This window comes from Setaria italica, chromosome IX (assembly GCF_000263155.2).
Source record: "Setaria italica strain Yugu1 chromosome IX, Setaria_italica_v2.0, whole genome shotgun sequence".
In the NCBI taxonomy this organism is placed as follows: domain Eukaryota; kingdom Viridiplantae; phylum Streptophyta; class Magnoliopsida; order Poales; family Poaceae; genus Setaria; species Setaria italica.
Genome location: NC_028458.1, coordinates 18601281 through 18671234, shown reverse-complemented (window position 1 = coordinate 18671234; position 69954 = coordinate 18601281). Strand labels below are relative to the sequence as shown.

The window sequence follows — 69954 nt, the reverse complement described above, 5'->3', positions numbered from 1 at the left end:
CTTGAATCTCGTTACTCGTTAGCATATTCTGATATTAGTATGTATATCCACTGGCAAGACTAGAGTAACATTTTTTTTTGCCTGTAGTGAACTAGGGATAATTCTCTGTTTCGGCATTGACATGTAGTACTGTGTTCAGCCAACGGTACAGTAACAGTAGTACGTAGACATCAAACCTGCACAACAATGGCCGACCGTACACACGCTTCGATCGAGCCAGTTTATGTTCGACGGTAGTACACTTGACTGGAGGAAACAAAGCGTCTACAACATGATACATGCCAATGTGCTTGGCGATGTGCATCGCGCACGTATTCCATTCCAGGCCACCACCTCCCCGCGAGGTCTCCGTCGGACAGGGGGCAGGGTCGCCTCTGCTCGGGTCATCATCACTGGCCGCCGCCGCACCGGCGCTTCAACACGTCGACGAACTCGTCAAAGCTGCTCCTCGACGATCCCCCGGGCGCCACGGCGGCCTCGAGCGTGGCCCTGAGCTTCCTCACCTGCTCCCTGAGCTTCACCCCCTCCTCCCCGCCCATCACCCCCTCGACCCGCGCCCTCACCTCGGCGGCGTGCACTGCGCCGCGGTCCCCGATGGAGACGCCGGCGCGCCACTCCCGCGCGACGAGCCGGCGGTTGGTGATCTGGTCCGTGAGCAGCGGGAAGCACAGCATGGGCACGCCCGCCCACACGCTCTCCAGGATGGAGTTCCAGCCGCAGTGCGTCAGGAACCCGCCCACGGCGGCGTGGGACAGCACCTCCACCTGGCAGCACCACGGCACCACCACGCCGCGCCCCGCCGCCGCCGCCGCGAACCCCTCGGGAAGCGGGTCCGGGTCGTCGGAGCTCACCACGTCCGGGCGCAGCACCCACAGGAACCGGGCGCCGCTGGCCAGCACGCCCGCGGCGATCTCGTGGAGCTCCCGCCGCGTCACGTGCGCGTAGCTGCCGAAGGAGATGTAGAGCACGGACCCCGGCGGCTGCGCGTCCAGCCACCGGGAGCAGTCGGACTCGGCCCACATGGACGTGGCCACGGCGCTGCGCGCGAACCCCGCCGGGAGGACGGGGCCCACGGCGTAGAAGGGCTTCTCGGCGCGCAGAGCCGCGATGGTCGACGGCTCCAGCTCCTCCACGGTGTTGCAGAGGACGTAGTCGGCGCGGCGGGCCTCGTCGAACGCCTTGAAGATGATGCGGTGCACCACGGAGGTGGTGTCCGTCTCCTGCAGGTACGACATGAGCTCCGTCGGCTCGATCGACGGCACGCCAGGGATGTACGTGATCGTGTCCTTGCGAGGCTCTGCATTCATGAGTCGTTGAGCACAAACATTATTATTAGTATTCCAAGATGATCGATCTTGTAAGACGATTGGTTTCGGTTCCTGCAGAAATGGCATCGGATAATTAAGCAAACCGTTGCATCTAAAGTGGCCGTTGTGGGTGAGCAGGTCCATGTGGTAGTAGAGGTTGAAGATGAGCGCCGGCTCGGTCCAGAACGACACGTACGCGACGCCGAGCCGCGTGGCCAGCGTCGCGGGCCACACGAAGAAGGTGTCGGCGACGAGGAACGTGGCGGCCGGGTCCACGACGACGCGGCGGAGCAGCTCCTCGACGTGCGCGGGCAGAGCGTGGAGCAGCGCGCCCATGAAGTCGTCGTGGTGCAGCGACCGGTCGAACCCCACGGGGAGGCCGTCGCTCACCAGCTCGTACGCCACGTCCAGCTCCTCCTCCCCCTCGCCGCCCGACGCCACCGACGCGCGCGCGGCCGCGAAGACGTCGTAGCCGTCCGGGTCGTCGACGCCCATCGCGCGCGCCGTCTGGTCGTGCACGGCCTCCGTGCTGACGAAGGTGACGGCGAAGCCCCGCGCCGCGAGCCGCAGCGCGAGGTGCGCCACGGGGATGATGTGGCCCTGCAGCGGGTACGCCACCACCACCGCGTGCGGCTTATTGCCGCCGCCGCCCGGTGCTACGACGCCGGACTCTTGCGGTGCCATTTCCGACGAGCTATACCTTAGTTTATCTCTGCCTCCTCGCTTGATATATCTCGTCACGTGTCAGCTGGTCAGTGACTCAGTGTAGTGTCCCTGAGCTGCGGAGCGGCAGCTCGCTATGGCTGGCCCCGTGTCTGACACGGGCAACGTCACCTAACGTGCCGTCCGTTATTTATACTCGATCTGTCACCTTCGCGTTAGCCGCCGCCCGGTCGTCGCCGGCCGGGAGCTTCTGCTTGTTGGTTTATTTGGTTTATATAATGTGCAGAGGAACAGGAATCAGGAGTAGGAGTACAAAGCTTTCCTGCTGCTCTCTGTGCAGCCGCACATACTTTTTGACTTGGTAGAGTATTATATAGATGGATGCACATGCAATAGATAAGGTGATATAGGATAATCAGGATAGTGATTAGTTAAATAGTCGAGAGTTGTTAGCTGGAATAGTTGGGCATATTTGGATCAACTAGAGTTTTTTTTTGAAAAATATCAACTAGAGTTAAATTTAGCTGGATAGTTCTAGATGGGTGGATCCAAGCAGACCTTGAGGGCACTATAATTGAGGGTACTATAAGAGATGACCAAGAGCAACAGCCTGATGACACAAAAAAATTCGATTCGCTCCATATCATTTGGAGGTGAAAAATAGGCGTCCAATGGACATACAATGAACAAAGCTAGTATAACACATGTTTAACCGATTCACTCCATTTTTCATTAACATGGAGCCGCCAATATAGTCTTTATAGTTCACTCCACTAAAAAAATTTCTGATTAGGACTTAAACGCTTTCAGGATGAGTTTTGCTTTTTTAAAAAAATCACTATAATACTGTATGGTCAATAAGCCTACGCCAAGCACGTGAACAAGCTTAGCTCGGCTAGCTTTATCCTTCACTCCTTCTTGGTTGTACATTAGTGAAGATAGGTGGAATCGGTTAAGCATGTCCACATTAGGGTGTACATTTACAAGAAAAATGCTTATGGGTTGGTTTTTTCAACAGAAGAACGAGATGCCTTAAATCTACGGGCACTGGTAGAGAATTGGCCTTTAGTCCCGGTTGGTAGGATGCAAATCTCCCAAAAATTCACCCGGGATAAACCAACCGAGACAAAAGGAGGGGTCTTTTGTCCCGGGTCACTCAACCGGGACTAAAGACCCCCTTTTATCCCGGTTGGTATTACCAACCGGGATAAAACAGGTCACCATGCCAGGCGCTGCAAAACAAAAAATCCTGGACGTCGCAAGTCACGCGATTTTTCACGCGAAATATGCGCGTGCGCGCTGCGTGGGATTCGAACCCAGAACCTCCAGCCTCGCGCGTAGCTTCCTTGCCATCCCACCTCAGGGTCTCTCAGGGTCTTTTTTTCCACTAGCCTTTGCAATCGGGATAAAAGGTCCCGGTTGGTGAGCCCCCCACCAATGACCAAGCTTTAGTCCCGGTTGGTGAACCTTTTGTCCTGAACCAACTTTAAATCGGAATAAAATAGGATGCATGTAAGGTGAATTCTATACTAGGCACTTGATCCACTCGAGAAGTGGCGTTTATCCGTTCTCATTTGACTGGGTGACGTTGGGCCAAGTGGTAAAAAAATTGCCACTCCCGTAAGTCCATAAGGCTGGCCAAGTCATCGGTCCGGTTCAGCCTGCACGATATTACTACTCTTTTCCTCACCAAGCCAACCAGGGAGCGTCATGTGAGGTGATGATAATGAGAGAGTGAGTTTTTCTCTTGAGAGTGACAATGATAGAGAAAGAGACTTTGGAATGCTGTATGCGCGCAACGAGCCAAACCCGCCAGAAGCGTCAGTTGCATGGTCCAGATGGCGACCAGTGTCTCCTCAGAAATGGGATAAGAAAATTCTTACTGTATCTGCACCCCTCTCGGTCTTGAGCCTCCAATTACGTGGTTCCCTCGCAATCCTAGATAGAATTGGCTAGAGATCCCTCAATCGGCTATGGACAGGTGCGCTGTGTACACGTACGGGTGAAAGCGACGTCCAAAAAACTACGAGGAAAAAACGACCTGATTGGGGTCTGCTCCCGTCACCTGTTTTGGCCATGTTCTAGGTTCCACAAGAAAAATCATGCTATAGACGTACTTGCAAGGAGATGGAGATAGGTACCCATCCTGGAGGCCGTGTATCCTGGAGGCCGTGTACTACGTGTGGTATACTGAACCGCATTCTCTAAATATATTTTTGGTTAAAAAGGTGTGAGCTTGTTTTTAAGAAAAATGAATTTTATGAACAAACAGAGAAGAGCTAATTTATATTAATTCAAGGCGATTTTCGTTCATCATCACCTTTGCAGTTGAAGTGGCCATGCTTGGTGAGCAGGTCCATGTGGTAGTAGAGGCTGAAGATGAGCGCGGGCTCCGTCCAGAAGGACACGTAGGGGACCCCGAGCTTCCTGGCCAGCGTGGCCGGCCACACGAAGAAGGTGTCGACGACGAGGCAGGTGGACGGCGGGTCGACGACGACGCGGCGGAGGAGCTCCTCGACGTGCGCGGGCAGCACGTGCAGGACGCCCTCCATGAATTGGTCGTGGTTCAGGGACCGGTCGAACCCCAGCGGGAACCCGTCGCTCACCACCTCGTACCGCAGGTCCAGCTGCTCCGCCGATGAGGCGCGCACGCCGGCGAATATGTCGCCGCCGCCGGCGCCGCCGCCCAACACAGCTAGCGCGCGCGTCGTCTGGTGGTGCACGGACTCCGTGTTGACGAAGGTGACCGCGAAGCCGCGCTCGGCGAGCCGCAGCGCCAGGTGCACCGCCGGGATGACGTGCCCCTGCAGCGGGTACGGCACCACCACGGCGTGCGGCTTGGTGCCGGCGCTGCCGCGGCCGCCGTTCGTCGCTGCCACGGCCTCCTCCCCCATGTATGCCGCTCCGCCTCTCCTCTGCGTGTGCGGTGCGCGTGACACTGTGTGGAGAATGCAGAGGCGAAGAGAGCGGATGGTATATAGGGGGTGCCGCCGTGCCGGGGTGGTATGGGTGAGGGCTCGATGGTCGCCGACTGGTCCGCGCGCGTGCGCGTGCTAGTGGCACGTGAGGTGTGGCGTGTTGCTGCACGTGTGCTGCAGAACGAACGGTGGTGCATGCAGATCTGGATCCAGGGTCCGTTTGAACGAGGGCAAGTACACTGGTGCTTATACTTATTTACAAGAGCAAATACATTGCTACACGTCGGTCTTATAGGTCGTCTCATGCAGTACCACGTAGGATTTTTGATGATGTGAAAGAGAGAGAGCGAGGAGAGAGAAAGAGGTCGTTGTTTTGCGAAACAACCACCTCATGAGCTAAATTGTAGGACTACGAGACAACTTAACAACCATTGTACGAGTTATTGTTGCCATGCAACTCATAATATTTTATTTTTCTTATGCACAAATTAAGGAATTATATACCACTTCCAGACAACTTATAGGACAACCCATTGTACAGGTTACCTATTGAATCGTCTCAAGATTACGTGTTAATGCATGAGACCGTCTATTAGACGACACCAATGTACTTGCCCTAAGATGACTTAATAAACAACTTGTACAATAAGTTGTCTTTTTAAGTTGTCTCATAATAATTCTATTCCCTTAATTTTTGCAAAGAAAAAAAAAGAAATATTATGAGTTGCATGCAACCACAACTCGTACAATGGTGAAGTAGTCATCTCGTAGTCCTAAAATCTAGCCTATGAGGCGGTTGTTTCGCGAAACAACGACCTCTTTCTCTCTCATCACCCTCTCTCCTCCACATCAGCAAAAATCCTACATGGCATTATATGAGACGACCTATGAGACGGCTGAGGTGTAGCAATATACCGAGAGGTGAGAGCCTTCCTATCGCGTCAAGCCATGACGGCAGGCACAGATCCGCGTGTCAACGTCTCTAGCTAGGCCCGCCCGAAATGCTTGGAAAGGGAACAAGGAGTTGTCATCAGCGTCTCTACTACCAGGTAGCAGGACTGTACCGATGATATGCTGGCACAACGCATCCAAAGGGTTGTTTTTGACACGTGCTATTATTGGAGAGAGAGACATGCCAGCACAACGCATCCAAAGGGTTGTTATCGACGCGCGCTATTATTGGAGAGAGACTCTCGCATCATATCTGACGGTAGATTCTTTCAGCTCCTGGTATGGGGAAAAATATTTGTGTGGGTTTGCCGCCACGCAATGTTAAGGGCAAAAAATGCGGGGTAGAATGATTTGAAGTGTAAGGATAGGTTTGTATTATTTGGTTTATGTATAGAATGGTTCAAAATAATAATATTCTTTTGCTTGGTTGGGTGAATTGTAATATCACATTTAGGATGAAGCTATCCCACTTACTACATTATTATACTAATAAGATGTATTAATAAGAGTGAACCATATAGTATAAACAAATTAGTTGAACTCCACCATCCAGGATCATCCATACATGCAGCCAAACACACCCTTAGTAAACTGAGGGTTTTGTAGTAAAATTTGTACTACTACCGGGGACGAATTTAAGTATAAGGTACCTCCGGTGTGTGCCAACAAGTAGAGATATATCACTGTAAGATTTGCTGCTCTCCCAGAGCTCCTGCTACTGTTCGCGAATGAAGGTCCGACAGCTGTCGCACGTCGCCTGATGTTGCGTACCAGCGTGGCCTTCTTCCTTTTTGGAAACGGACGCCTGAACAGGAGGGTGTTTAGTTTTGCAGTCCGAACTAAATTGACTAAAATTTATATCATATAAAAAATTCAGACGTTAATTAGGAGAATTGACCTAGTTATAAATCTAATTACATAGATGGAGGCTAATTCACGAGACGAATCTATTAAGTCTAATTAATCTATCATTAGCATATGTTTACTGTAACACTATATTGTCAAATCATGGACTAATTAGGTTTAATATATTCGTCGCAAATTAATCTCCCTCTGTGCAGTTGGTTTTATAATTAGTCTATATTTAATACTCCAAATTAGTATCGAAGATTCGATGTGATAGAAATTTTAGGAGGTCCTACGTAACCAAACGCGGCCTAGAGCTTACGTCCGTCCCTTCCGAAAAAATCGAGCCAGCTTGCTCTTGCTCCCACCACCCCACACCGCCTCAAGCCGGCAGCAATAGGAGGTGGAAGTCGCCGGGCTACCGCTGCCGTGGTCACCAGCACTGCCACGCCGCTTCCCCGCGGCCCACAGGCATTCGCGCCACTTCCCGGCAGCCCCGGGCCGCCAGCGCGCCACTTCGCCGGGCCGCCACTGCCACAAGCGCCAGCACCGCCGTGCCGTCTCCCCTGCCGCCTGGGCCTCCCCGCCTCTCGCCGGTGCCGCCGTTGCCGAAGCCTCCCCGGCTTCTCTGGCCGCACGCGCGGCCATGCACCGGAGTGTCGCCGCGGGCGCGCGTCGGGGCTGCCACCTGAGGCGCGCCAGGATCGGCTCATTAGCCTGTTCGCTTCAGCTTATCAGCCACCCAACAGTGTTTTTCTCTCACAACAAATCAGCCGTTTCAGCTTTTCAGCCGGCTTATAAGTCCAGCCGAACAGGGCTCATATCACCGGCGTACATGCTTTACGGGCGTAGCGGAGCGAGCCGTTCCTCCTGGTAGCCAAAGTTCGGAGGTAAAGCCGAAGCTTGCCGACACACCGAACAATGGGCTAATGAAGCTAAGGGGTGTTTGTTTCTCTAGTCACTCCTAAAATTTGTCACATCGAATGTTTAGATATTAATTAGAAGTATTAAATATAGACTAATTATAAAACTAATTGTACAGATGGAGACTAATTTGCGAGATGAATCTATTAAGTCTAATTAGTTCATGATTTGATAATGTGATGCTACAGTAAACATGTGCTAATGATGGATTAATTAGGCTTAGTAGATTCGTCTCATGAATTAGCCTCCATATATGTAATTAGTTTTATAATTAGCTCATATTTAATCCTTCTAATTAACCTCCGAATATTCGAGGTGACATGAATTTTAGAAGATCTTAAAGAATAAACACCTCCTAAATTAAATAATGCAACTTGCATCTTGTGTGGCCCTAATTCGCGTGAGGGGGCAGAACGCCCACGTGCTTGAGGGATATTTTTCATCGTATGCAGGTCTCACAAAAGTACAAAACTGATGCTAAGCTGCATGCACGGAACGAAATTCGACTTCTAGATCAGAACGATTCACACTCGGGACTCGAGGTGCCCTAAAAAAACTAAGGGTCTCTAGCCACAACTAGTAATTTGGCATGCGGTTACTATTTGCAAACTTTTTCGTTGGAAATGGGTCTTTGTATTACCTGCTGGCTGAGAACAAGTAAGAGAGGCTCAATTAATGTGTGGTTGTGGTTGTGGATTCTAGCATTAGAATTGTATGGTAATACCTATATCATTAGAATTGGGCGCTAATAACGCTAGTAACTATTGTCAAAGGCTGAGCTGATGATGACGCTCGCTCCGATCCAGGGATACTAAGGGAGTGTTTGGCAGCACTCCGCTCCAAATTTTATAGCTCCACTCCACCAACTCCACTTCACCTCAGCTCCACTCCACCAACTCTAAAAAATACTGAAGCTGTCCACATGTTTGGCAAGTTGCACAGACTCAACTCTAGAAACAGTGGGCTCTGTTATACCCTTGCAAACAGGCATGTGTGTCAGTTTCTTTTTATTTCTGCTGGCATGCCTCCCCGTTGTATCTTCTGCTGGCGCCATCTATCTCCACTCCACCTCGCTGCTCCCTCTCCCTTTCCTTGGGTTGGCCAGCAAGGGGGCGAGGCTGCCTCACAGGCAACGGCGACGCATTGTCCAGCGGGCGCCACAATGGCACCGTGCTCCAGCCGACGGGGGTGGCACGGCTCCGGCGGGTGGGGGCGGCATGGCCCTGGCGGCACGGGTCCAGCGGGCGGGGCAGCACGGCGACAGCGGCGCAGCTCTGACCGGCTGGAGGGCGCAGCCCCACGGCCCCAGTGGACGGGGGCGGCGAGGTCCGATGAGCAGGGGCCACGCGGCTAATGCGGGCAGGGGCAGAGAGGTTTGGCGAGTAGGGGCGGCGTGGCCGCGGCTAAGGGGGGCGAGGGGTGCGGTCCAGCACGTCGCCGACAGGTGAGGGTCGCGCGGCTCCAGCAAGCGATGGCAGTGTGGGTACCACAGCTCCGGCGAGCGAGGGTCGCGTGGGCAACGCAGCGCCAGCAAGCGAGAGTGGCGCGGCGCTAGCGGGCAACGGAGGAGGGGTAGCACACAAGGAAACATTAGAAACGAATCGGTATGTTGTGTAACGAGTGGTAAAGGTAGGTAAATAACCCCCAGGTCCACGAGGAAGTCAGAAACTGATGTTTTTGGAGCACCCCCTAGGTACTCCAGGAAAAACATGGATTTGACCCTGTCGGGGATAGATTCCCAGTACCCGCAAGGAAGGAAGAAGACATACTCCTACTAGAATTCCTCTGTAATCCTACCAGGACTTATACCATGTAATCCTACATGACTCCTTCTTGTAACCAACTAGTAATCCTGGCCCCTGGAGTATATAAAGGAGGGTAGGGATACCTAGATTGGCAGCTCAGAACCATCATCAATAGCCGACAATCAGGCTACACAACACCCAAGCGCAAGGCGCAATATACAACACCCAAAACAGGACGTAGGGTATTAGCTACTCTAGCGGTCCGAACCTGTATAAGGGCCTGTTTGGATACATGCTCATAAAGTTTAGTACCTGTCACATCGGATGTTTGGATACTAATTAGGAGTATTAAATATAGTCTAATTACAAAACTAATTACACAGATGGACTCTAATTCACGAGACAAATCTATTAAGCCTAATTAGTCCATGATTTGACAATGTGGTGCTACAGTAACCATTTGCTAATGATGGATTAATTAGGCTTAATAGATTCATCTCGCGAATTAGTATAGGGGTTCTGCAGTTAGTTTTATAATTAGCTCATGTTTAGTCCTCCTAATTAGCGTCCGAACATTCGATGTGACCCCTCCTAAAGTTTAGTACCTCGCATCCAAACACCCCCTAAATCCGTGTCGTGTGTCCTCACTTTTACTTTCGAGTTCCAGGTCCGATGATTTCCCACCAACCAATCTACTACCTCTGGATACCCCTCAGTAGGTTGTCGGGTATAAAATACCGACAGACTCCTAGCTCCAAGTTTTTTGTGGAGTTGGATGCGTTTGGCAGGAAGTTTTGTGAAGTTGATGGAGTGTAGCAGTTTTTTTGAAGTGGAGTGCTGCCAAACACCCCTAAGAGACTTTGATGGAGGTGGAGCTTTAGATGACTCCGGCTCCACCTGACACAAACATGGTACATGTACTATTTACTACTGTAGCAAGGAGGCAAAACGAAAACTGATGCAGGGGAGTTGAAGGAGCCACAAATTTAGCTTTCACCGGCTCCAGCTCCTCTGACGCGATAGTACCGGTGTCAGGTGGAGGTGAAGCCGGATGGAGCTCCACCAAAGGGGCTCTAATTCTCTAGCATTACTCGTCGGCGCTGTTGCAATATGTCCCCATGGTCTTTTAGTCGGCGACAATCTCTCATCATAGGGGATTGGCTTGTCCATCGAGTTTCTAGTGTCTTGAGTCTACCTCTTAGGTCGTCATGATTTCTGCAACGGTCTTTGGACAATCCTCGATGATCTCAGCCGGTTTCCTTCAGGAATCACTCAGGCCTAGATCAGCCGGTTTCCTTCAGGAATCACTCAGGCCTTGTTCAGTTGTTCAGGATTAAATTATGGAACGGATTCGTTTCTGGAGGGGAATAAGTGGTTCCGGTTGTGTCACTCGATCCTGAAGGGTTTCGTTTCGGAGGTCAAGACATGGGGATTGATTCCTGTCACTAAGAGGCCGGAATAACTAAAACGAGCTAGAATACAATCAATGCCTGCTCTATTCCAGTTTGAAGTGAACGATTATTTTACGTTAGGCTGGATTTTAAACTAGATCAAATCAATCCGTGTGGAATAGATCTTGTTCCGGGAGGTTCCGAGAGACCGAACGAAGCCTCACGTGGCTTAATTATGACCTGAGTTGAAGCCCGCCATCGTTATAGTCGGCTCGCGATTTGAACCGCCCTTGGAAAGTTTGTAGTAGCGACGGCCGACGGGGGCATTGTGCGCTGCATGCTGTGTCGTAAGTATTTACTTCGCATTTGAAGTGGCCATGCACGTCTAGCGAAAAAGGTCTATGTGGTAGTGCAAGGAGAAGGCGAGCGCGCGGGCTCCCTCCAGAGAACGACACGTACGGCGGCACGGGACGCCGAGCTCCATGCCAGCGTCGAGGACCACACGAGCAAGCTAAGGTGTCGGTGACGAGGCATGTCGTCGTGGCCGGGTCGACGACGACGTGGCATGGAAGCTCCTCGATGCGTGGGCCGCCACCGGGGAACACGTACGTGCAGGACGCCCTCCATGAACAGTCCGTGGTTCAGCGACCGCGGTCGAACACGCACCGGCGGGAAGCCATCGCGCACCGGCTCGTAGTGATGCACGGACGTCTGTGGTCCTCACCCTTTAGTAAGTCTGTACATGAGGTCAGTCAGCAAGGACGCACACGTGTCTATTTGTTCGTTGCTCTGCCCACGCGCGCGCCTACCTGGATTTGGAGCCACGCCGATTCCAGGCATCGCGCAAGCAGACAGCGGCCAGACGGGCCAAGGACGCGCGCGGGTCGGAGGACGAATCCGCCGTCGACAGCGTAATTGCCGTCGAAAATGACCGGGCTCGGCACGGTCTCGGCGGATAGAGCCATGGAGAGGATCGGAGTAGCGCCGTGCCGGCTATGCTGTCGGGCGGATACAGCAGAGAGCAAAGAACTAACCTTCTTCAGGAGCTTTTATCCCAGTTGAAGTGTCTTTAATCCCGAATCAAAAATAAGTCACCGAAGGCTATCGATGGGGGAGCTTTAGTCCCAATTGTAAAAACCAACGGGGCTTTAGTCCCGGTTGTAACAGATAGTGGGACGAGGAGACGTTTTGTCCCGGTTGGAAACACCAACCGGGACGAAGGCCCCACATTTAATCCCGGTTGGAATTACCAACCAGGAGTAAAAGGGGGGCTTTAGTCCCTGTTGATCACCAACTGCGACAAAATACGCATGCGCTCCCCTCACTGTCCCGGCCACCACCTTATTTTTACTCTTCTCCCTTAGTTTATCCCTTCTCTCTTCTGGCCTCCCTTATCTTCCTCCTCTCCCTTTTGCCCGTCGTCCCCTTCCCCTCCCTCCCCTCCCTCTCCCGCCCCCTCCCCCGGCCCTCCCTCTCCTACCGCCACCCCCTCCCTAGCCCTCCCTCTCCCGCCGGGCCGGCGCGGGCGGCGGGTGAGCAGCGGCCAGCGCGGGTGAGCGGTGGCGGGTGAGCAGTCGGCGTTCGGCGCGGGCGGCGTGCGACCTTTTTTTTTTAACCGTTTTATCCCGATCCGGTTGATAAAACCAACCGGGAGTGACCAGGACTAAAGGACCCTCTTTTTTCTCGAAAATTTAGTCCCGGTTGGATGTTTGGGATCTATGCCCCTATCCAACCGGGACTAAAAGCGCGTTTTCCAGATATGCGCATACGGCATTTTTAAAAAAAACATGATACGCGTATATGTTTCAGCAATTTTTTTAATATAAATAAATACAGATGCATAGCAACTTCACAACAGTAAACACAAGTCCAACGTAGTCAAATGGTAGGAAACAAAGGTTCGAGTACATAACAAAGTCACAAACATGATAACAGTCTCAAATTTAGGAAATTTTAAAAGGGCAGCTTGCAATTCATTGATGGCTATTGGCTTTGGCAAAGCTTCCTCTTCAAGTGCTTCATTCTCCTCAATGGTGACATGATCCCATAGAGCTCTGATGTCAGTCGTCCCCACAGAACTTATGCTACCACTAGCAGTAGCACTAGCACTGCTCGAATTTGTTGCTGCCATCTACTCGTGGAGATCAAGAAGCAGATTGGGAAAATGGAACAACGAAGCATCAAGAATTGTCGATCGGGAATGGGAAGGCAAGGGCCGACCGGCCAATGAAAAAGGCAAAGGGGAACAACTCACTGGAGTTCACCGACCTGCCGCTGAGCCGAAGCCCGAAAGAGTCACCGGTCACGGAGCTTGTCTTCTTCAGTTCTTGGCGAGCTCGTCAGATATGCAGGTCGTCGCGGCCGGCAGCCTTGCGGGTGTGTGGCCGTGCGTGGCGGTCTGGCGGAGATCTATCGCCGGTGAGCGGCGGCGCTCGTTTTGGCGCCGTGCGGGCGGGCGGGGGCGCACAAGCGGCAAGCCGGCGGCGGCGTGATGCGTCTGGACGAAGTGGAGGGGGTCGTTGGGGGAGGGGGCGCATGCAAGGGGTAAGGCAGGGAAAGATTCGTTACTGGGCTGGGCCGTATTGAAATCACCCCATACGTACCCATGAGGCGTATCGGTTATTTATTAATTTACTAGCAAAATACCCGTGCGTTGCTACGGTAAAAGATCGATTGTGTTTTTCAAACTAATGACATTTTATACCAACACAAATGCTGCCATATCCTTTTTTTTCCTTTCAGTTCCCAATAACAACTATATCCAACATTTAACATTTCCTAAGTTTAAGAAGTTTTGTAGTGGCTACTTGTTACCATGCATCAATTCTAACATCCAAGAGCGAAAACATATCACATTCACATTTAAGCAGTACTCCTATCAGCTATATTGTTTGCTTGATATTTTCACCATTACCCAAAGAATGAGATGCCCCAGCCATCTGATCGTGCAATTTAAGCAGAAATGCCACACCAGGCAAGAACTCATAAAGTCTGGCATTTTGTGCTTTCAAGGATCACCTTCGGTTTCTAGCACTCGTGGCTATTTTGGACTCCCTTTGGAGCCTCTCTTCAAGGATTCTAGTCCTCTCAGCAGCAGTTGTTCTTTCTTTTTCCAATTCTTGTTGGTGCCTCTCTTCAAGCATTATTGTCCTCTCAGCAGCAGCAGCTCTTTCATTTTCCAATTCTTGTTGGTGCCTCTCTTCAAGTGTTCTTGTCCTCTCAAGGGCAGCTGCTCTTTCATTTTCCAATTGCCTACAGGTGTGATCAAGTAACAAGTATACACGATTACACATTGTTGTTCATAGGGCCAAAATTCTGTTAAAGAAACTTTTGAGGAAGCTCACTCCATTAATTTGGAGTTCTTTGCCTTTAATTGGCTTATGTGAGCATCATATCTCCCCATGATTCTTGTAGTACTCTGGAATACGTGTTAGAAAATTACAACCAATAATAGTCATTACCTTCAATCAAACTCGTGGAAGAAATGTGTTTACATCATTGAACAATGCGAGAATATCTCCACTCAGGTTATCATCATCCTGCACAATCATCCTAGCATGGAATGAGCTGCCTGCCATAACCGAGGTATTGGTCATTTGTACAGCTGGTGCTTGTCGCTGGTACTCAGTACCAGAGGTCGCTGGAGGCCCAAAAGTCTGTGAATCCTGCGTGGGGGCTAACTGATCATGGGCAAGGGCAACCATCTCCTCTGGGATAGGTGGTGGTTGCCACACAATCAAGGCTCCAGTCTCCGCAGAAAGATGGCATGCTGAGTAAAAGTCTCCACACCTGATTCGTGACAAAGCATCTCTTCCAATAGGAGCAAGATTCTGAAAAAAGAATGCAATTTAAGGACTATAAAAAACCAACCCAACCTATGAAAATTATGGAGAAAACGTACAAAGTTACCAAGATAGAAGACTCATAAACTGATTCCTTAGCTACCGAAGCCTCATCAGCTTCATTGATCACCTCAACCTCTATCTTCTGTTGCAGTGGTGTAGTTCTTCCTCCTATAATGATATCCACCACTAAAGAAATGGTTGATTCAGTGGAAACCTTTTCCTTCCTCTTCTTGTTCTTGTAGCATGAAATATCACTGACCTGATGTGTTGCAGGCTATGATCAGGTCTATCAGTTATTCAAAGCAACATCTTAGATTGTGCTTTTACCACAAAAAAAATTGCATTAAGGGAATTCTAAGTTGAGGGCTACATGTCAATCATCTAGTTGATAATATAGCAGAAAGGGACAGGTAGAGCATTGTCTATTGCTGCAAAGGGATAGCAACCAGATATTGATAGAAGTGTATCATGCTTCATATTACATCACAAGCAATAGTTATCTACTTTACACATAGGAACTTAGATGCATCATGCTTCTGAAGGTCCAAAGGAGCTCACAATTTCTTTTAGTGAAATATTAGAAGTTACTATGGGTTCACTAAAAAATAAGGAAGAGAGCAGGAACAGAAAGAAAGTAACCAGCTACAATCCACCAGGTCAAGCAAAAATGCAGACTACGAACAAAAATGGAGAGAAGAAACAAACAATACCTGAGCTTCTCCAATGGAGCAGGACCCAAAAGAACGTCGCACGTCGGGCATTTTGTATCCCCCTTCGTCAACTTGTCATATATGCATTACCTGCAAACTGAACAAAGCATGCTATTATCAATGACTGAAGAAATGGAAGTCCAGGATGTTTACGGATTGCTAGCACAACAGCTCTATAATTCGTTTCATGACAGCGCTACGCGATGGCATTGAGCAGCTAGGACTGGGCGACAAGACACTCGTGCACAGATCGAGAACCCTCTGCACTCATGCTCAGCTGATCTAATTGTGAGTTGCGACTGATGCGCACCTGACCACTGCCCAGTGGAAAGCCCCTATTACAGTGTCGAAATCGAATGGAATCCAATCGATGGCAGGCGAACTGGAACTGGTCAAGAAGGCCATTACCATCCCCGCCCGCCGGCCACGGCCAGGACGCCCACATCTGCAAACTTTTGGGAAACGCTGCCCCCAGAAGAGGAAGTAGAGGAAGTAGCATTTCGATCGAGGATCCCTGATCCCATCAGCTTGCGCGGAGGAGGCGGGGGAGCAAGCTTACAGGCATGGAGGCACTCGGAGATGGAGGTGGCGTCGCGGAGGAGGCCGCCGCAGATTCCACAGCTGAGGCACGGCGCGACGGCCGAGCGGCGCACCACCACCGCATCCGCTGCAACGCCCTCGTGGCCGTCGCCTCAGCTCTGCCGCGCGGAGGTGCCACGAGGTGGCGGTCCTGGCGATAGGAGAGCGGTGCTGTTGGGGAGCGGGTCCGCCGTCACCGGAGCCGAGGCTCGCCGGCTTCCCCATACCATTGCCGATGCGGGGCGGCACGAACGCGCCGGCGAGAAGTTGGCCCATCGCCTGAACACGGCGCCTCCTTTTTCCCGATCCAGATCCGGCACGGGACGCGGCTCGGAGGGCGGAGGGAGGGGGCCGCTGGCCGCCCGCTCTGCCGCCCGGCTCCCCTGCTCCGCCACCCGCCCTCGCTCCCTACCGCCCAGCTCCCACCGCCCCCTCCCTGCTCTCCGTCGCCGCCGTCCTGCTCCCGTCGGATCCAAATCCGGCGCGGGGCGCGGCTCGGAGGGAGGGGGAAGCGATTACCATTTGTTTCAGTTTAACCCCCTCCCTTACTTCTTTTTTCCACCCGAGCCACCAATTTGTTAGAATTTGGACCGCGAGTTGATTCCAGGAAAGTTGAGCGGCTTTTTTGAAAATTGACCACGACGGTCGACCGTTGCAAGAAACATCCTCGCTTTCGTCTTTTTTCCACCCGAGCCCCCTATATTCAGAATTGGACTGCGGGTTGATTTCACGGAAGTCTGAGGGTTTTTTTGCAAAACGAGCGCGACGGATAAAAATTGCTGGCAGAGACGTTACTCGCTTTAATAATAGGTATAGATATAGATATAGATATAGATTTTTCGTGCGATACTTCCTGATACGTATTTCGCACGTATCCTTGCCGTATATACGCGATACGGCTGCATCCCGGCGTATCCGTGTAACGTAGCGTGCCGGTGCTGTCGCTGCCGCGGAACCTCCCGAATCGGAACGTGCCCAACCCTAACATATTCTAAGTACAAAATTGGATGTTTAACTCCCCACCTATGTAAAACCGTTTAAATAGTTTCGTATAGTGATTTTGCCATGTTGGCATGATGAGATGGAATGAGATGCTGACGTAGACTGTTTGATACATAGGTCCTGCTTGTAAGCGATACAACAGCTAATCTCCGTAAATTCTAGGGGTTGTTTGGCAATAGGGTGTTAAAATTTAACACCCGTCACATCGGATGTTTGGATGCTAATTAGGAGTATTAAATATAGGTTAATTACAGAACTAATTGCACAGATGGAGTATAATTCGCGAGACGAATCTATTAAGCCTAATTAGTTCATGATTTGACAATGTGGTGCTACAGTAATCATTTGCTAATGATGGATTAATTAGGCTTAATAGATTCGTCTCGTGAATTAGCACAGGGTTCTGCAATTAGTTTTATAATTAGCTCATGTTTAGTTCTCCTAATTAGCATCCGAACATCCAATGTGATACTGTTAAAGTTTAACACCTCGTATCCAAACACCCCTGTTTTTATTTCTGCGGGACCCGTTGAACTCATGAGTACTAGGAAAAAATCAAGCTGCCCCTTTCGTTCTTATCCTCACCGCGCGAGACCGCGAGCGACGCAGGCCGGTCGCCGGCCTCCGTTCTTCTCGGCCACAAGTGACAAGCGCTGCAGTTCCCCTCATTCTCTAGTTCTCCGACTCCACCAGCACCTGCACGCATGCCTCCCTAGAAACCTGGGGCTGCTTTGCACTCCAACCATGCACAGGTCATTGGCCTCGATCGACCTGCCAGGTGCTCACCGGCAGATCCGGCCGCGCCCGACCTCGAGGCACGCGGTCTCGAGTTTGTCCGCACCACTGTCGATTTCCCTTGACCCAATGTCAATTTCACTCGACCCGTCATTGATTTCGCTCATCGTGCCATTGATTTCGACGGAGCTTATGGACGAGGTGGAGAAGATGACGAAATGGGGGCGTGGGGTGGAGATGCACCCAGCAAGGGTGCCCTGACCTTCGGCACCAAAGCCAGCAGCTACCAGCTGTGCCCACGCCCGAATCTGCTGCTCAAGGACGACATCATCTCCGGGCTCCCGCTGCTCAAGGACGACGTGCAGGTTGAATGGAGCGCCGGAGCGGCTATGGGAGATAGGGGCAGAAGAAGATCAGAAGAGAGAGGATCCTGACCTGGTAACTTACAAGCGGAGCTCACGTCCACGTCAGCATCTCGGTACACCTCAGCGTGACCGCTATGCAAAATCATCTCAGGGGTCATTTAAACGGTTTTACGTAGGTTGATGGGTTAAACATCCGGAGGGGTGATGTGGTCAATTTATGATACGTTAGGAGGGTGATGTAGACTTTTTCCACGAGGAAAAGTATGAAACTGGGCCGAAAGTGGCAAAAAGCACACACACAAATCATCATTAGGTGCTACTTCACTTTACTGGTGGGTTGGCCCAAAGACAGTACCAGTGCACATTCTCTGAAAGAAATTTGGCCCAGTTGCATGTCCTTTCAAAGAAACGTTAATTTTCATAGGAAAACAGCACGGTCCTCCACCCCTCTAGTGGTGCATCCCCTAAAGCCATTCTAATATTATCGTTTTTACTCAAAAAAACACTGTCGTTTTTATCTTAAATAGCATTGGCCTCCTAGACGAGTGAAATTGACGGACCGTTTCACTAGAGGAGGTACGCTATGCCCGCTTCTAGTCGCGTTCAGTTGTGGAGTAATCAATCATGTAATGTGACATAGAGACCATATCCTTCCTTCCTCCCTCCCACTTCTTAAATCATGTACGCAAAACTTCGCACATCAATATAATTGTTCAGACTAATATCTTGCCTGCCGGAACCCCCTCTGAAAAAGTAATGCTCGCTTGGGTTGGGCCTGGGCACGGATTGTGAGCAATGGGACCGCCAATGTCCAATGATAGTCGCAGCCCATGACGGGTGACGGTGATAGTGCCACTCAATTGTAGCCAGTCTAATTCTAATAGATGCTTGGCTTTTTGTACCGGCGCAGCAGAGTGGAATGGCAGAGATGGGTGGTGCATGGACAAACATTTGAAACTAGGAAGAGAGGCGCGCTTTGCCGCGCCTGCTTCTGCTTGGCAACTTGTTACATGAATTTCAGTAATCGGAAATGTCAATGTTGACAACGACGCTGGGTAATTAGCAAGTTGGCAACATGGTAAATGTACTACACAATATTATTTTAATTTTGAACATCATCTATAGAGGCAATATTGAAGCAAAGGTTCACGTAGACCTTGGCTGTAGCTAACAGCACATGTTGACATGAGCGTAAGACATAAGACTAATGCAATGCCCTACTGTGAATGACTTGGAATCTATTGTTCTCATGCTCTAATTTGTAAAACAACTTACTTTTAAAATACAAAAGGCATGTACCCTGGCTCACAGGAAGGCTAAGGCGAGTAGTTGAGACGTGATTGTGAAGTATGCTGCATCGTTTAAAAGAGATTGAAAATTACTGCTGAACTCCATTGCAGTGGCACAAATTGTGAACTCCATTGCAGTGGCACAAATTGAAAAATATGCAGAGGGCTGGAAGACCACCGTTGAACCCATGGCGAGGAGAAGAGGTGGCTGCAGGTGAACGGGAGGAAGTGGGCTGGAACGCGTGCTGCCTCCTCGATTTCGTTGTGGGGCATCAACGAAGCTGGTGGAGGCGCACATGGCGAGGGGAGAAGTTGGCATAGCTGTGTGCCATGCCAATTTCTTCGCGGGGAAGGACGCCCCGGACACATGTTTCCCATGGCATGGAACTGACAGAGCATAGATGTTCGACTGAAGTACGTCGATGCCGAAGCTGAAGCCGAAGGAGAAGGCGACGGCTGCGAGGGAGGGGTTGTGAGCGAAGGCAAGACATGACCAGGCGGAGACGATTTGTTCCGCGGGCAAGGATGAAGTATTTTTCTCACACGTAAAGACTATGCAATTTGCCAAATGTAGACACTCATTGATCGAGCACTAGTAGACATGCGTTGACCGAGCACCGGTCTGTGAAGAGATATAGACACGTGTTGAGAGCCGGTTCGGTAGCAGACCCTACCGTAGGGCAGCAATCTTTGAGCGATGTAACTCTAACTACTTGATTATGATAGTGGAGATTGGAGAGGAATGAAAGCTCAAAAACATCAAGATTTGCCGGTATAGTTTCTTGGAGGTGCCTACAGATGTGCATGTATCTGTTCATAGAGATCAATATGTATGTGTGTGTGATTATTTTTTTCAAAAAGAATTTAGTTAGTCCTATTTGGATACAGGGGCTAAACTTTAGTCGGCTAAAAATTAAGCCCTAATGATCCAAATAGTGAGGCTAAATATAGGCTAAAATTAGCCAACCACCCAACTAAACTTTAGTTCATTAGCCTTCGAAAACCAGCTAATTTTAGACACGAATGGCAAAATACAAAAATACCATCCACTAAAACCTTACATTTTTTCACCTGCACCCCATAAGGATAAAATGGACTTTTATCGATAAATGAGCTAAAAATTAGCTCAGACTCTAAACAAGATAGGGTCAATTTTATGCTACTAAAATTTAGACTTCTAAACTTTAGACAACACTAAACTTTAGTTTTAGTCCATCTAAAAGGACCCTCAGTTGTGCGAGAGGTGATTGCCTCCTTAGGGGGTGCTTGGGAGGAGGGGGCTAAACTTTAGCCCTATCACATCGGATGTTCGAATACTAATTAGGAGGACTAAACATAAACTAATTACAAAACTAATTGCAGAACCCCTAGGCTAAATCGCGAGATGAATCTATTAAGCCTAATTAATCCATCATTAGTGAATGGTTACTGTAGCACCATATTGTCAAATCATGAACTAATTAGGCTTAATAGATTCGTCTCGCGATTTAGCCTAGGAGTTGTGTAATTAGTTTTGTAATTAGTCTAGGTTTAATACTCCTAATTAGTGTCCAAACATTCGATACGACGGGGGCTAAAATTTAACCCCCTCCTTCCAAACACCCCCTTAGGCTCGCACATCGGCTACCGGTTCAAATTTGTGGCCTAAGTCCAAAAACAACATAGACATTTTTTTTAGACAAATAACTCATCAACACTTGGTTGGTGGGAGTCCCTCTTCACTTCTTACACATGTGCCATGTCTCTAGGCTCCGTAACATTTGGCAACAAAGCTAGGGCCATGTTTAGTTACTCCCAACTTCCAACTTTGACACTATGCAAAAAGAAGATTCCCCATCACATCAAACTTGCGGTACATGCATGGAGTACTAAATGTAGATGAAATTAAAAAGTAATTGCACAGTTTTGTTGTACTTTACGAGACGAATCTTTTGAGCCTAATTAGTCAATATTTGGACAATAATTCACAAATACAAACGAAACGCTACAGTGTGCTACAGTGCTGTAACAGTAATTTGGCACCTCCCAAATTGGCCAACTAAACAAGGCCTAGATCAAGCGTGACTTGAACCAAGAGCCTCCCTTCACATTCCGAAGTCTGACTTGAAAGGCTGATGTATTCTCTGTTCTTTATCCCTATATATCTTTCCTTTTTCATGAAACCAGAGATTTATAATTTCGCTTGCTCTAGATAGAAAGCTCCTCAAAGTTCCACTTACAAGCAGGCTTAATTTAAGATCGATCTGTCACCTTCCATTTGGTGAGGAGTCCTAGTCTATGCTCCACTGGTGCCTGGTCCCTAAACATCAATCCATGTAGCGAAGTGTGAGGTGTGCATGGAACTCCGAATGAAACTGACAGAGTTTTTGAAGTTGAATTTTTTTCAAAAAAAGATGAATATATTACTGTAAACCGCCCAGGACTCGTACTAAAATCCCTGTTTTTTCAAAGGTAGGACCGGACTCTTTCCCGTTTGGGTCCCTAAACATAAAGATTTTTTATTCCAGTTTGCATTTCCTACTCCCCCTCGCCTTCGGATACAAGACTCGGAAAAGATACAGAGTCAACGATACCAAACTTCTTCCCTTCTCCTTGCCCTTCTCCAACCTCGCACGCGACGAGCACGATCCACCCTTATTCTCCTGCACTCCGTCACCGCCCGCCCGCCCGCCCCCGAGTCACTTCCACGTGGTCCCCACACGTCGGCATGGGCCCCTCCCCCCTCCTCCGCCCCATCCGCGACGGCTCCGGCTCGGAGACTTACCCCTACCACCAGAGGTCTCCCGAACGTTCCCTGCCCGGTGGGTCGAGCACGGGTCCGGGCCCTCGAGTCAGTGACATACTCGGTGACGCGGGCCTCCGAGTCCCAAACCCCCGCTGCAAGAAAGAAGCTATAAAGGAACGCTAATCCCCTCCTCGGCTCCTCCACATCTCGCATCCTCTCGCCGCTGCCGCTGCAATTAACGCCACCGCCGGCCAACAACCCGAAACCTACCTCCGCCGCCGCAGCCGCCGACATGGCGAGCCAAGGGGAGCCGTCGGCCTCCGCTTCCGATCCGTAAGATCTCGCGCCTCCCTTTCCTCCCATCCTTCCCCGGCCGATCCGATCTGGTGGACTTCCCTAGGGTTTGGGGTCCCCGGCTCCGATCTGACCGGTGTTTTTGCGATTCTGAGGTTGGGGATTTGTTTGATGGTGGTTTTACCGGTGTTGGCGTGTGCAGGAAGGGGAAGAAGGACTACTCGACGGCGATCCTGGAGAGGAAGAAGTCGCCCAACCGCCTCGTCGTCGACGAGGCCACCAACGACGACAACTCCGTCGTCGCGCTGCACCCGGACACCATGGAGAGGCTGCAGCTCTTCCGCGGAGACACCGTGCTCCTCAAGGTGGGATTACTGTCTAATCTGAGCTCGTTTACTGCTTACGGATGTTGACCTGATTATCAGATTGTTTATGTCACGGGATCGATGTGTCGATGATTAATTGAGGAGTGGGATTAGTAGATTTAAATTGCAGATCTATTGGAAAAGGAACTTGTATCACCGTAAAGTGTAAAGTCATTGTTTTGTTTCTGAATTTCAGTTATGCTTGGGTAGTAGAGTTTGTGCTGCTGTAGATTCATCTGGTCGTGTAGATGGTTAAATTTCGTCAATTTGCATTCCTGCTACATTGCTTCATTTAAACGTAGTAGCAATTTACATTTTTTTTTGCTTCAGTGGTATTTGACAACATGATGTTTCTTATTTGCAAACATGTTCTTGTAATACATCTGTTCTAGATTTAAATGCAACTAGTCTTTTTGCATGAATATCTTAAATTGTTAAGACTGAGGAACTTACGATAGTTTTATTCAAATTGATTCTTGTTTTTCTGTTGGATGGAGATCCCATAATTCATAGGCAATTGGATGTCATGGTTTTACTTGTAATTCTGTATTCCTGGGTTAATGATTAATTGGTAATTGTCTATCTTTTTGTAAGTTTGTTTCTTTACTTCCTAGAGGTTGATGCCAGATGTTTGTTAGTGAACCATATTGCCACTTTTAGTGCATGTTTCAATTTCTCACCTTATGTTTTGCATTATATAGGGTAAGAAGAGGAAAGACACTATTTGCATTGTCCTTGCGGATGAAACCTGTGAGGAGCCGAAGGTCCGGATGAACAAGGTTGTCCGCCAGAACCTGAGGGTGAGGCTTGGTGATGTGGTTTCTGTCCACCAGTGCCAGGATGTGAAATATGGGAAGCGTGTACACATTCTTCCAATTGATGATACAGTTGAAGGCATTACAGGGAACCTGTTTGATGCCTTCTTGAAACGTAAGTTCCTGATCTTGTGATTATTGTTCTTACTTGATCAAGTTTATCTTGCACTGTTCCTTAAGCATGGCTACACTGTACTTAACTATAATTTTAATTGAAACACTGCTCGTATCTTTCCTGTTGTCAAAGGTTTCCTGAATTCTGAACAGGGAAATGTCTAACATTTAGGCTACCTGTAGCTATAATATGTTCCTATCTTGTTTTGTTATGTCATATTAAACCTGATTGCTGTTCTACCATTTTCTAACAATTGCGCTTCTTATGGAATTCGGCAGCATACTTCCTGGAAGCATACCGCCCGGTTAGGAAAGGCGATCTTTTCCTTGTCAGGGGTGGAATGCGAAGTGTGGAGTTCAAAGTGATAGAGACTGACCCTGCTGAGTATTGCATCGTTGCACCAGATACTGAAATATTTTGTGATGGAGAGCCTATTAAGAGGGAGGATGAGGAACGTCTTGACGAAGTTGGCTATGATGACGTTGGTGGAGTTAGGAAGCAGATGGCCCAAATCAGGGAGCTTGTTGAGCTTCCACTGCGCCATCCTCAGCTTTTCAAATCTATTGGTGTGAAGCCACCAAAGGGCATATTGCTGTATGGACCACCTGGTTCTGGAAAGACTCTTATTGCTCGTGCTGTTGCAAATGAGACTGGAGCCTTTTTCTTCCTTATCAATGGCCCAGAGATTATGTCAAAGCTAGCAGGAGAGAGTGAGAGCAATCTCAGGAAGGCATTTGAAGAAGCAGAGAAGAATGCTCCATCTATCATTTTCATTGATGAAATTGATTCCATTGCTCCCAAGAGAGAGAAGACCAATGGAGAAGTGGAGCGTCGTATTGTGTCACAGCTACTGACTCTTATGGATGGACTCAAAGCTCGTTCCCATGTTATTGTTATGGGTGCTACAAACCGACCAAACAGCATTGATCCTGCTCTTCGAAGATTTGGAAGGTTTGACCGGGAAATTGACATCGGTGTTCCTGATGAAGTTGGAAGGCTTGAGGTTCTCCGCATTCACACTAAGAACATGAAACTAGCTGAAGATGTAAGTGCCCATTTTATTCATGATCAATTGCATTTTAGGCTGTGATAATATCTTTTCTAGCATTGTTTGATGTCCATTTTCTGTAATTTCCAGGTTAATTTGGAACTCATTGCCAAGGATACCCATGGATATGTTGGTGCTGATCTTGCTGCTCTTTGCACTGAGGCTGCTCTTCAGTGCATTCGTGAGAAGATGGACATCATTGATCTTGAGGATGAGACAATTGATGCTGAGATATTGAACTCGATGGCTGTTACAAATGACCATTTCAAGACTGCACTTGGAACAAGCAACCCATCTGCTCTTCGTGAAACTGTGAGTTCCCTGTCCATAATTGTTTGTTTGAGTTGCTCTTTTCTGGGTGCTGACTTCCCTTTCTGGATTCAGGTTGTTGAAGTTCCTAATGTCTCTTGGGAGGATATTGGTGGGCTTGATAACGTCAAGAGGGAGCTCCAGGAGGTAAATAGATGCTAATTGACCTTATAATGTGATCTTGCTATTGTTGTGTACCAGCAATTTGATAACGTTTCTCAATTGATGCAGACTGTTCAATACCCTGTGGAGCACCCAGAGAAGTTCGAGAAGTTTGGCATGTCTCCATCCAAAGGGGTTCTGTTCTATGGCCCTCCTGGTTGTGGTAAGACCTTGTTGGCTAAGGCAATTGCCAATGAGTGCCAGGCCAACTTCATCAGTGTCAAGGGTCCTGAGTTGCTGACCATGTGGTTTGGTGAGAGTGAAGCCAATGTCCGTGAAATCTTCGACAAGGCTCGCCAGTCTGCCCCCTGTGTCCTCTTCTTTGATGAACTTGACTCGATTGCTACTCAGGTCCATACCCATCCTACCATAGCTCTTTAGGTTTGGTGACATGTTTTCTATACCTTACAGTTAATGCCATGTTGCAGAGAGGAAGCAGTGTAGGTGATGCTGGAGGCGCAGCTGATAGAGTGCTTAATCAGCTTTTGACAGAGATGGATGGCATGAATGCCAAGAAAACCGTGTTCATTATTGGGGCTACAAACAGGCCTGATATCATCGATCCAGCACTGCTTAGGCCAGGCCGTCTTGACCAGCTGATCTACATTCCACTGCCCGATGAGCAGTCTAGGCTCCAGATCTTCAAGGCCTGCCTTAGGAAGTCCCCTGTGGCGAAGGAAGTGGACTTGAATGCTCTTGCCAAGTACACCCAAGGGTTCAGTGGTGCAGATATCACAGAAATTTGCCAGCGTGCAGTTAAATATGCCATCAGAGAGAATATCGAGAAGGTAACTTCCTCTTAACAGTTCTCTGAACGCAAACCTAATCAGTTATGCTCTGAATATAGAAATTATTTCACAGATTACATCTGATCATGAACTGGTCAGACATTTTAGCAAGATGTACTTGCCAATTTAGTACATTGTAGCTTTGTGAATGATCATGTCTTCTAGCTAAGTTTTTGTAGAATTGCAGCCATTTTATTTTAAGGCCTTATTATTTTCATATGAATAAATTGCTTGTGACTAATCTGGATGAATATGTTTTTCAGGATATTGAGAGGGAAAGGCGGAGAAAGGACAACCCTGAGGCAATGGAGGAGGATGAAGTCGATGACATTGCTGAAATCAAGGCAGCTCACTTTGAGGAGTCAATGAAGTACGCCCGTCGCAGTGTCAGCGATGCCGATATCCGCAAGTACCAGGCGTTCGCCCAGACATTGCAGCAGTCCCGTGGGTTTGGCAGCGAGTTCCGCTTCTCGGAGCAGTCCACGACCGCTGGTCCTGCAGCTGCAGCCGATCCTTTTGCTTCCACAGGCGGAGCGGATGATGACGATCTATACAGCTAGGTGTCTTGTTGGGTTGGTTCTGGGTCGTGTTTGATATCAGTTGTGTCAGTCATGTGTTTAAAACTAATCGTACTTTAGACACGGGATGTCCTGCAATGATATTTATTTTCCGTACATTTGGACGTCGCCGACTCTCGGCTTTTACTTTATCATGATACATGCTGTTGGCCATGTCGTCATTGGTTGATGACAATCTCAATGAGAATATCTTTGCTGGGTTCTGCAGTTATGATTTATGTTCACCTTTTCTTTTGGTGGTGCAAGGTGATGTATGTTAGTTAGGCTGTTGGATGTTCTCGGCCAGACTATTTACCCGAATAGGAATAAACTGTTCAGGGTGAATGTGGGCCTGCTCGTTGGAGCATAGCTGTGAATCGCAGCTTAGAAAACTGTCCTGGTCAATTTTAGGTTGGAGCTGCAGCAGGCAGAGACCCCGGGGACCTTGGGGCTGGACTGCTAGAGGAAGTTAGTTCAGGTCCTCCATGCAAACGTTCTGAAGTTTTGAAAACTTTCGAAACAATCCATTCGCAAAAGTTGAGGTTTAAATTCTCTCTATGGCAATTCGCTTTTGCGATAATATCATAAATTGTAGATGCGTGTTTTTTTTTTTGGATTCGAAATCTAGGACATTTGCAGTTCGCTAAAAACCGGAGGTCCCCGGCTATTCAATCCCACTCCAAATGCTGATGTGGATTTACAGTTGCGTCGAATCCAGATACTGACGCCCATTTTGAAGCTATTGTCCCCCAACAAAAAGCGAGATAACTCAAATCATTTCTCAAGTACTTCAATCAATCAGTAGAAACGGGTCGTGTCCCCGTCAGCCCCCGTCTCCCCGAGGCCAGCCAATTCCCGCCCTTGGTCCGTCCCCAGCTCATGCCGCCTCCGCTTCCCTCCCCGCCACTGCCCCCGCATCTCCTCCGCCACCTCAATGGCCGCACGCTCACCACCGAGCTCCTCGACCCCCTCATCCGGTCCACTTCCTCCTCGCCGTCCCCCTCCCTCTCCTTCTCCCTCTTCATCCTCCTCCTCCGCTCCGCCCTCCGCCCGTCCCACCTCACCTTCCCTTTCCTCGCGCGCGCCGCCGCGCGCCTGTCCTCCGCCCCCCTTGCGGCCGCGATCCACGCGCACCCGCTCCGGCTCGGGCTCCTCCCTGCCGACCTCCACGTCGCCAACTCCCTCGTCCACGCCTACGCCGCCTGCGCCCTGCCGGACCACGCCCGCAGGGTGTTCGACGAAATCCCCCGGCCCAACCTCGTCTCCTGGAACGCGCTCCTTGACGGGTACGCCAAGTGCCGGGACCTCCCCGCCGTGCGCCAGGTGTTCGCTCGGATGCCGAGGCGGGACGTGGTGTCCTGGAGCGCCATGATCGACGGGTGTGTCAAGTGTGGGGAGCACCGGGAAGCACTCGCGGTGTTCGAGATGATGGAGAACGCTGCTGCAGCAGTGGAGGATGAGGAGGGTGGGGGCGGGGTGAGGGCAAACCACGTCACGATGGTGAGCGTGCTAGGCGCATGCGCGCACCTGGGGGACCTCGAGCGTGGGAGGCGGGTGCACAGGTACCTCAGTGAGCGTGGTTTCCAGCTCAACCTCAGGCTCGCCACCTCACTGGTCGACATGTACGCTAAGTGTGGGGCGATCCGTGAGGCTCTTGGGGTGTTTCGGGCTGTGCCAGTGGAGAGCACTGATGTTCTGATATGGAACGCCATGATCGGCGGCCTTGCAGTGCATGGCATGGGCACCGAATCAGTGGACATGTTCCGGGAGATGCCGCGTGCTGGGGTTGTGCCGGATGAGATCTCGTACCTCTGCGTGTTGAGCGCTTGCGTCCACCGTGGTCTGGTGGATGAGGCTTGGATATTCTTCCGCTTGCTCGAAGCGCAAGGGCTCAGACCGCACGTTGAGCACTATGCTTGCCTGGTTGATGTGCTTGGTCGAGCAGGGCGCTTGGAGGAAGCATATGGTGTCGTTAGAAGCATGCCAATGAAGCCCAGTGTTTCTGTGCTCGGTGCTCTCCTGAACGCATGTCATTTACATGGATGGGTAGAACTTGGTGAGGTAATCGGCAGGCAGCTTGTCCAATTGCAGCCAGACCATGATGGCAGGTACATTGGCTTGTCCAATATCTACTCTGTTGCCAGGCGGTGGCAAGAGGCGAAGAAAGCAAGAAAGGTGATGGAGGAGAGGGGTGTAAAGAAGGTCCCTGGGTTTAGTGAGATTGATGTTGGTGGAGGGATCTCCAGGTTCATTGCCCGGGACAAGACTCATCCGGGCTCAGCACAGATTTATGACCTGCTGGATCTAATAGCAATGGAGATGAAAATGAAGGCTGATGATACCATTCCAGATTACCCCTGTGCAACACTGCTAGAATGATGGTTGCACCTGTGGATCTCTGAACAACCAATTTCCATGAAGTAGTTTGGTTATTTCAGAGTGAATCTGGGCATAGTATTTGTCACTCAATTCTGTCCACTGAAGCACTATGCCACTATCCAAATTCCAAAGCATCACTTAGGCTAAGTGGAATCTAAGCCAGCTAGTACAACCTAGTGGGCGAGCAGATCTATCAGGGGACAGATATGTGCAGATTAGAAACAACATTTGTTCCACATTCTCTACTGAAAAAGAAACATAAAAGGATGGGATCCAGAAGTAATCTTGACTCTTGAGATCCTCCTAGCTGCTCTGAGAATTCAGTAAAACAAAGCAGAAATTAATGACAATCTTGATTACTTCATCGACATGGACATTGCTCGAATAGCAGGCAGACAGTATTTACATCTGGATAAGCTTTTTTCAGGAATTGCTTCACCTGTAGCTACTGCTTGTATGACAGATTTGGCAATAAGGTGAAAACCATATCACAGTGTTCCATCAGTCAGAAGGATGTGCTAAAACTGTGTCCGGAGCATGCAATGTGCCAGGAACCAAGGAGCATGTTCCGGCAATTTATATGGGAGTTCATAAGCAGTTTCCGCCCTACATCGCGTCGGTACATATTACCCCTCTTCTTTTTATGCATATCAGCTGTGCCAAATGTAGATAAACAGGAATTCTACAGGTAGGTGCATGCAAAGTGCAACACCTGCAAACATAGGAAGTAATGAGCTACATACACTACATGAATACCCTTAGCACTTAATACAACTCAAAAATCACTTCACAAAACCAAGTTAAACTGTACAATAACCCTTCTACTTGGAAAAATTACTCCTAGATCTTTGATTAAGCTCTGATAAAAAACATGGAACCTCCAGGTGGGTGGAGAAGACTGCCTACATGTGCTTACAGAAAGTGTCCGCATAGGCTGCACCAAACCGTTTGTTTACACTTGTCATGCTCTCAGACCTGTATGCTAAATGAAAACTTCAGGTGATCTTTTAGTCACTTGCTGTTTTCACTACTAACTATGCAAGTCAAGCCATGCAAGAACACCTCATCTGCTGATGCTGTGAATCATTGTGTTCTCACAAGCTTGGGCGTCCATCTTTGCCATGCAAACCATCTCCCTTCCCCTGCTTTAATATCTGCAATTCTTCTCTTCAAGTCAAGGACTTTCCTTTTCTTTTCATCACTCACTAATTCTTTTGAATTGCTGATCAGGGGATGCTCCGGTGTTCCAAGTTCGCTGCTCTCTACGATCTTTTGCACCATATCCAGCACCTCGCTCATCTTGGGCCGGTACCTAGCATGGCGCACCAGGCACTTGTTTGCCACTGACGCAAGCTGGGCTGCTGATTTTATGCTATAGTTCCCCTGAAGCCTCGGATCGATCACAGTCTCAAGCTTCTTAGCGTCGGAAGAGTAGGGCTTCACCCAGTCCACGAGATTCTGCTCACCTCTCGGCCTATTTCGGTCCAGAGGCCGCCGGCCTGTAAGGAGCTCATAAAGCACCACACCGAAGCTCCATATGTCGTTCTTGGTGCTGAGGCGTCCTGTGTGGATGTACTCAGGAGCTGCATATCCAATTGTCCCCACCACCTGTTTGATTGCCATAGAAACAAGAATTTTAATAACAAGAACCTTTAACAGATGTTGATATCTATGAGTTGATGCATAATTTTAGAATCACACGTGGTCAAGTGTTTGCAACTGGAAAGCTCCAACAAAGCTAGATGGTTGTAACTGACCAGAAAGGTTGGGTGACTTTTCTGATGGGTCCTTCGGCACTAGCGTGCAAACTAACCGAAAGTGCTTGACCGCCTATGTGTTACTTTTCTACTTTTATTTGCTTGTTTAGAAGATAGTAATGTGGTCAGCCCCTTGTTTTCACGAGGCCATCAGTATTTGAAGAGTTTTCAAACACGTGTAGCAGTTGATTGACCAGATCAGAATGGTAGAATGATTCTGTCTTCTAATCGCTGTTGGGTTTGCTACTTGGTTATAGGTACTACTGTACCAGAGGGGCGCGAGGAAGCTGTACTTCAAATCAATGTGCCAGCATTTTGCAGTAAGAAGCTAAGAACAGTGCGTCATCAATTCTGTACATTTGCAAAGAAGATTGTTTGTTGCATACCGCTGTGGACACATGGCTTCCTTCTTGAGGTCCTAATCTTGCCAAGCCGAAGTCTGACAGTTTTGCATTCCAGTTCTCGTCGAGAAGAATGTTTGATGGTTTCAGATCTCGAAATATTATCTAACAAAAAAAGAATTGTTATGATCCAAAGTTATGTAAGACTAGTCCATAAACAAGTTCAACCACAATGCAATGCTTCTTCTCATTGGCACAAGGCTGAAATGCAATGAACAGGGGAAATTTAGCGGTCAGAAGAACATCTGATACAGAGGTGACCCTGAGCTGTTCTCTCTAAAAAAAGGAGAGGTGAATGGATCGTGTGTACCTTGAATTCGGATTCTTCGTGGAGGTACTTCAACCCTCGAGCGGTGTCAAGCGCCACCCTGAGCCTCATTGCCCACGATGCCGGCCGCGGCGACCTGGCCGACAGGTGGTCCGCCAGGCTCCCGTTGGGCATGAACTCGTAGACGAGCAGCAGCTGCATCCCCCGCTCGTCGTCCTCGGCGCAGTATCCGATGAGCTTGACGAGGTTGGCGTGCTCCACCACCCCGAGCACGTTCACCTCCGTCATCCACTCCTTGTGGCCCTGCAAGCCCTTGCGGCTGAGCTGCTTGATGGCGACGTCGATGCTCCGGCGCGGCTCGCCGGCCGCGCTCCGGACGTTGCCCCGGTAGACGCAGCCGAAGCCGCCCTCGCCGAGCATCTGCGCGCGGCTGAACCCGCGGGTGGCGGATCGGAGCTCCTGGAAGGTGAAGACGCGGAGCGCGTTGGGCGGCCGCTGCGACGACAGAGACAGCTGCCGGCACCGGCCCAGGGAGCCGGCGCTGCTGAGCTCCGACGCGTTGAGGGAGCAGCACTCGGACGCGGACCGCCGCACGTCGGGGTCCGTGGTGGAGGTGGTGCTGCTGGTGGACCGCGCCGACAGCGACCGCCCCGTCGTCTTCGTCGTCGTCGTCGCCGGCCCCCGCCGCTCGTCGCCGTCCCGCTCCCGCTCCCAGCTCGGGAACCGGAAGCAGTGCATGGCGGCGCTTCTCTGCTACTCGGAGTTGGAGACGCCGCCCCTGCTCTGCAGCACCATCGCGGAGACAAGTTAAGAGGCAATCTTGTTTGTTTGTTTATTTTACTCTACTCGAATGGCAGCAATGGCGATTTGCCAAGAAAGAGAAGTTTTCGAGCCAAAATGAAAAGATCAAACATCAGTTCAAAACGAAACCGATCACCAATCAACGGAATTCAAGCCACCCACCAAATCTGAGCAAGGCGAGCCGCGGGAGAGAGCACGGCACGTCCAGGTAGACGATTAGGCAGGCCGGCCGTCCCCTCCAACCTCCCCAACCAACCTTCACCGTCCGCGGCAATCGCTGTCGACGGCGTTATCCGATCCCGCCCCGATCTCGTTCTCCGCACCCAACCCCAACCAACGAATCCCGTTCCCCGTTCCCACCCAAGAACGTAAAAACAAACGCGAGCTTCGGTTCGATCGCCCACCTGGTCACCTCCGCATAGGGGGAAGGGAAGAAGATGCGGTGGCAGGTCGCAAGCTCGTCGGAGTGCTCCGCCCCCGATAAAGGATGGGCTTCCGAACTTCCGCTGGGCGGGGGTGAAGGGTTAGCGGGTGGGTCATGGAGGGGGAGGAGGGAGGGTGAACCGGGTGGGGGCGTCTGCTCGTGCACTAGGCGCGGCGGCGGCGGCGTCGATCGGCTCGGTCCACGTCCTTGTCTTCCTCCGCTGTCTCTGTCTGTTTGGTGGGTTACTTGCTTTGGTGGGGGGCGAGAGAAATGTGAGGGATTCGACAGCGAGAGAATACGGGGACAGGGGCAACGCGGAGAAGGTTGCGGGTACGATCGGCACAGAAGTTGGAACATCGAAATAAATCTTGAAAAAATCAGACAAAGGATAAAAATGGACATATGCCTTGTACGAGTAATCACAAACTCGTCACAATATTGCAAATGATAGAATTAAGATACTACGATCTATATTGATTGGGTCAGTTCTTTTTGAAAAAAAAACTAGACTGATCAATCTAGATCGTAGTATAATGTGTGTCTCGGAGTGATGAGTGATTGAAATATCCTGGCGTGCTGCTTGGTTATGCATACTTATTTTTATGACTAACCAAGTAGAGGTGGAGGATGGTGGAGAGGCATTTCTTGTTCATTGCATTAGAATCCCCTCTTCTAGTTTCACTTCTTCTGCATTTTTTTTTAACTTGTAGGACTTTTTTTTCGTGAATTTTTATCTCCCATTTGCCTGGATTTTTGGGCGAGTTTATTGGTAGTAAATGTTGCTAGGACGTGTGAGGATACCTAGGGTGATCCCTAGATCCCCTTACGCAAGCACATTCTACTTGAGCTTTCCTAAAAGTCCTCTTCCCTATGTTTTTGGCTAAATCCAGGACATCGAGGGTGAAATAGAGATCTTTTGACAAAAAATCACTATGTATGTATTCAGCTTTGTCTAATTTTTTTGGTGGATTTGATTCGCAAAAAACGTGGATTTTAGATGGTAGGTTTTCAAGTTTGGATGGCGAGTTCTCGAGTTATGTCTCAACATATTTCAACCCGGAACATGGTGATATCTGCCTTGCAGACACAGACCTTGGTTTCAAAGCAGGGTCCAAACTTTCGGACAATCGCAAAATCAGATTCAACCCGAAACTTCTAAGGATCAGTAACTTCCAATGAAAAATATTTCCAGCCTCTGATAATTTTATCTCTGTTGGTTCCGCTTTGCTTCTAAACTTTTCTAGCATTGTTCCTAGATTAAATGTGTCCACACTGTGTTTGTGTGACTTGATGATTGCTAAAAGGAAGTCTCTTTGTATTATATTTATGATATAGAGCTAGATTCTTGTGAATAATTTTTGTTAGCTCTTGTTCACCCCTTCTAATTAAATTCTTATTGATTGGAATTGAGATTCTTGCAACTATGACTACAACTTGAATTTAAAACTCAAGTGTTACAAAAACATGTGCCGCCAACAGTCAGCTTGTGATTTTTAACTTAGCTTTAGTACAAAAAAGGGTAGGTGACCGGATGTGTCTCTGACGAAAAAAGGCAACTCGTTGCACAGCTAATACATGCAGGAGTAGAATTCAATAGACTATTGCCATGCTTCGTCCATTTTTCGCACTCCTATTTTCTAATGAACGGTTTATGATCGCCGAGGAGACCAATCATTCCACGGTATGGGATTTTAGATACCTTAACAACCATAAATTAATTAGATTATAAATTCAAACAGAACAAGTCCACTTTGAGATCATCATGTGGGGCAACTTGGTGGACAAGATTGGCTATTCACAAACAAAAACCTTTAAAAAGCTAATTAAGGTTGGGCCTACTCATGTTACGCTGATCATGATGACGTTTGAGATTGTAGGATGACAGCCATCAGGTGTACTCCCTCCGTTCCAAATTTTAGATCGTTTTGATTTTTCTAGGTTCATAGATATTATGTATCTAGACATATACTATATCTAGATGCATAATAATATCTATGAACCTAAAAAAGCTAAAACAACCTAAAATTTGGAACGGAAGGATGACAAAGCAGATCAGTATATATATGTTGCATATATATAAGAATGCTGTGTAAACAGATATTCAACGTTTGAATTTAAAATGGAAAAAATCTACATAACCACCAACATATCAAGGGTCGACCACATCACCCCTCAAGTACAAAACCAGATGTTTAACCCCCTCACCTTTGCAAAACCATTTAAATGGACCCCTATAGTGGTTTTCCTAGGTGGTTTTGCCTAGCTGGAGCGCTGAAGTGGACTGAGACGCTGCCATGGACATGTAGGCCCTACTTTTAAGTGGACAGGTCAGGTTTCTTTTTTTCCCTCCCCATGGCCGCTCGCATTGGCCTGCCAGCCCGCCGGAAGCAGCGGGGCCGAGCAGAGCGTCGCCGGCTAGCTCCGCCTTGACCTCCGTAACAACCAGCTGAAGCTCCATTGCCGGTCCTCGACACCTCCTCGTCGCCGGAGCGCCACCTGCTCGATTGAAGCTGTTGCCACTGCCGGAGCCGAAGGAGCCGCTACCATGGCCTGCCGATTCGCCTCGTGCCGAGCACACCGGAGCATGGCGACACCACCAGGAGCTTCGCGACATCAAGCCGCACGTGCTCCACCAGTTGATGTCGTCGTTTTGCCGCCGGGAAGCTCCATCGCCGTGTCGGCCACCGCCCGAGCTCTGTCGCCGTCCGACCATCTCTGTCCATACCCACCTCTGGTGAGCCATACTACGTGACCCCTCCCTCTCCTCTCTACACAACACTGCTCCACTGTAGTCCCAGCGAAGGGCCGGCGATTTCATCCGCCAGAGTTGCCGTCCGCCATTGCAAAGCTCCTGAGCTTTTGCTCCTGGGGGGAGGGTGTGGACGGCAGGTGCGGTACAGTCTAGGAAAGGGCGGACGACAGGCGGTGGCCCGGGTGAGGGAGGAGGAGGATGGCAGGCGGCGGCACTGGCCGAGGAGGGGTCAAACCACGTATGGCGGCTCGGGTGAGAGAGGGGCAGATGGCAGGCAACGGCAAAGTGGAGGAAGAAGATGAAGATGAGAGACTGACACGCGGGCTCCACATGTAAGCGGTCGACATTAGCAACATAATCCACCTCAGCACTCCAGCTTGGCAAAACTATCCAGGAAAGCCACCTTAGGGGGTCATTTAAATGGTTTTGTAAAGGTAGGGGGTTAAACATCCGGTTTTGTACTTGAGGGGGTGATGTGATCGACCCTTGATACGCTGGGTTTACGTAGACTTTTTTTTCAATTTAAAATCCTGTGGCAGGATACTCAAGAAGTTTAAAATCCATTCGACGGCCGTCTACTGGTGGGTAAGATTTGTCGGGATATGACAACACCCACAGCGTGCTTAAAAAGTTCTCTCTCTCTCCGTTAATAAAACTTGTCATAAATAAACTAAGACACCGACATGTGAGGGTTTTAGCTTGCGTGTGAACATGGATCTGGCACTAGTTTACATCGACCAACCTGTCGTTCATCGATGAATAGTCGCTGTGGAGAAATGTTCTTTTCCTTGGGCCAGTGACACATGCACTAGCTATGAGCCTATGATAATCTATATAGTTGAGTAGGGATGGTAATGGGTGGGTAAGGTACCGGTGGAGTAAAAACCCACCTCAACAGGACCCGCAACACTTAATCACACTCGCTCTCGAATAGACTCGCGGGTGAAAAGTCACACCCGCACCCACACTCGCGGGTCGCCCTCGGATTTCGGATCACCCACGAGTGCAATATACAATATATATCAATATGACCACACGATATAAGCAATATGTAATGATAAGCAATATATAATGATAAGATCATCTCAGTCAGCAAAAAGAATAGTCCAAGAAGCCAAACTTTCACCAGTACATCACATAATAGTCATCTTATTACAACTTATGAACATTCAACATCTCAGCACTGATAAGCAAATGAAGAATTAAATAAAGACAACACAAAACTACCACATTACCCATGCAGCAAACATAAAACCACCAAGTAACAGTCTCCGTTCCAGCCATCCATAGTTCCAATATAGGCAAATCATGAATCAATGATCGAGGGTTTCGATTGGGCTGGACTGAATTCATGGTACAAAGGATCACGTGTCATGAGGTGAATTAGAATATACCTTGTTATGATAGGCCCCATTGAATACCAACGGGTGAAAATTTACACCCACATACAGTCCATCTTAATGCGGGTCGGTTGGGTCTAGATCCACGGGTGGAATTTCGCATCCACACCTACACCCATTGGGTGTAAAACCCGCGGGAGCCCGTACCCATGTGTTCGATTGCCATCCCTGAGACTAAGGAGGGCAGCTGCATTATATTGCGTAGGAATAGTGTAACAATATAATCATTGCTAATAATTAAAGAGAATAAAAAAAGCCAGCAATATACTCCGTGGATAATTAAAGAGAATAAAAAAAGAGTAATAGCAATAAGTGGATATTGCCCTTTTTTTTTCTCTTTTCCAGCCAGCTCCTTAATTTGTTCTGCCAGCAAAGAAGGATAATTAAAAAATAAAAAAAGAGTACAAACTGCATTATCTATTTATAATAGTCCGTCTCCCTGATGCATGCACGGAGGCTGCAGCTGTGTGTGAACTGAAGACCCAGCCGAGCTGACAAAGTGCTCGATCGATCGCTGCGCCACAGGCCCACAGGGAAAGGGGAAAAAAAAACTAGACGCTCTGCTCTGACCAACCAGCTTATATGCCCTATAGCCACTTGTTCCAGTTTTCGCCAAGTAGTAACGATTGGGACTTGCAGCCAGCAATCGGCAAAGTCAAACACTTATCCATGCATCTTCTCATCATTCACCTCTGTGTCGAGGACTTTGTGCCTCGTGTGTCGGTGTTTTTTGTTGACCGCCCTGCCCCCTCGATCGGTTTGTGTGGAACCTTGCATGTGGACCGTTTGCGCTTAATCGTCGATCCATCTTTTCCACTCCAAAATTAAACCATGAAAAATCACCTCTAGCTAGGTCGAGAGCTGTAGCATCGCTGAAACAAAATTTTATACTAGTATAGTATCTCTGCTGGTTAAAGAAGAGCCCATACCACCGCAATTATATACAGTGCCTGCCATTCCGGGGACGGGGGCAGAAAGAAGAAAGCCTCGGTCGCCGAAGTGCGCTGCCGCACGCAGCGTGCACTTTTTTCACCGGAAACTAGCCAAGGCAGCTGCTTATTCCATTGGCAACCAACACATGCTGTGCCGTGCAAAGTTGTTGCCTTGTTGATGAGGCGGAACCGAACCGAGGACAAGTTGTGGAGGACATCGACAACGAGGAGGACGACCAACCAACCAATCCGATCTCCGGTTGGATTTCCGGCGCACATGAGCTGTCCCGCCCGGAATCTTTGAAAGGAAGCGTCTCTTTGATCCCTCTCGCGGTCAACTTTTCTTCTGTCCAGGGGATCTGAATCATTATCAGGCTATCAGCGCTGGAGTGGCACAGTATTAAGAGCAACTGCAGAGCAACTCCAAGAGTTTATCTAATTTTTTCCTCAAAATAATGTATTGGGATTTTCCTAAGGATGCGGTTAGCCCATCTGCACGGCCGGCCTTAATTAGGAAACCACGACTTCCCTTTTTGGCATATTAGCCATTCTGATTCCACTGTGGCCGACAGAACCCACAGGGAGCAGAGCAAGGCATGCTGCGCAGCACTTCCGGCACCAAAAACTAGCTATACACGCTTTCAGATTAGATACTATCTACATAAGAACAACACGGGTACGTAGGAAAATGGTGCACACACAGAGTATCGGTATTCTCTTGTGCATTGGTTTATAGCACAAGCGACATCATTCTACAAGGAAGGCAATTCATCAATGCCCCCCATCCCGTCCCCTCAGTTGAAGAAATCTGATCATGTGCTCAATTTAACACAGACAAATTTGCTTTCCACTAGAATAGCAACTTCACAATTCCATTTTGCAGATAAAAGTGCCCTACCCTAAAATAAAACTGAACAATACTTTGCCTAACTAATAAAATTACTTTGCCAAACAATTTTAAGTATTTGCATTCTGTGCAAATAACCATGACCTGCAAATGCAATGATCATAACTAATTCAGATCTTGCAAGCACTAATTCTGTTCTACACATAACATTATGATATTGTGTATTCGCATTATACACAAGCAAAAAAGATCTTCACCAACGAAGATTGCACATTTGCTTCTCTTCCCGACCACTTCATGACCTGCATTTAAGAAAGAAATGCATAATTAGAGAAAAGCGCGGACTAATGATGAATACTTTGCAGGCATCAATTGAAATTCCCTTCACGTGGAATAGACGGAATAGATGGATTTGAGTTAGAACACAAATTCAGTAGATTTGGGCCAAAAAATTTCAGTTGCAGGAGCAGTCCACGAATCATTAAGCACTCTACTTGATAGTCATTTCATGTCATACTTTGAAATGCTGCAAGCCAATTTTTTTGTTCATTTTCAATACGCTAAAATGATGGTTGGGATGAACCAAGAACATAAAACTATTGACATCATACTGGCACTTAACCACTGGAAACTTGTGAGATGTCCAGGATACCTTTTCAGTTTTACGAGAAGAAATTGCGAGAACAAAATGTAGGTGGAGAAGATATAGATATTGTAAAAATATTGATGGTGACTCCGAAGGAAGCAGAGAAGGCCAGATGTGGAGACAAATAGGGACATGTGCCAAACTGAAATGAATTGAAAGGAAATAGCAAACACAAGCACAACAATTTATTCAGGTAGCTGCTCCCCTGCATGATGCATCGACTATTGCAAGTTGCAATTGAATCAAGTGAAAGAGCAAAGCCCAGTAGATGTAGTGGATAGTATAGTATCTTCTGATGACCTGCAGCACGGGATCATCAATCTTGCTCTGGAGCCATGGCAGAAAGCCAGTGTGAGATTAGAACCCATTTCAACTTGTTCTACAAAAACCCAAAAAAGGGACACACACCAAATAATCAGAGAACATGTAGTACACTAAAAAAAGTTAGATCAGAGCAAAAGAACTGGATTCTGTACATAGTACCTGTACAGGTAGTTATTTGTGAGTCACTACTGAAAGCAAGCAACTGAAAAAGAATTGTGGAAAACGATCAATGAAAAGTTACCTAATGAAGTATATTGTTTTACATAATCCATAACCATATTATTACCTATTCTTGTCCATATTATTGCCAAATGCAGAGCCATAGTATTTGCTAACTGGAACCATATTATTGCCTTGTGATGTACATTGTTTTGCCTAGCTCAGTAGCATATTGTTGCCTAATAAATGACAAGGAGTCATTTTCTATTGATACTGAAAATAACCTTGGTGCTTACAATTGTATGTATGATTGTAACTGCTGCAGCTTTGCCTACTATAGCATATTATTGCCTAATGAGGTACAAATTTTGAATAATTCAGAAGCATATTATATAATCCATAGCCATATTATTGCACATTGAACTCTCTTGTTTTGCATAAATCCAAACCTCATATACAATTGCTTACTCTTGTCCATATCATTCTCTAATTCAGTATCAAAAAGATTCAACAAAAATGCAATGCTGCAAAGGATTGGTAGGACTTCAGGAATGATGGTGATAAGGAACGGAGGAGATTATTGTCACACTAGAAGTACCAAAAAGAACAGCGGGCTGTGGTCGGACCCAACACTACCAAAGACTTTTAATCTACCTAGGGTTACCAATACTACAGTTCTACCTGCTCCTAGTGTTATTATTTCTATCGTTACATATGCACCAACTAACCTTACTGCAATATTATTAACCTTACCGCAATATTATTACCTATTGAAAAATATCTAATGAGGACCATATTATAAATTCCATATATGATAGTACAGCACTACAGTAGAGCTAGCAAACACAGGGGACAACTTGTTGAGAACATGTGTGACCGCTCAACCGTTGTTGACAACCACCGCACATTATTTGCCGAAAAAATTATTATTTTGCCTAACGAACAACAGTAATTTGCTTAACTCATAACAGTGATTTGCCTATCTAAGAAAAATACTTTCCTGGTTGAGAATAGTTCGTTGGCTACCTAAGAATGACACTTTTCCTAAAATGATGACATTACTTTTGCCTAACTAGGAGTAACAATATTGACTAACACAGGAACACAATTTTTATGGCACGAACTAGGACATTCTACTGGAATTTAAATTCTGAACGCAATAGCTAATGCTAGGAACAAAAGGACACTATAGATGAACTTAATATATTATGCATGCCTAGGTAAAAGAAAGACTTCATTACAGCCATTCACAAAAAAAAACTAAACAAGAGTGTAGTTGGTTCACTGTAATGCTTATAGATATCCAGATCACAACATGTCATGAATTTAAAGGGCCATGGCATTTTGGAAAATTGGAGATCAGAGCGTATTTTTGCTTGTCAGCTCGAGTCCATGCAGCAAAGAAAAAGACAGTAAAAGTTTATTTTCATTCTTTGGGTTGCAATCTCCATTATTCACCGACTTTGACAGGTGGAAACTATGAGGGGCTTACCAGATTCAGTCTAACATATGACTAACATGAACATTATTGTGCTACAAAGTAGAGCAAAAAAGGATGGTGGTGTTATCCTACAAGCTTTCACTAAACTCAAATGACATCTATTGGTATCACCATAGGACGTACGGTACAATGTAAATGACTGTTAGCATGGTTAATTAACCCAAAACAGATCTCAAACTATCCACTATACCATCCAATGCCAACTCGATGGAAATTAAATACAGCGTATGAACTTGAACCTGATTTTAGACCCTGAAATGCTCACTTCATTCAATTCCGAATCCTACCAGGTTCGTACAAACAACGGTAACAATTCGATATCGTTGAAAATCTCATATGCCTACGCAGCTGTTGACACTGGTTTTTGACCAGAGTCAACCTGACGGGTTCTTATACCAAGGGTACCCTGTGAAAGGGATTCAAGATAGCCTGATACAAAAGGGCTAGAGGCCCAACAACAAGAAGCACACTGGAGGTGGCGCAGGAGACGCCGCGGCCCACCTCCTGACCTTCCTTAGTCGGGAGATGAGGGTCGTCACCCCCCAATTCGGCCAGACCGGGGGTGGGGCCTACAAGGGGCCCACAACGCCCCACCTACTCCTTGACCAGGAGTGACCGATGCCGTACTGGGGGCATTAAATGCGGGGAGTGCCCCCCTGATCGCCCCACGCGGGGATGTGACCAGGCGGGGAGAGCCGACCTTTAGCCGGGGGTCCGAGGGTGAGGCTAGTTAAGCATATAGGTAGCTTCTAAGACCCTTCGGACCGCTCAGGATGAGGCCACGTGCTGTCGTACGTGCCCACGCGCCCCGACGTCATCATCACCCTCACCGCCAGGGCGACCTATCAAGATCAAGGTCATGCCACCACGCCAAGCCGGGTATGAGCCCGTAGGCGAGGCGGGAGCCAGCGTCAGACGTAACGGCGTGGGGTGGCCGTGAGCGCACTAAGAAGGTCGAGGAAAGCCGAAAGAAATGGCACGCCCTGTCCAGGCCGCTGACCAGGGCTCACCCACTCATCTCCAGTACGGACGTCAGCGGCAGCTTCCGTCCCATTCACTGCCATGGGGTTGGCGGACAGGACGGGGTACGTCGTGGAGCAGGCTAGGCCATGCGTAAGCAGCCCACACCACATTGGAGTAACCGTACAGGGCGTGCGAAGCCCACGACCGGCCAAAAGGACAGGACAAGGAAGCCCCTTGGCACGAGACCACCCCGACCATGCCACGACCCCCGACCTTTGAGGTCGGGGATCCCTTCCTTTTCTCAAGCATTGTCGCCCGGTCCCTAGCCTATATAAGGGGAACTGGGCCTTCCTTCTCTCTCTGACTTTTCATATACATACACCCACATTCACACGCATAGCACGAACGCTTGCTTACAAGCACCCCATTGTAAGTCTAGCGCACTTGATCCAAGGAACACGACTCATGTAGAAACTAGACGTCGGGACCTTCCCGAACTAGTATAACCCCTTGTCTCTTGCGTGCAAGCCATTGGAAGTGAGGAGAGAGCGGTGTACAATCACTAGTCGGTGGTACAAAACACCAATAGTTGGCGCGCCAGGTAGGGGGAGTCGCACATTCCTCGCTAGCTTTCAATGGCTTCCTTCGATTTCAGCACCGGTGGTGGCGCCGTCCCGGGTGACACCATTCGCTTCGGGAGCCTTGAGTTCTTCATCGACGCTGGGGGCGAGCTACAGCCTGTTCCCAGCTTCCTCTCGGCCCAAGCTTTCCACTTCGGGAGCCTAGACTTCGTCGCTAACCAGCTAGGTCAGCTGCACCTTCTCGAGGAGGGGTTCCCCATTCAGCCTGTGTTGGCGGGGGAGCCTCCCCGACACGACCCTGGCATCCTACCCATTGACGACGACGCCCTAGCGTGTCAGATCGACACCCACATTGGGAGAACCCCGAACCGAAGGCCTGCCAGTGCACCTTCTACGCACTAGCCAACGTCTTCACACAGCTCTTGGGGGAGGCCCCACTTCCCATGGAGAGCGAGTTTTGGACCCTATGGTTCAGCTCCCGTATGGTCTCCGGGACGCTGCCCAGCTCTCCTAGCTGGACCTCGAGCGCCGGCTCTATCCCGCCCCCGTGAACCCCACGTTCGTAGGAGCGATAGAGTATGCGCCGACATCCTTCCACGACCTAATGGAGGCTCGCTCCGCGAGTAGTTCATCATCAGAGATAGAGATCGTGCACCGCGGTAGCTTGTCACGGGAATGCTTCGTGGCGGAGCTCGCTGACCACACCCCGCCTGGGGATCAGCACCCCCAGCCGCTCTAGCTCACTGCCGAGCAATGGGTGTTGTACATACATCTATGGGCCCACTAGAAGGTTTGGACAGTCCTAAATATAGGGTTGGACACCGAGACGTATCTAACATGGAGGCTATGGTGCAGGACGACGTAGTCTACATGGCAGGGTAGGAACTAGTCGAGGATTAGGAAAATTGCTCGTAGCAATTAGAGTAGGACTCACCTAGTCGAATCCGACTAGTATTCTTGTAAATCAACCAACCTGTAACCCTGCCCTTGATAATAAAAGGGGAGGCAGGGACCCCTTCCAAAGCAATTCAATCCAACCAACACATAGGACGTAGGGTATTACACAATCTAGAGGCCTGAACCTGTCTAAATTGTGTGTTTGTGTTCACCTTCGAGTTTCTGGTCTCGGCGAGCCCCACTAACCAAACACTACCTCGGGCACCCCCCTCGGTAGGTTGTTGGGTCTAAACACTGACAGCTGGCACGCCAGGTAGGGGGTCTTGCTGAGAATCCACTGGCAAACTCGATGGCACAAGTCATCATCAAGCCAATTGTCGCGTTCGAAGTGGGCACGATGTTCATCTTAGGCTTCTGGGTTTGCATCGCAAACGGCGCTGGAAACTTCCACCGCCACATTGCGTCAGCCTCGGAGAAGAAGCAGCAAGCCATGAATCTTCGGTGTCGAGCTCTGGAGGATCTCATTAAGAATTTTGGCGAATTTTCAATTTTTAACATAGTTAGAGGCTGGGGGGATGAGTCCGTGTACAACTCGACTTCTCCCACTAGTCGGATTGACTTTTACGAGCTGGCGCTTAAGCCATCGTGCAAATTGGACTACAACTCAAGTTGATTCCCGTTCGGACTTTGAAACATGGCTACTATTTATCAAGCTACCATATCCAGATCACAATCCGACACGGATATGATTGAGAACCTTGACTACTACTTGGATCCGGACGAGGAGACCCCTTTATCAGGTCCACAATAGGGCCTGGTGATCACATCGACTCCCCAAGGTAGATTTGTCTACTAGCCCAATATGAAGCCACCTACTCTCACCAAGGATGACTGTTCATGCCTCATCGCCTATCTCGACACCCTCTCATACCAGGAGGGAGCTCCTCTATCACCCATCTATGAAGAAGGCAGCTCCACGGAGGTTATCACTTCAAGCTTAGGAAGCTACTCTCCGGAACGAGAACTCTTCGCTCTCGTCGCATCACAAGAGGGTGAAGAAGAAGAATAACCAGATAGAAATCCGCGGCTTGAACGTCACCAGGTGATGTTTTGCAGGATGAGCTCACTGCCAACGTTGCCGGAGAGGAGATTGAAGCTCAAAGAACTCAACAGCGAGCCATCCCGCACTACGTGTACTTAGTACTCAAGATGCTGGGACCCAAGGGAGTACTCTCCCTACGCGGAGGCTTGAAGATGTCGTACGACTGCGACACGGAAGCCATGGAGCTAGCAGCAACTACACATGTGTGAAATTCGATGATGCAAGTCTTTGCCGCATCCAAGAAACTGTCCCCGTCAGAACTCGAGATCCCAAAAAAGAAGTCAGGGCCAACCAAGGTCAAGCTGGCAAGTGAAGTAGACATCAAAGCCATTGACCTTGAGACTGGTGATAGCTGCAAGACAGCTCTGATTGGCTCAGGGCTGGATCCCAAATAGGAAAGTGCGCTCATCAGCTCCCTCTAGGCCAATCGAGACATCTTCGTGTGGAAGCCAGCGAATATGCCGGGGGTGCCCAGGGAGTTGATCGAGCACTCACTAAATGTGGATCCAAAAGCTACACCAAAAAGACAACGCCTACGACGATTCGCCTAAGACAGAAGGGAAGCAATAAAAAAAGAGCTAGCCAAACTACTCGCGGCAGGCTTGATAAAAGAAGTGTATCATCCAGAATGGCTTGCCAATCCCATCCCGGTGCGAAAGGAAAACAACATTGAGTGGAGGATGTGTGTTGACTACACAGACCTCAACAAGCACTATCCAAAGGATCCCTTCGGGCTTCCTAGGATTGATCAAGTCATCGACTCCACAACCGGATGCGCCCTACTCTTCTTCCTCAATTGCTACTCGGGGTATCACCAGATAGCTCTCATGGAAGAAGATCAAATCAAAACCACGTTCATCACCCCATACGGAGCTTTCTGCTACACAACAATGTCCTTCGGGTTGAAGAACGCAGGCGCTACCTATCAAAGGGCAATCCAGGAGTGCTTCAAGAAGCAACTACACCACAACGTGGAGGTGTAAGTGGATGATGTGGTCGTAAAGATCAGAAATCCTATCGATTTGATTGCGAATTTTGAAGAAACCTTCGCAAGCTTGCGAGAATTCCGGTGGAAACTAAACCCGACAAAGTGCATTTTTGGCGTACCCTCCGGAAAACTACTTGGGTTCATCATCAGTAACCAAGGAATTGAAGCTAACCCTGGAAAGATCTCCGCTATCACTGACATGCATGCCCCATCATGCGTCAAGGACATCCAGAAGCTAACTGGATGCATGACAGCCCTCAACAGATTCATCTCAAGGCTTGGAGAACGGGGACTACCTTTCTTCAAACTACTCAATCGGCAAGATAAATTCCAATGGACTGAGGAGGCAGATAAGCCCTGCAACAGTTAAAAGACTTCCTATCAAAGCCACCAGTCCTCACGTTGCCAAACCCCAATGAAGACTTGCTGCTCTACATCACCGCGACTACCTATGTCGTTAGTACGGTGATCGTGGTTTAAAGACCAAAACCAGGTGATGTATACAAAGTACAGAGGCCCGTCTACTTCATCAGGGAGGTGTTGTCAGATTCCAAAGCCAGATACCCGCAAGTTCAGAAATTGCTATACGCAATGGGTCCCCCTGGGAGCACAACATCTCCGTCGTCATAGACTCCCCCTAGGAGAAATATCCTCCACAATCGGAATGCAACAGGAAGAATATCCAAGTAGGTGGTAGAACTCGGAGCATTATCACTAGAATTCAAGTCGAGGACTACGATCAAGTCCTAGGCACTAGTCAACTTGATGGTAGAATAGCGGGAAAATCAACTACCGTGTCATCTATTTTGACAAATCAATCAAACTCGAGGGCGCCGGCGTATGAGTACTCTTAATTACTCCCAAAGGCGAACAACTCAAATATGTCTTGCAAATCTTTTAGGATGTATCCAATAACGAAGTTGAATACGAAGCACTTCTGCACATAGTAGTTTCGCTTGAAATTAAGTGATTGTTGGTCTACGGCGACTCATTGGTGGTAATCAATCAAGTCAACAGCGAGTGGGATCGCCACAAGAAGAACATATATGCGTACTACCTAGAAGTACACAAGTTAGAGAATAAATTCTTTGGTCTGAAGTTCCACCATGTAGCTCGCGACAACAACAATGCCGCGGATTTCCTATCCAAGCTTGGATCTACTTATGCTCAAGTTATAGCTGGGGTCTTCGTCCATGAGCTACACAAGCCATCCATAACGGAGACGACACCATCAACAACCACCAATCGAGGTCATGACGCTTTAGACCGGGAGGTTATGATGATTGATGCAGATTGGAAAGCCCCTTTCATCGACTATGTCAAAGAGCAGAAGTTACCTCTAGACAAAACAAAATAGAGTAGGTCTCACGGCATGGCAAGAACTATGTTCTAGTCAGAGACAAGCTTTATAGAAGAGGCGCATCATCATGAGTACTCGTGAGGTGCGTCTCATGACAAGATGGCAAGGACATACTGAAGGAAAATCACAAAGGCATCTGCGGCAACCACGCATCCTCACATACGATCATGGGCAAACCTTTTAGAGAAGGGTTCTATTGGCCTACAACTCTTGCTGATGCCAAGAAACTAGTCCGTTGATGCAAAGGATGTCAATTCTTCACCAAACAATAACACATCCCTGCCTACAAGCTGATCACCATACCACCCTCTTGGCCCTTTGCATGCTGGGGGCTAGACATGATTGGCCCACTGCCTACGGCGCCTGGAGGATTCAACCGAGTACTGGTGGCAATCGACAAGTTTACCAAGTGGATCGAGGTGAAGCCAGTAACCTGCCCCAAAGCAGATAGAGTACTCGACTTCCTCGATGAAATTGTCCACTGCTATGGCTTCCCCAATCGCATTATCACAGACTTGGGCTCCAACTTTAACATCCACGAGTTCTAGAAATATTGCAAGAACAATAGGATTGACGTCCGGTACGTCTCCATCGCTCATCCACGGGTCAATGGCCAGGTTGAGTGTGCCAACGGGATGTTATTGGAGGCTTTGAAGAAAAGGCTGCATGATATTGGAAACACAAAGGGGGCATCTGGCTCAAAGAACTACCCAATGTCCTTTAGGGGCTCCGTACCCAGCCGTGCAAGCCTACAGGGCAATCGCCCTACTTTCTGGTCTACGGATCCGGAGCTGTCCTCCCTGCTGACGTCATGTGGAAATTTCCATTAGTCGAGCAGCATGAGGATGGCGCAGCAGAAGAAACAAGGCGTCTAGACTTAGACAACCTCGAAGAAACTCGCTATGCAGCACTCATCTAGTCTGCAAGGTACCTTGAAGGAATCCACCGCTATCATGATCGCAATGTCAAAGAATGTTCCTTTAGTATTGGCGACATGGTACTGCACAAGCTAAACTCACCATGGGACAGTCCGTTCATCGTCTCTAAGGTCACTGGACCTAGGTCGTATAGACTCCAACGTCTCTCTAGTGAAGACGTCGACAACTCATGGAACATCGAGCAACTTTGTCAATTTTATCCTTAGTTTACATATTCATGCACATTGGCCATCGGCCCTAGCTGTAGCATTACAATTTAATAAAGCAATCTTATTTTTGTCATAAGAACAACTACATATTTCTGCCTTCATTACGGCTTGCAGAACCAAGTCCGTTGAGCTACTCAGCTCCTTGGGTAAAAGTGCCCACATGCAGCTTGTAATAACAAGTCTGCAAAAACTTTCGAGTTATTCAACTCATTGGACAAAATTGTCCTAACGTGGCTTGCAAGGACAAGTCCGCACCAAAATTCATGACTTATCCAACTCATTGGACAAATCTGTCCCTTAGCGGCTTGCTATTTTGAGGTTTAATTAAACTACTCGAGATATTTTCTACTAGACAAGTCTATCTAGTCGCGGATTGTAATAATAAGTTTGTAGTTCCAGGGTTTTTTAGCGTGGCTTGTAATAACAAATTTGCACTTCTAGGGTTTTTTTTGGAGCACAACATCAATACAACCTAGAGAGGTTCTAAAGATAGGCTCTAGTCGAAGAAATCCTGAAGAGACTACTTGGCTAAGAGGTCTAACTACCCAGATACCTTGAGTGCTAGTACTCCGCAGAGAGGAGTCGCATCCTAAAGTACTCCACATCATGTATCTGAAGAGGCTCATCAAAGTAGCCTTGTGTGCAGATCCTTACATCTACCGTACAAGCAATCATTAGGGTAGTTCGTAAGATGCACTAAAACAACAAGTTGAAAGCAATAAAAATTGCAACAAGATTTAGAATTATTTATATTTCATTCATATCATGTTTACATTACAAAGAACTAATGTTCACTTTTTATAAGACTACTCAAGGTCCAAATGATTAGCTACTTCCTCCGTGATCGGTTCCATCTCTTGCAGGTATTGCTTGAAGAGCTCATCTGAGCAGTCCTCCGCTATCCTTCCACAACAGGAGCTAGATTAGCCTACGGGTAGAAGGACTTCACGAAGCCCAGTAGCTGCTTGGAGATAGACTTTTCTATGTTCTAAACGTAGCTGGTGAACTTCGTTGGCACTTCCTTGAGTACTTTAGATAGAGGGCGGGGCTCTACACCTTCAACCGAGGGCTCTACCATGTCCGCAATCAGCTGGGCTACTTCAGATAATTCCTTTAGAGCAAGCTTCACAGCCTCCAGCTCGACCTTGCGCTCCTGGAGGGTCTTTATGGCGTTGACCAAGTTGACCTCCCCATCCTCGCACATCTTCTTCTCCATTTGCTGGTGATGGTCTAGGTTCTCATACAACGCATTTAGCTTATCATGCTAGTTCTTCACCCGGTAGTAGGAGTTCTTCTAGTCAACAACTTGAACCTGGAGATCTTCTTTCATTTTCTCGAGTACTGCAGGAATAATACAAAAGAAGTTCAATATTGCAAAGTAAAATCAGTACTCAAAGACCAAGGGAGAAGATCAATTACCTCTTAGTTGCTGTTTCAAAGACTTGTTGTGCCCCCTGAGATGGTCCATCTCCTCCTCAAACTGCTGGACACTATTCCGGTATTCGGGGGCTTGTCCGTTGTATTTCATCAACAATCTGGAGGAGTACTCCCTCTCCTTGGAAAGCTCCTTGGCAAAGGCCTCAGCATGGAGTACTGAGTCCCCATAGCCTTGCAGCATTTGCGATTTCCGCCGGGAGCGCATGATGACATCCTGCACCATAGAACAAGTGCTCGTGTCAAGGTACGGGTACTGATTTCAAGTTATGGAATCAAGGGGATCAAAAGCTTACCTCTAAATATACACCAACGCGGCTGTACATCTCCATCATTCTGGCCACCAGCTCCATGTCTAGTAATGGGTCGTCGATCAACTGAATGTCTTCAAGGTTAATCTCTCAAGCCGCCATAGGCTCCCCACGTGCTTCAGCATCTGCCGTGCTAAGTGGAACCATAGCACGGCTTGTCGACGGACCTAGCTCGGAAGATGGGACAGCTGCCACGACTTCCAGCTCTCCCGCTGCTTCAGTTTCTACCTCTGGCTCGAGGGCTACGAGAGTAGCCATGATGCCAGAGGTAGTCGCCACTGGAGCTTCTGGTACTGGTTGATCGGGGGCTGACACTACAACGTGAGTCAAGGAAGCTATTACATCCTGCATCAATGCTACTACGAGAGATATGGCACCTGGGTTACTCGCCGGCGTAGGATGTGCTTCTGACGGTGGATTTGTTGGCGCTGGGGCAGTGTCCTGGACCGAGTGGCTACTGCCTTCGGTCACGGGCTTGAAGCTCGGCCCTCCAAGTTCCACGCTAGAGGATTTCCTATAAAAGACAAGTTTTCAGAGATATACAACAAGTTGATAACAAACTGCAATTAGTACTCAAAAGGAGTAGCAAGACTTACTTTGAAAATCTCCTCAGCTTCACTGGAGGCTCCCCTGAAAGACGTAGTGCCCTGATGGTCGGAGATGGCTTCTTTGGTGCGGCTTGTTGTGTCGCAGTATGATCATTGCCAGCCTTCGACGCCGCCTCTATTCCTCGCATAGTTCTTGCACTGGCAGGGTCCGCTCCAGCAACAAGAGGTTTCGGATCATCTTCAATCTCAATGACCTCCTCGATTGCTGGCAGCTAGTGTTGTGTGACTTCAGTAGTTGCTTTCTCCGCCTTGGACACCTCCTCGACTACCTGCAAACGACCAATGCCATATTGAGCAGACATAGTGGTATTGGATTTACTTACTAAGAGTACACAATCCTTAGGATCTTGCCCTTTGTCATAAGTTATTACCGTTGGGGGTATGTCTTCTACAGTGAGAGGCTTCCTCACAGCACGCTTCGCAGCGATGGTCCATTTTTTCCTTGGCGGCAGAGCCAGTGCAGCCTCAAGATCATCTTTAGCTACGTACTTCGATGATCCAGGGGATGACCCAGCCTTATCAGATGGCCAGGCCTTGAGTTGGAAGTCCTCTACAGCTTTAGAATCAAAGTTGCTTGAGGCCTTGACTTCTTCCTCCTCCTCCTCCTAGGCTTCACTCCCATGCTCGCTACCGTGTGGATGCGAGGAGTAGCTTCAATATCTTCTAATTCGGGAGGAGGAGGAGCAGAGCAGTACAAGTGTACATCTTCCTACACAGACAAACAAGTTAGTACGTCCAAACATTACCAAAATGAGTACTCGGGGGCTACGGCCATGGGTACTTACAGCTTTTGGTGGGTTGACGGTGCAAAACTCTCGCAGAATCATGGGGATTTCACCTGCATTCTTGAAGATGTGCTACAACCACGCCATGACCTCGTCTGCACTGAGTTCCTTTGGAGATAGCCTGGACGGGTCGTTGACACCCGAGTACTCGTAGCCCCAGCGGCACCGAAGTTGCAGAGGCTGAACTCGCCGCTTCATGAAGCTAAAAGCTACTTCGACTCCTGTTAATCCTTCTTGCTTGAGCTTGGCTATCTTGTCTAGGAGTTCGGGTAGTTGCAGGCAATCTCCGTGGGATGGCTCATCTAGCCATCTGTTGTTCCAAGTTGGGCGATGTCCGGTTAACTTGGGGAGCTTGCGGTCGTGGTTGCCGATGTAGCTCCACTTCTGTTTCCATCCAGAATGTGAGTCAATCAATTCATAATCCAAGTAAAGGCCCTTGAGGTTCTCCATTACTTGAATCCTGGCATCTCCAACTACTTAGGTGTGCTTCCTCTTGGGCTGTGGCTTTACGCGAAAGAACTTCCAGAACAACTGGAAGTGAGGCTCGATCTGTAAGAAGGCTTCGCACAAATGCACAAAAATTGTGGCATGCAGAATACCATTGGGATTCAAGTTCACAAGCTCCAACTTGTAGTAATCCAATAAACCCCGAAAGAAAGTCAGAGGCAGGCAATGCAAGACTATGTTCAATGAAATGTGCGAAGATTACCGTCTCCTCCGGGTACCCTTCCAGCGGCCATGGGTTGCCGTAGGCAGATCTCTAGTTGATGATATCTTTTTCCTGGAGAAGGTTGGTTGCTACCAGCACCTTGATGTCTTCCTCCTTCAGCGACGATCGCTTCCAGGCACACGTAGGAGTGAATGGCGCAGTTTGGTCCATCTTCTCGTACTTGGGTGCCGGCAGTTGAATCTCCTTCTTCTTGTCCACCTTCTTCTTCCCACCCTCAACCGCCTTGGCTAGAGCTGTTTTCTTCCCCATCCTTGTTGCCACGTGTGTCTTCTTTCGCATACGCTTGGGGGCTGAGTGGTGGGGAACGGCGGTGCTAGCGCTCAAGGATTAGGCAGCGACAGCACTAGGGTTACAGTGTGGAAGTTGAAAGAGCAGATGGCAAAAGTAAAATGAAAGGGATGTTTTCCTTTGTTATTTATAACTGCAGCGCAGTAACAACAGCGTTAATAAAGGAATATTCAGGTTTAATGGACTCGAAGAACCATTTTCCCAGATAGTTAGATCCATGGAGGAGGTCTTACAAGGAATCCTTTGGGTTTCAGCATTGATGAAATCAGTGGAATTCTCATCACCCATGGGGCTAAGAAAGAATGGATTATCTACGTCGCTAAGTGGAATCAAAATGTGGCCTCTAAGCACCTACAGGGAAGCGATGGAAAGAATATTGAGAAATGTCACAAAAGGGGCAGATCAGATCTAAAAACATCAAAATAAGGTGGTGCTATGGGATGGTGGTGGAGGTAGCCATTAGAGCGATAAGATGCTTCAACAACTGTTGCGCTTGAAGATGGTTTCAGAAGTGGAGATTTGGTTTTGATTTGCGGTGGTGGAGAGCTTGCTTGGCTTGGTGAAGAAGATGAAGGGACGGGGCAGTTATGTAATAGTATTATTGATCAGGTGAATCCTGAAAATCGAGGGCGGTGCCATCGCGGAGACCAAAAAAAGAGTCATGATTGCGGCAATGGCTCGTTTTGTTTTGGAAGGATATCGGCTCAGGACTTATGAAGGTGCTGACAAGAGAAGAGAATTTTGGAACATAATATTATATTTCAAAATTGGGGGGCATGTGTTGACATCGGTTTTTGACCAGAGTCAACCGCTATGGATTAGGTTATGGTAGCCGATGAAGGAGAGATAAAGGGTCTGTTGATGAAGCATGTTGACCAAGACCAGCCGCGGGTGACCAGGATTCCGGAAGCCAATAGAAGATCGGAGAAAGCCCGATCCGAAGCGAAATCGACTCCACCAAATAAGGGAAAGTGTTGAGGTGTATCTTTAGTAGTTTTAGTTAAGTTTGTAATAGTTCATATCATAATCGACTAGGATTTTAGCTTACTCCAGGGTATAAATATAAACCCGTGAGCCTTGTAGCGAATAATCATCAATTAATCAATACAATCTTTTGACGCCACACCACCAAAAACCTCTAGAAGTAGGAGTAGAGTAGATTCGATGAGTTCCTTCCTGCGCACACGGCTGCATCAGCTTCGATCTTAGGCGAGCTTGTAAGTACCGTCACCCGATCATCACGACCTCGAACTTTCTAAGTTAAGTCTTATATTCTGATATTCGGTTGTGTGGCTAGTTATCGAGTTATCTTAGATTGCAAGTAGAACTTTCTAGGCTTTATCCAATATTCTGCTTGTCTTCGATGGTTACTCACAGTTATCGAACGGCTTAGATATGGTTAGGTTGTCTTCATCAGCTCCCTTTCCTTGTTTAAACGTTCACAATAATCAGATCGTATCGGTTGGTAGATCTTGCATGCTTTTACTACTTTATGTATGCTAGGTCTGATAGAACTTTACCCCTACCCCTCGTATTGCTAACCGTCAGGCCTTTGATGTCAGCATGCTACTATTGAGAGACGATGCTTCGGTCGGATCTTATCCGTTTCTCTTAGAAGCGTGGTGACGTCATTGAGCTGATAGGGGCGCATACAAAGCCTTGCTACCATGAGCTTGTCTGACTAAGTTAGTGAGCCGAAGTTAATGCCCTCTCACCGTGTTACATTGTCTAAATTTAATTACATGGTCATGACATTAATTAGGATTCCATTAGCTTAATTTGCTCGTAAACGGTAGGCAAGAGGTCCTTGTTTGCTATGTTCTAATCTCTTAGGTTAATAGATTGGTGTCAATGCCCTCTCATTCGTGTTACATTGTCTAAGTTCAATTACACTTATCAAGACATTAACTAGATCGGTTAGTCTAGTGCATGGTTAGCAAGGGCTCCTTTTATGGCTGTTGTTTTACACTGCTGTATCTTAGCTCGTCGGCTCATATAGCCGATGGCACATGCTATTAATGCTTTATTTGTTTACACCGCATGATTACATTGAATAATCTGTCTATTGTGGTGTTTATTTCAGGAACGTTTACCCATGGGTTCGAAAGGCTTTGCCGCTGATCGGCTCAGTAATTTAATGTTTACCTTGTTAATTTTTAGTTCAAATTGACTGGCACACCTTGCACCACTCGAAAGCCGATTTGGAGCCTGCACTGGAGTTAAGCAGAACTCCCAGATCCTCCGTGTTGTTCAACGCAGAAGCCTGAAGTTCAGATTTTGCATCAACAGCAGATTAAGCTCCTTGTTGCTAACTGGAAGCGATTTGAAGAAAAAATAATATCGCATCCTAGCGTCGCAGTGGTGTGTTTGTAGATGGTTAAGAAACAGTAGCTCTCAGCAAGCACCGACACATCGCCTAAGCGCTCTGTGGTCAAGTGCATGGTGGAGCCGTGCAGCGACTCGAGCTTCGCTCCCTCGCTGGGGTCGCCGCCGCCGCCGCGTGCGCCCTAGCCGAGTGCCGCCACACGCGCCCTCGCGTCATCAGGGGCTGCTGGGTGCGTCCTCATGGGGCCACCGCATGCATCCTTGTGGGAGGCCATCGCTCCCTCACCGGGGCTGCCGCGTGCTCCATCATGGGTGTCGGTGTTTTGGACCGGCAACCCGCCTAAAACTGGAAGGTCCCCTTTTGGTTGCTGTTACGCCGTACAGTAATCAGATCCCTTTTTCCTCCTCCTCTGCGCCTTCGCTCGGTGTTTCGCCGCCGCCAGTGCCGCCGCCTCCGCCATTGCCGCCTTTTGAGATAGATCCGAGTGGGAGCCCCTTCTTAACTTGAGGCTGAGTCCATTGAATGCGCACCAAGAAGATGGGCAAAAAACCCGAGAAGATCCAGGGCAAGGCTCCGGCGATGGGCAAGGTCAAATCCAAGAAGGGGAAGGAGTTGGTGCTGCCGGCACCGAAGGTGGGGCCGACGAACGAAACTGCACCGCCGCCACCTGGGGTAACTTGGCAACACTCGGTGATGAAGGAGGAAGCTGTCCAAGCGCTAGTTGATGCCAAGCTCCTTCAGCCGAAGGAGATCCTTGAGTGGCGCCCCGCGTTTCCCAATGCGTGGCAGTTTGAGGAACATCCTGCCGAGACAGTGATGCTTGCTCATTTTGTGGAAAGGGGACTGGCGGTGCCCACCTCCGACTTCTTCAGAGGTATTCTCGAGTACTACAAACTTCAGCTCGTCCACTTGAATCCCAATGGTGTACTGCACATGTCTATATTTGTACATCTGTGCGAAGTTTATCTGGGAGTACCTCCAAGTCTCGAGTTGTTTAGGAAGCTGTTCCGTTGCAAGCCTCAGCCAAGTGCCTAGCGGACGGAAGTCTTTGGAGGTGCCGGGTTCCAACTCAGGAACTCAAGTGCGTATATTGAGTATAATCTGACCGACTCCCATGGGGAGTGGAAGAAAAGGTGGTTCTACATCGGGAACCACGATCCTCGTTTGCCTGTGGTGACTGGTCATACGCCCAAACATGCGAAAAACTGGGTAAGCGAGCCCAAGGACACTCCTGAGCTCGATCACCTGATGCAGCAGATTACCGAGTTGAAAGCACTCGGTTTGACTGGGATCAATGTGGCGGCCAGCTTCCTGAAGAGAAGGGTCCAGCCACTTCGAAAATATGCTCACTCGGGAAGTGAGTACGCAGGTCTGAAGGATCCATCGCGTATGTCTGATGAGGACATATTTGATGATGATGTAGAGGTGCTGCTGGCTAAGTTTTTTAGGAACTATCAGGGAGTACCAGTAATCCCTGCAGCCCTTCGTTAGTATGACGCCTGGTACGAGCCAGAAGTGGTAAGTATTTTCCTCCTGACTTGTTCTTCTTTGACTTGTGATTCTTGTTGCTGATACCGATTTGTTGTTTGAAGTCCCGAGTTCTTGCCGGCTACTTGGCGTAGTCGGAAGAAGAGTCGGAAGCTATCGTCGAGGAGTCGAAGGACGAGCCTTCTCCTCCTGTTAAGAGACGTAGAGTAGTCTGCAAGATGTCTGCGGCTAAGTCTGCTTCAACCCCTGAGAAGTCTCAGGGTACCAAGGTATGTAGTCGGTAACTTGTGTATTACTGATGAACTTGAAATTCGTTGTTGATGTGGTGAATCTTGTTTTTGGTTCGTAAAGGCTGTAGATATGGTGCTTGGTGAAAATGAGGCTGTTTCTGAAGAAAAGGCCATGTCCGACCCAGAAGTCGGTGATGCGGCTGTTGACACGGTGCCGGAGAGGGTGCCATCAACAGAAACTGTGGTAGCCCCCGAGTTAACCGCGCCAACTCCATTGGCTGCCATGCCGCCCATTGCTGACCAGGCGGTCCTGGGGCTGCCTGCTGGAGTAGCGGGTACAGCGAAGGAGGTGTCACCAGTACTTGCTACTGGTACCTTGCTGTCCAATGTGATCGCCAGTGGTAAGCGTTGTCACTTCCGATTGTATTCATTTGAGTAGTACTGTAGTCTTGACTTCGGTTTTGTAGGTCTTGGTGAGAAGACGGTGCCGGCGGCTGTTCCCACGGCTCCTAGTACCCGGCCGCCTATCGCCGAGAAGAAGCGTGTGCGACTGCCACCACGTTCAACCCGGTGAGCTTTCTTGTCTGTTTGAAAGACGTTGGGTTGTCTTAAAATTATGTAATGACGCTTTTTGGTGCAGAGATGCAGAGGAGATTATCCCTGTAGAGACAGGGGTAGTGCCGGATCCCTCGGCTACAATATCTGTTCCCTTGGAGGATTTGACTGTTGAAGAGGTACCCGAGGTTGACGCCGGTCGTCTTGGAGCTACTATATCGATGCTTCAAGACGTAATTCATTCGGTGGAGGTTCCCGCCGCTGCGTCGGGCTCAGGAGGCGCTGCTTTACCATCATCTACTGGCGGATCGCTGGCCATAGTAGATGTTGGAAAAGCCAAACAAGCGACTGCTCCAGGTAAGTGCCTGTAGTCTGTTTATTGTAGTCGTAGTCGATAGCTGACATGGTAAATGTTGTAGGTGCTGCTCTAGGTACGATTCCTCATCTTGTGGAGAGTACCCAAAAACCAGTACTTAGCCTGCCTTCTGACTTGGAGTTCCAGAGGGCCATCGATGTTTTCCGGGGCTTCCAGGTAGATTTCCCTGTTGATGTTGTTGCATGACCCGAGTTGCTGTGAGGCTTAAAACTCGCCATACCCTACTTGGATGTTTTCAGGAAAGAAGCCATCAGTTGGAGCAGGAATGTGCCCGACTGACAGAAGCTCTTCGGGTGCATGAAGTCGGGGCAAAGTCCTTTGCCGTGGAACGTGCGGATCACGCGGTTCTGCAGGAAAAACTGGAGAGCCGCTACAAGTCCTTGAACAAGAAGTATCAAGGTAAGCATTGCGACTACTTTGGGTGTGTCCAACTGTAGTTGGCTGTGGCCTGAGTTCTTTGCTTTGTAGAGCTCAAGAAGTAGGAAGCGGCTGCAAGGAGCCAAGTTATCGATTGAAGGAACGCTCATGACCGAGTGGCAGTTGAAGCCGAACATCTTCAGGCCGCGCTCACGGAAGCACAGGCTGCTTGCGAGCATCAGCGGGACCGAAAGATGCAGAATGGTGTGATGCTTGCCATGGCCATGGTGGCATGCAGAGATCATGCCCAGACCTTGGGAACACTTCGGGGCGAACTCCGAGAGCTGTCTGGAGCGGCCGAAGACTTGGTGAATGCCATAGCCCCCGTGGAGGAAGGCGCAGGACCGCAATCGCTAGTAGAGCGATAAGGGCTGCCCTGAGTAAAGTTGCGGGACTTTGCAAGACTGTTTGCAAACAGGTTCTTGCGGTTGTGAAGTCCTACTACCCAAGGGCAGACTTGGCGGCAGCTGGTGATGGCGTGGCTTGCAACTGCACAGAGGAGGCTTATGCGTAGTACCTCGAGGAGGCGGAGCCTATTGCATCCAAGATGTCGGAGTTTGTCTCCTTAGAAGAGTTTTGAGCTGTTTGTGTATTCGAGTACATTGATATTTTGAAATGCCAAGCCTTTGGATTTGTTGTGTCGTTGTCTTGCGAAGAGTAGTTTTTACTCCATTTTGTCGAATCTCGAAGTATTGCAACTCGGCTGGGCCCGACCTTCTGGGGAGGGGATTCGCCTCGCCCGACTTTGAGTTTTGGGGTCGGCTAAGCCTGACCCCTTCGAGCGTGAAAACTCCGCCTCGCCCGACCTTGAGTTTTGGGGTCGGCTAAGCCTGACCTCGTCGAGGGTGAAAACTCCGCCTCGCCCGACCTTGAGTTTTGGGGTAGTCGAAGCCCCCGACATGTAGGCCATGCTTGGCTTGTAGTAGTCCCAAGTGTCGAGTAGTCGTAATGCTGTTTGAGTACTCGTCTTTTGAGGGACAGGTATACTGTACTCCTTTGTCTTTTGTTGATGCATGGGTGTACTGTACTCTTTTGTCCGTTGTGGTATGAGTGTGGTCACATGGGCATAGTCAGGAGTTGTCAAACTTATTGATCATGGGTGCACAGTAACTCTTGGGCCGGTGGTAGTTGTGGCTTTCGGCTATAAATAGGGCCATCTGGTGGGCGAACCAACTCAAGTTTCTGAGTAGCGATGGACTTCCTTCGGTTGCTTCTGTTTGAGTGTAGAGAGCCATCAAAGAGTGCACCGGTGCTAGAAGATTCCTCGTAGATTGAGGCCACCTTCGCTCCACAGACTCCTACGCTCGTAGGGATAGCCACGATACTAGAAGAATCCTCGTAGGAGGTTTCGTCGCACGCCTCATCTTGCAGCTCGTGATCCAGTGGAGTACGCGCTGGAACTCGCGAGTGATGGGTGATGAGTGCCGCGGTCTTTATCCCGCTTTGAAAGAGGTGGAGGTTCGGCCGTAGAGTAGATTGGCTCTGCAAGGCTAGCAGAAGAGCAGCCTTGGTTCCCTCTAGGTGCGTCTTGGCGGATTTGGCGTTGCCGCTGTCAAGGCGGTGGCAGTGATGGAGTACCTGGCATTGCCTTGGGTAGGGTACCTGGGCGTGGCTGCGTTTTGCGCAGCTTCCTTGCGTGTGGGCCCTTCCTGCGGTCGGCAGACCTGAGTGGCCTTGTGATATAGTAAAAGCCTGAGACTTAAATGCAGCCCGCCAGTAGGCAGTTGCTTGTAGTCTTCGTGTAAGGCGAGTCCTTGTACTCGTATGTAACATGATGTACTCTTGTTTCAGTAGAAATTAATACGAAGAGATTTGTACCGGGGCGATGATCCTTGTGGTAGAGAACTCATGTCGAAGCTATCTTGAAGTTAGTAGTCGGGCAGTTGGCCCTTGTAGCGGCCTTGAAGCGACTACTCGGGTGCTGCTATGGGTAGTAGCGACAGAGATGTTCGATATTCCAAGAATTTGGCACTGGTTCTCCTAAGAGCTCCTGGAGCCTGTAAGATCCAGGTCCTATAACCTTTGATACGATGTAAGGACCTTCCCATGGTGAATTGAGTTTATGTAATCCTGACGTGTCTTGAATACGTTTAAGGACCATATCGCCCGAGTTGAAAGATCTTTCCTTGACGTTGCGGTCGTGATAATGCCTTAAACCGTCAAGGTATCTGGCAGATTGCACTAGTGCTGCGCATCTTGTTTCTTCCAAACTGTCTATATCCGTTCGCCGCGTTTCTATTGCAAGTTCTTCGTCGTAGTGCTCAACGGATGGTGATTGCCACATTATGTCGGCGGGTAATATGGCTTCCAAGCCATATACCAGAAAATAGGGTGATAGTCCCGTAGTCTTCCATAGTTGGGTACGTAGGCCCCACAAGGCATTGGGTAACTCTTTGAGCCATCGGCCGCCTTTGGTGTTGCCGACGTCATGTAGTCGTTTCTTCAGAGCATCGAGTATCATGCCATTAGCACGCTCAACTTGACCGTTGGCTCGCGGATGAGCAACTGAGACATAGCGGACGTCGATGCCGCTGTTCTCGCAATATTCCCAAAAGTCGTGATTATTGATGTTTGACCCGAGATCAGTGATAATCCTATTGGGAAAACCATAGCGGTGTACGATTTCATCCAAGAAGTCGAGGACTCGGTCTGCCTTGGGGCAAGTGACCGGTTTGACCTCGATCCATTTGGTGAACTTGTCGATTGCCACGAGTACTCTGTTGAATCCTCCTGGCGCAGTTGGTAACGGGCCAATCATGTCGAGCCCCCAGCAGGCAAATGGCCATGTTGGAGGTATTGTGACTAGCTTGTAGGCCGGCACGTGTTGCTGTTTTGTGAAGAATTGACAACCTTTGCATTTCTGAACTAGTTGTTTGGCATCGGCCAAAGCCATTGGCCAGTAGAAGCCCGCTCTGAAAGCCTTGCCAACTAGTGTCCTTGAAGATGCGTGGTTGCCGCAGATTCCTCTGTGAATCTCGTCTAGGATTTCTTGGCCATCTTCTCTAGTGATGCACTTCATGAGTACACCAGATGATGCACCTTTCCTGTAGAGCTTGTCTCCGACTAGAACGTAATTCTTTACGCGTTGGGAGATTTGCTCAGCTTTATTCTTGTCGGATGGTAGCTGGTGATCTTTGATGTAGTCGATGAAGGGTGTCCTCCAGTCGACCTCTATCATCATGATTTCTCGGGAGACGTCAGTAGTCGGGACTACTGGCGGTGTGACCTGTGCAGGTATGGACGGCTTGCGTAGTTCGTGTACGAAAATTCCTGCTGGAACTTCTGCATGAGTTGAGCCCATTTTGGATAAAACGTCGGCGGCAATGTTGTTGTCGCGGACGATGTGATGGAACTCCAAGCCGGAGAATTTGTTTTCCAGTTTACGGACTTCTTTGCAATAAGCGTCCATGTTGCCCTTGTTTCGGTCCCACTCGTCATTGACTTGGTTTATGACGACAAGGGAGTCGCCGTATACCAGTAGTCGTTTGATGCCGAGGGAGATTGCGAGGCGAAGGCCGTGTAGCAGTGCTTCATACTCGGCTTCGTTATTAGATGCTTCCCAGAATATCTGCAGCACGTACTTGAGTTGGTCTCCCTTGGGGGAGATGAGTAAGACGCCTGCGCCGGCTCCTTCAAGTTTGAGGGATCCGTCGAAGTACATTACCCAATGTTCTGGTCGTTCGACTGGAGTTGGAACTTGATTTTCGGTCCACTCAGCTATGAAGTCGACCAAAGCCTGAGACTTGATTGCTATCCTTGGCTTGAAGTTCAAAGTGAGAGTACCGAGTTCAACTGGCCATTTGGAGATTCTACCCGTAGCATCTCTGTTATGGAGAATTTCACCGAGCGGGAAGTCGGAGATGACTGTGATGTTGTGCTCTTGGAAATAATGGCGCAGCTTCCGGGAGGTGAGCAGAATAGCGTATAATAGCTTTTGTATCGGTGAATACCGAGTTTTGGAGTCCGAGAGTACTTCGCCGACGAAGTAGACAGGTCGTTGGACCTTGTAAGTGTGGCTCGGTTCAGACCGTTCGACTACTATTGCCATGCTGACAACATGAGTAGTAGCGGAGATGTATAGGAGCAAGTCTTCGTTCGGCGAGGGAGCGGTGAGTACAGGAGGCTTTGACAGGAAGTCTTTGAGTTGTGTTAAAGCCTTATCTGCCTCTTCCGTCCATTTGAACTTGTCCTGGTGTTTGAGAAGCTTGAAGAAGGGTAGTCCCCGTTCTCCAAGTTTCGAGATGAACCGGTTGAGAGCGGCCATGCAGCCTGTGAGTTTCTGCACATCCTTAATGCTGGCTGGTGCCTGCATGTTTGTGATGGCAGATATCTTCTCTGGGTTGGCCTCAATGCTGTGATGGCTAATGATGAACCCGAGTAATTTGCCGGAAGGTACTCCAAAGACACACTTAGTAGGATTGAGTTTCCATCGGAAAGCACGGAGACTGGAGAAAGTTTCCTCCAAGTCAGCAATGAGTTCCTCCCGGTTCCTTGTTTTGACGACGACGTGGTCGACATAAGCTTCGACATTGCGATAAAGTTGTTTTTCAAAGCACATCTGTATGGCCCTTTGATAAGTCGCTCCTGCGTTCTTTAGTCCGAAGGACATTGTTTTGTAGCAGAAAGCTCCAAAGGGCGTGATGAACGCTGTTTTGGCTTGATCTTCCTCTTTGAGGCTTATCTGATGATAGCCGGAGTAGCAATCGAGGAAGCATAGCAAGGCACACCCGGCGGTGGAGTCAACCACTTGATCAATCCTGGGTAGCCCAAAAGGATCTTTCGGGCAGTGTTTGTTGAGGTCGGTGTAGTCGACACACATTCTCCATTCGTTGTTTTTCTTACGAACAAGCACAGGATTGGCGAGCCAATGAGGATGGAAGACTTCCTTGATGAATCCTGCCACGAGTAGCTTGGCTAACTCTTTTTTGATTGCTTCTCGTCTGTCCTGAGCGAACTGGCGTAGTCGTTGCCGTTTTGGAGTAGATTTGGGATCGACGTTGAGGGAATGCTCGATCAGTTCCTTGGGCACACCTGGCATGTCAGCCGGCTTCCAAGCGAAGATATCATGGTTAGCCCGAAGGAAACTGACGAGCGCGAATTCCTATTTAGGATCTAGCCCTGTTCCGATCAGGGCTGTCTTGGAAGGATCACCGGTCTGGAGGTCGACTGACTTGAAGTCTTGCTCATTGGCAGGTTTCACTTTCGTGGATCCTGACTTGGTTTCCGGGATCTCAAGTTCAGTTGGATGAAGCTTTTTTGAGGCTGTGAAGATTTGCTGCATGGGACTAGGAGATTGAGTAGTCGCAGCAATTTCCACGGCTTCGGTGTCGCATTCGTAGGATCTCTGGAGATCTCCTCGTAGCGTGAGCTCTCCTTTGGGACCTGGCATTTTGAGTACCAGGTAGACATAATGTGGTATGGCCATAAACTTGGCTAGTGCTGGCCGTCCGAGTATGGCGTGATAAGATGTCTCGAAGTCGACGACCTCGAATCTGATGTACTCGGTGCGGTAATGTTCCTTAGTTCCGAAGGTGACTGGAAGGACAACTTGTCCCAGTGGTATGGCCGCGTTTCCGGGCACAATGCAGTAGAAAGGTGAATCCGTTGGGGTAAGCATTTCAGTGACGTCGAGGCACATTTTCCTTAATGTTTTGGCGAAAATAACGTTGAGGCCACTCCTGCCGTCGATGAGTACTTTGGTTAACTTTGAACCTGCCACGACTGGATCCAAGACTAGTGGAAAACGGCCTGGTTCTGAAAATTTTGTCCATTGATCTTTTCTTCTAAAAGAAATTAAAACTTCCGACCACTTTAGCGGTGTGGGGTCCGTCGGCTCGATGGCCATGATCTCCCTGAGTACGAGTTTGTTAGCTCGCTTGGATGCAGTGCTAGGAATGCCGCCAAAAATGACGTTGACGGTTTTTGAAGCTGGTTGGAAATCGCCGTCCTCATCTTCGTCGTTGCGGGCTTTGTTTTTACCCTTATCTCTGTTTTTGGCGTACTCTTTAGGAGTTGGTGGTACGGGTAAGTCTTGCATGACTCGGCGCATGCTATAACAGTCTATTGCGGAGTGCTTGCTAGTCGGGTGCCATGGGCACTGCTTTTTGAGTAGCTCCGTGAAGGTTGGTCCTTCATCGTTTCTGCGATGTCCCTTTTTTCCGGAGCTAGTCATGGCAGCAACGGTGTTGTCGGGTTTCCTTTTGCGATTGTGGTTACCTGGATAGGAGTTTCGAGCGTTGTTATGCCGAGTTTTATCTGTTTCATTGTTGGGGATGTTGTCGCGTCCGCGGTTACGGTGGGAACCGAACCGTTCTTGTTCTTTGTCTTCTTCATCGGCCCACTGTTGCACCATGAGTTTGAGTTTTTTGACATCGGCTGGTCGTCGGCGACCGAAGTCTTGGTATGTTCGTCGATCATAGAGTCCGTTTTGGAAGCACTCAATGATGTCTGCTTCGGAGATGTCCACTATAGTAGCCTTCTTTTCGAAGAACCGTCGCAGATAGTCGCGCAGGGTCTCGCCCTCTTTCTGCTTAATTTGTCTTAAGTCGATTTTGTTGCCTGGTCTAGCCATGGAGCCGGCGAAGTTGTTGGTAAAAGTCTTTGTCAAGTCCGCCCAAGAGTCAATGGACTTGGGTTTGAGTGACTCGAGCCAGGTCAGTGGTGCGGGTTCCATGCATATGGGGAAATGAATGACTTTGGTGTCGTTGTTACCCCCGGTTGCTTGGACGGCTAGCGAGTAACAGCGTAGCCATTGAACTGGGTCTTGCTTGCCGTCATACTTGGTAATGCCGGTTGGTTTGAACTTTTCGGATAATTTTGTTTTCATTACCCGGTTTGTGAAAGTAGGAAAGTGGTTGTAGCTATCGACTTCTCGTTCGCGCCGACTGTTGAGGATTTCTCGTAGATCGCTGAAGTTGGACATCTCGTGGACCTTCCGAGTAGGGCGAATACTTGTAACTGAGTTGGTGCAGCTGACTTCACCTACATCCTTCTGTCGAGTAGGAGCTTTATGCTTGCTTGGACCTTGGCTGTGTTGCCGGGGTTGGTTGACTGCATCATCATTTCGTGGGGCGGCATTTTTATCTGCAGCCCCCCTGCTTCCGTCTTGATGCGATGTAATGCGAGGAACGGACGGGATTGGTGATTCTTTGTCGAGTAGCTTGTAAGCTTGCTCCGCGAGTTGTGCGATTAGTCCGTTGCCACGCTGCACGAGTTGAGCTGTGGTTGCGTTATCCTTATCTTGAGGCATCAATGTCGTTAAAAGGTTGATTGAAGCGATAGCCGCGAGTGGAGTATTGTGCTCCTGAGCCTAGACTGCGTTGAAAGCTCGTTCAAGATTTGTAATAGGAATATTTGTAGCCATCGACTGTCGTCGCTCAGCTCGAGTGGCATTGCGCGCCCTTCGTTGGTTGCGCTGTTCGGAAGTTTCATTGTGAGGGGCGTCAGCTGTAGACTCATCTTCAGAGATGTAGTCGATTTGTGCTAATCGCCTGGGGGTTCTGTTCTGGCTAGTACCCGGGATATTATTCTGAGTAATAACAAGTACCTCCCTGTCCGGGTAGTAGCTTTCGGAGCTTGATGTTGCAATCTCTATGTAACTTTCTTCGCGGTTGGAAGTGAGTGGAACACCTTCTTGAAATGGTAGGTTGTCTATATGGGCGACAAGGCGTGAGTCGTAGTCACAGTCGAGAAGAGATGGTCGCAATCCCGGCCAGTGGACGAATCTGCCTTGAGATGTCGAAGTTATTACCAACCCTTGGGCTGGACCAGATAATGATATCTCTGGTGAGTAGGATGAGTCGGAGTCAACATCTTCATGCCCGAGGTCGACTCGGGTTTGAGCAAGAAAACTTTGGTGGACTTTGGTTGCGTTGCGGAGTCTGTGCGGGAACCGCGTTGAAGTTGAAACCGATTTGGATGCTGACTGGGGCCGTCGAATCCGAGGCGAGTCCGACCCTGAGTCCTGGGGTCGGCGGAGCCCGACCCTTTGGAAGAGTAGCTCCACCTCGCCCGACCCCGAGTGAAGCTCCGCTTCGCCCGACCCTGAGTCCTGGGGTCGGCGGAGCCCGACCCTTTGGAAGAGTAGCTCCGCCTCGCCCGACCCCGAGTGAAGCCCCGCTTCGCCCGACCCTGAGTCCTGGGGTCGGCGGAGCCCGACCCTTTGGAAGAGTAGCTCCGCCTCGCCCGACCCCGAGTGAAGCCCCGCTTCGTCCGACCCTGAGTCCTGAGGTCGGCTACGCTCGACCCCTGAGCGGGGAAGTGGAGTAATCCGAGGGGAAGCCGGATCCGACGCGTAGTCGAACTCGAACTCGTTGACATTGAAATTTTGATTTTTTTCTGGTCAAATCTTCTGGTTTCTTCTCGTGGATGTTGACGATCTGGCGCCGGAACGATCCCGAGCCTTCGGCAACGCAAAGTCAGGATCCAAAAACAAAGGTGGCGCCGGCTTCGATGAAGAAGACGGGCCTGATGATGACTTTCGCCATTGAGTTTACGCTGAGAAACTCGACGACTTCCCCTACCTAGCGCGCCAGCTGTCGGTGTTTTAGACCGGCAACCGCCTAGGGAGTACCCTAGGTGGTCTTTTATGCGGTAAGGGTCGTCGAGAATCAAGGAATCAATGGTGACGCAAGGAACACGATTTAGACAGGTTCGGGCCGCTAGATCGCGTAATACCCTACGTCCTGTGTGTTGGTTTGTATTGATGTATGTTCTGGTCTTGAGGGATGTGTCTGAGGGGGGTCCCTGCCCGGCCTTATATACCCGGGAGGGCAGGGTTACAAGTCTGAGTCCTAGTCGGGTACTATTACAGAGTTCTACTCGGTATTGGCCCGAGTAGTTTTCCATAAACATACAAGACTAATTCGAGAAGGATACGCCCATCCTAGTTCTGATCTTGTCCGAGTACGTCCCTTGGTGGGCCGTCCAAGGCCTACTCGTGGACCTGGGGTGTATGCTCGACAATGGGGCCGCCACAGCGCGCCCTTGCGGGGGAGGGAGGGGGGCGCCGCGCCGTGCGCTCCCTCATTGGGGCTGCCGCGTGAGCCACTCCCTCGCCTAAGGAAGATAGGAGAGATAGAGAGAGAGGTGAAAAGTGAGTTTGCTAGGAAGAAGGAAATGGTAGAGGACATGGAGCATCACGCACGTTGTGGGGGCCGCGCACATGGAAGATCCTGGCATGCGCGTCTCTGAATTCTGAAAAGTAGTCACGGAATATACATCATCTGATCGTGCGTGGATGGCAGATCGACGTGGCCATGCAGTTGAACAAAATTACAGCAGGTTGGAAAGAAGTCTTTACCTTTTTTTTAAATATTTTTTCTCTAAAATCATGTTATCCCACGGCAGATCTCCAATAATAATCTTCCTAGTATTTTAAAACAGGCCACGTAAGCACGATTGGGCCCATCAGTTGGGTCGACCTCACCTTCCTCCTCATGATCTAACCTCCCCCCTCATGCCCCCTCACCATCTGTTTCTCCCGTCGCCCCCCCTTCTAGCGCCGCTGACACTCGTCGCCCCTTCCATCCCCTCAAATCTATTGCTGCGTTCTATAATCGCAATTGGAGATAGGTAAAACGGATTCTTTATGAGTCAAAGAAGCCTTTCCATTAAACTGGTGCTGGATTCATCTTCAGATAATGATAGATTCTTCTTCTTCGTTGTGGGAAAGGAGTACATGGGGGGAGCGATCGGGGAGGAGCGGAGTCACGGAAATTTGCGAGGCGTCGGAGGAGTTATTCGCATTGCCGTATTTTGTGAGGAGTAAGGGGAGCTGTTGGAGGATCAGTTTTAACTCTTTCTCCTTAATTAAGGTTTTGGGAATAATAATAAAAGGGAGTTGCTCTAAGTATACTAACTAGAGTTGGTGCTAAGAAATGGTTTAACGGTTGGGATGATGTGTTTAGTTAGTTTGGTTGGAGATTCCCATGTGATTATGGTTCTATAATGTTTTTCGGTCGGATCAAGTTAGCTAGCACGCCGTGGTGCCCCCTCCGGGAGACAGGAACATGGTGCGACGAGGCTTTTGATATTGTTAGCGTGGCCTTTCAGCCTCCGAAGCTTGATCCCGCGCAGCATATGGCCCTTGTCCTGATCGGCTACTCCATCCTACAGTAGATATAGCAAGACCTGGGGAATACTACTAGTTCGTTGCTCGCCGCGTTTTATTTAGTTATCACCGCACGTTGACGGTGAAATAGACAGGTTAGTGGTTGGACATGTAGTGTCACGAAGGACCGTGATTTCGCAACGGTGTTCCGGCACGAGGCGCCGCCGGCGTGCGTGCATTTGGGCGCCGGACGGGCGATCGCTGATCAAGTGATCAACATTCAGCACGTCTGCAGTCTGCTCCTCACGCGGGAGTTGAAATGGTTTAACGATTCGCAGTGCGTGCTCATCTGGGTGGGCCGTGCGGGGGCAACGACACTCTGGGTGGCACGGGAGCATACGCTGGGTCGTGTGAGCGGCTTTGGCTGGGCTGGGCTGTCCGGCTTTTCCCTGGTTTTTCAGTACCTTTTCCATCCCAACTCGTTTAATGACCCGTGTCCAAAAAAAAACTCGTTCAATGACCCCAACTCCATTGAAAACCATTATCCTGTGGCGACTAACTTGATTAAGAAACTTCACCGAACGTGACTCTTTCTCCCTTGTTTATCAAAGTTCGTAGTACGTACTCAAGATGTTAACTGGACCCACATACAGCTAAAAACGCTTGTGCAACAAGGACTGGGACACGCACTTCAAATAGACTTTAATATATTATATAAGCACGTAGTGTGTCCTGATGAGTTATTCTTATATGTATACAGAACTTGTTTGGCGCAACTTCAATTTTAAAAAAATTGTAAGTTGTTTAAGTTTTTTTTAAATACATAGATTTTGTTATGTATCTAAGCATAACTTATACCTAGGTGCATAGCAAAATCATGTATTTAAAAAAGTTAAAATAACCTACGAAGGGAGTACAAGTTTGAAAAAGTTAAAATAACCTACCGACGAGGGAGTACGATTTTACCGTTGAAAACATTTAAATGAGTAAAAAATATGGACGGCTGCGCAATATGGCCATGGCTCCATTTTATATGCTGGAGGCTGCGCTTCGTGTGTACACAAGCCGATAATCAATGGTGATTAGTTTTCTAATAGAACAGTTTAGGGGATTAGTTATACAAGGCAGCAAACTAACAACTGTACATTATACTCTGGTTTTAAAATACGGCGTTTAAAACGAGCTAATAATTAGATTATCTTAAATGTCATATGTTTGAGGTAGAAAACCAAGCCATTTCTGACCGTACATTTGAACTGGCGGCAGGAAAATATTTAGGGACCATTAAAAAGTTAAGCAGTTTCCCAACTGATAATTAGCTTGCGACAGGCAAATTCTTCCAAGTATTCCCTGGTCGGAGAGAGTACAATGCTAACATTTCTGCAAATTTATTTTGTTTCAAATCATATGGTACGGTTGAGCAATCTTTTTTTTTTTTGAGGATATGGTTAAGCAATCTGAACTCTGAATAAAACCAAACAGTTCGAAACTCTATTAAAACCCACTAGGTTGGTTAAGAAACTTGCAGGGAATGTGCCTTTTTCTTTTGTTTCGTTTCACTCCTGATCGAGGCTGCTGACTGAGACCGTGAGACGCGAACACCGTTGAAAACACACGTGCCCCGCCGCTCTAAAAAACCATTTCCGTGATCTCCTGAATCCTTCCTCGGATTGCAAAGAAGCGAAGTCAAAGTGAAATTAAAGACTGTGAAATCAGTACTGCCTCAGGTAAGCTTTTGTCACCGCCCGAAATTTCGTGTCGAGGCGCTCATTCTGACCGTGTCCGACACAGGCCCGGTCTCTGCCTAAACACCGACACGTACGTCGTGGCAAGAAGCTGACCGGCTATATACGCGGGGTCCATTCCTCCCCCCACTCCTGGTTATTCCGAGATGATCGATCGATTGCGCCGTGGTCGTTGTTGACCCGAGGCGGCCACCACCATGCGCGCCCTCATCCTCATCCTCCTCGCCGCCGCCGCCGCGCTGCTCGGGGCGCTGCCCCGCGCGGCGCGATGCCAGCAGCTGCCGCCGGCGCCGCCCGTGCCGCTGGACCGCGCGCCGCCGCCGCTCGCGCAGGTGCTCGATGGCGCACCGCCGCTGCCGGCCGTGCAGCAGGACCTCGATGGCGACCTCCGGCGCCTCACCGGCGAGCTCACCGACCAGCTGCAGAAGAAGTTCGGCTTCTGCATGGCCGACGTGTACGTTGTCGCCTGAGCTCCCACCGCCGTTTCAATATTCGAGTCGATCGATAAAAAGTAGTAACTGTTTTGTATGCTG

The 69954-nt window shown here is 48.9% G+C and overlaps 5 protein-coding genes and 1 pseudogene across 9 annotated transcripts in view; 3 read left to right on the top strand and 3 right to left on the bottom strand.

Annotated features, from left to right (window-relative positions):
• Positions 1-60: 60 nt before the first annotated feature.
• Positions 61-4951, bottom strand: LOC101784017 (UDP-glycosyltransferase 86A1). 2 transcript variants are annotated; one of them, XM_004982956.3, is made up of 2 exons: positions 4291-4951; positions 61-1297 (listed from the first exon to the last, which is right to left on the bottom strand). In XM_004982956.3, the coding sequence occupies exons 1-2, from the start codon at positions 4862-4864 to the stop codon at positions 390-392; spliced, it is 1482 nt and encodes a 493-aa protein (XP_004983013.1). In that variant the 5' UTR covers positions 4865-4951; the 3' UTR covers positions 61-389. The 2 variants fall into 2 exon arrangements, with proteins under 2 accessions (XP_004983013.1, XP_004983012.1); XM_004982955.3 differs by lacking the exon at positions 4291-4951 and adding an exon at positions 1412-3093.
• An 8808-nt stretch (positions 4952-13759) lies between these two features.
• On the bottom strand, positions 13760-16109 carry LOC111258443 (annotated as a pseudogene).
• Positions 16110-22177: 6068 nt separating this feature from the next.
• LOC101783353 (cell division cycle protein 48 homolog) lies at positions 22178-26680 on the top strand. The gene is made up of 9 exons (XM_004982954.3): positions 22178-22328; positions 22492-22654; positions 23356-23584; positions 23863-24629; positions 24723-24944; positions 25017-25088; positions 25173-25454; positions 25532-25891; positions 26155-26680. Exons 1-9 carry the CDS (start codon positions 22288-22290, stop codon positions 26449-26451), a joined length of 2433 nt encoding a protein of 810 aa, XP_004983011.1. The 5' UTR covers positions 22178-22287; the 3' UTR covers positions 26452-26680.
• Positions 26681-27227: 547 nt separating this feature from the next.
• On the top strand, positions 27228-31177 carry LOC101781470 (pentatricopeptide repeat-containing protein At5g08305). The gene is made up of 2 exons (XM_004982947.3): positions 27228-29446; positions 30842-31177. Exon 1 carries the CDS (start codon positions 27328-27330, stop codon positions 28825-28827), a length of 1500 nt encoding a protein of 499 aa, XP_004983004.1. The 5' UTR covers positions 27228-27327; the 3' UTR covers positions 28828-29446; positions 30842-31177.
• Positions 29448-32701, bottom strand: LOC101781873 (probable serine/threonine-protein kinase PBL11). 4 transcript variants are annotated; one of them, XM_004982950.3, is made up of 4 exons: positions 32459-32701; positions 31296-32031; positions 30971-31090; positions 29448-30435 (listed from the first exon to the last, which is right to left on the bottom strand). In XM_004982950.3, exons 2-4 carry the CDS (start codon positions 31989-31991, stop codon positions 29911-29913), a joined length of 1341 nt encoding a protein of 446 aa, XP_004983007.1. In that variant the 5' UTR covers positions 31992-32031; positions 32459-32701; the 3' UTR covers positions 29448-29910. The 4 variants fall into 4 exon arrangements, with proteins under 4 accessions (XP_004983007.1, XP_004983006.1, XP_004983008.1 ...); XM_004982949.3 differs by having other exon boundaries at positions 31296-32036; positions 32459-32698; XM_004982951.3 differs by lacking the exon at positions 32459-32701 and adding an exon at positions 32217-32413 and having other exon boundaries at positions 31296-32036.
• Positions 32702-69593: 36892 nt separating this feature from the next.
• LOC101756095 (ABC transporter G family member 25) overlaps positions 69594-69954 on the top strand; it is a 10218-nt gene continuing 9857 nt past the window's right edge. Inside the window, exon 1 of the mRNA XM_012848998.2 lies at positions 69594-69875. Coding sequence (XP_012704452.1) covers positions 69619-69875 — 257 coding nt within the window. The 5' untranslated portion in view covers positions 69594-69618. The remainder of the gene's footprint in view (positions 69876-69954) is intronic.

Excerpts from the sequence above, each read along its gene's own strand:
- LOC101781873 (XM_004982950.3), bottom strand. The coding sequence starts at position 31,991 with ATGCACTGCTTCCGGTTCCCGAGCTGGGAGCGGGAGCGGGACGGCGAC. Across the intron at positions 31,091-31,295 it reads ACGAAGAATCCGAATTCAAG|ATAATATTTCGAGATCTGAA; the intron begins GTACACACGATC and ends TTTTTTTGTTAG. Across the intron at positions 30,436-30,970 it reads GAAGCCATGTGTCCACAGCG|GTGGTGGGGACAATTGGATA; the intron begins GTATGCAACAAA and ends GCAATCAAACAG.
- LOC101781470 (XM_004982947.3), top strand. The coding sequence starts at position 27,328 with ATGCCGCCTCCGCTTCCCTCCCCGCCACTGCCCCCGCATCTCCTCCGC.
- LOC101783353 (XM_004982954.3), top strand. The coding sequence starts at position 22,288 with ATGGCGAGCCAAGGGGAGCCGTCGGCCTCCGCTTCCGATCC. Across the intron at positions 22,655-23,355 it reads GAGACACCGTGCTCCTCAAG|GGTAAGAAGAGGAAAGACAC; the intron begins GTGGGATTACTG and ends TGCATTATATAG. Across the intron at positions 25,455-25,531 it reads TTGACTCGATTGCTACTCAG|AGAGGAAGCAGTGTAGGTGA; the intron begins GTCCATACCCAT and ends GCCATGTTGCAG.
- LOC101784017 (XM_004982955.3), bottom strand. The coding sequence starts at position 1,991 with ATGGCACCGCAAGAGTCCGGCGTCGTAGCACCGGGCGGCGGCGGCAAT. Across the intron at positions 1,298-1,411 it reads CGGCCACTTTAGATGCAACG|AGCCTCGCAAGGACACGATC; the intron begins GTTTGCTTAATT and ends TCATGAATGCAG.